The 72,089-nt window shown below is 35.8% G+C and overlaps 3 protein-coding genes and 2 long non-coding RNA genes across 12 annotated transcripts in view; 2 read left to right on the forward strand and 3 right to left on the reverse strand.

Annotated features, from left to right (window-relative positions):
- LOC114289961 (uncharacterized) overlaps window positions 1–847 on the reverse strand; it is a 9,580-nt gene extending 8,733 nt beyond the window's left edge. Inside the window, exon 1 of one of the 2 annotated variants that reach the window (XR_014365147.1) lies at window positions 674–847. This is a non-coding gene — a long non-coding RNA (uncharacterized LOC114289961). The remainder of the gene's footprint in view (window positions 1–673) is intronic. The other variant, XR_003638811.2, reaches the window with a different exon arrangement.
- A 6,826-nt stretch (window positions 848–7,673) lies between these two features.
- LOC145821258 (uncharacterized) lies at window positions 7,674–9,697 on the reverse strand. Its single transcript, XR_014363282.1, has 3 exons — window positions 9,160–9,697; window positions 8,559–8,618; window positions 7,674–7,799 (listed from the first exon to the last, which is right to left on the reverse strand). It is a non-coding gene; the product is annotated as an uncharacterized LOC145821258 (long non-coding RNA).
- A 3,758-nt stretch (window positions 9,698–13,455) lies between these two features.
- LOC145822184 (uncharacterized) lies at window positions 13,456–14,804 on the forward strand. The gene is made up of 2 exons (XM_082918781.1): window positions 13,456–13,529; window positions 14,387–14,804. Exons 1-2 carry the CDS (start codon window positions 13,456–13,458, stop codon window positions 14,802–14,804), a joined length of 492 nt encoding a protein of 163 aa, XP_082774907.1.
- Window positions 14,805–67,626: 52,822 nt separating this feature from the next.
- Window positions 67,627–68,886, forward strand: LOC114258290 (triacylglycerol lipase OBL1). Its single transcript, XM_028198228.2, has 2 exons — window positions 67,627–68,252; window positions 68,481–68,886. The coding sequence occupies exons 1-2, from the start codon at window positions 67,665–67,667 to the stop codon at window positions 68,748–68,750; spliced, it is 858 nt and encodes a 285-aa protein (XP_028054029.2). The 5' UTR covers window positions 67,627–67,664; the 3' UTR covers window positions 68,751–68,886.
- The window catches only part of LOC114258289 (Remorin family protein), a 5,462-nt gene continuing 2,119 nt past the window's right edge, over window positions 68,747–72,089 (reverse strand). For 3 of the 7 annotated variants that reach the window (XR_014365148.1, XR_014365150.1, XR_014365151.1), the window contains 5 exons: window positions 70,929–71,289; window positions 70,563–70,644; window positions 70,009–70,262; window positions 69,345–69,570; window positions 68,747–69,124 (listed from right to left, as the gene is read on the reverse strand). Coding sequence is in view for 3 of the 7 variants with exons in the window: in XM_082922020.1 (XP_082778146.1) it covers window positions 70,056–70,262; window positions 70,563–70,644; window positions 70,929–71,289 (650 nt within the window). In the remaining 4 variants the exon portion in view is untranslated. Of the gene's footprint in view, window positions 69,125–69,195; window positions 69,571–70,008; window positions 70,263–70,562; window positions 70,645–70,928; window positions 71,290–72,089 lie in introns of those variants that run through there. The other 4 variants (XM_082922020.1, XM_082922021.1, XM_082922022.1 and 1 more) reach the window with 2 other exon arrangements.

The raw sequence follows: 72,089 nt of genomic DNA on the forward strand, positions 1-72,089 counted from the left end.
TCTACTGTCGACATTCCCCTCCCCTAAAGAATGCAAGGTTTTATGCAGTAAAGAAAATCCAACAACTATGGAATTTGCTTTGCACCTTATTATTCCCCATGACCCCCAATAACAAGGAAAATAACCCCAACTTCATGTCTAAAACAAGTTTTGAAACTAGAATTTGAAGGTTTCTCCAATATCTACAATGCTACTACTGAAATTTCTAATCGTCCCCTAACAAACCCCAATCTTTTAAAAGTAGCTTAAAAATTTAAGTACAATCTCAAAGACCACTCACATTATAAATTTTGCCCCCCCAAAAAAAACCCCCACATGAATATCAAAACAAATGCCCTCAGGCTGTCCAAAATGGCTTCACATTGATTACCTAGAGATTCAACAGTTCCTATTTTTCATTATCAAAAATCCATGAATTCTATCCGTAATGCCAATAATCCCTCAACACAAAAAAAATCACAACAAACAAAACAGAGAGAACAAACAGACGTATAAGAGAGTTAGAGAGACTGAAATTAGAGGCTGAAATTAGGGGTTGGTTTGTGTGATGGGTGGGTCGATTTGGGGTTGGGTTTGTGTTAAGGTATGCAAATGGAAGAAGAAAACCCTAGAGGCTGAAATTAGGGGAAGAGAGATTGAAAGATAGAGAGAGGGCAAAATAGAGAGGACATACCTGGGTAATGCTTCAATGGTGGATTGACGGTGGTTCTCGTGTGTTATGGCAGTGATGTTCCTATACCCGACGACGATGGAGACAAAAGCGAGAGAGAGAGAGAGAGAGAGAGAGAGAGGAGGGCAAAGGCATGAGAGAGAAAGAGAGAGTCACAGAGTGAGAGACAGACAGATGCATGAGCGAGTTAGAGCGTATGGGAGTGTATTTTTTAAACCCTAGTTTATTTTCTTTCTTGACTAACAATTTTAGTCGCCAATAACAAATAAAGGCTTTTTTTCCAACTAAATACTTTAGTAGCCAATTAATTTTCCCTCCAAAAGGTAAAGTCCAATTTTTTTAATTTTTCATTACAATTGCCGACTAAAATTTAGTTACTAAAAGTAAATTAATACCAACTAAAATATTTTTAATAGCTAAAGAATGTACATTTAGGGACCAAATTTTTTTTAGTCGCCTATTGGGTAATTTTTTAGTTCTTTGGCGACTAAAATATTTTTTACTCGCTGAAAATAAATTTTTGGTGACCAAACTTTTGGTCGCAAAAGATAAAAAGTAAATTTTTATTTTTCATTCGGTGACTAAATAATTTTAGTAGCAAAAACTAACTATACAGTGACTAAAATATTTTTTAGTCGTCAATTGTGGTATTTTTAGCAACTAAATTTTTTTTTAGTCGCCAATTGTTACATTTTTACCGACTAAATTTTTTTAGTTACCAATAATCAATATACCTCAACTAAAAAAAATTAGTAGCTAAATCTTATACTTTTGCCAACTAATATAATTTTTGGTTGCCAATTCCACAACTTTTGGCTGCCAAATTTGGTCGACAAAAGTGTAATTTCCTATAGTGAAGGAATAAGGGGGGGGAGGGATACAGAATGAAAAGGTTTTCAATTTTTTTTAATAAAATATCATAAGAAAAGGGTATTAAGATAAAGTAAATTAATAGAAATGAAAAATGAATAGTAAAGTATAAAACATTAGATGATAATATTCATATTTTAGGCATCTTATGAAATTAATCTTCATGTTTTAGGCACATAAGAGTAATATTATATCGAAAGCGGCATTGGCTCAACGTGCACGGCGAGAACGCGAAAGAAATGGTAAGGCAAGCTCTGCATATCAATTGGGACAACGTTTGTGACATGAACGAGAGAGATCGAGAGAATTGATTCCACCAAGCACAACTAATATTTCATCGGCTCAAAAAGGAGTAATGTTTACACATCTTACTTCGCCAAGCACATCTTTAGCTTCACAAAGGAATTGGTAAAACATTGTATTTAATTCTATAAATACATATTCTTATTGTTAAGATTTTATTTTATAAATTTTATTTTGTACACAATAAATATTTGTAGGCCTACTCATGCAAGCCCATTCCTCCATGAGACTAGGAATATCGGTGTTGTTATTCGCGATGGGTGTAATCTTAATATTATCCACATTTCTAAGGTAAGTAGAAAAATCAAGTTCAACATTGTATTCTGAATAAATTTTCGTAATCTTAATAAATTCGATAAATACATATTCTTTTTTCGTATTTTGAATAAATTTTATTTATTTTTGGTAGGCAAAAGAAAAGGAAAAGGAAAAGGAAAAGGCCAAGGCAATGTCTAAAGGAAAGGAAAATGCATATCCAATGGTATATGTTCAACATTTTAAAAAAAAATATTTATCGACTAAAACAAAGCCAATCATATTGTTAAAGTGAACATCGATCATGTATATTTTTAAAAATGTAAACTGTGTTGTCAATATTTTTTGTGTGCTCTTTGTTTTCTGTACACTAAAACAATGTATTTTTAGCTCTCTTTAACATTTCCTAAAATAATTGTAACCTTTATCAACTCCAAGGAAAACTTTATAACATCTAAGCAAAGGAACAGAGGAACATAGGCATAGAAAATATTTTTAATTTTCTTAAAATTATCATGAGGCAAGAAGAAAGAGAAAACAATAATTAAAAAAAGAAATTGTTATATCATAAGGCATGAAGAGGGAAAATGAAGCAAAATGAAAAAGGAAGTAGGACAAAGAAAATGTAAAAATATTCTTAAAATTATCACAAGGCAGGAAGAAAAAGTAAAATATAACTAAAATAACAAAATTATTGAATCAAGAAATAAAATAGTATACGATAATATTTGTATTTTAGGTATCAATCATATAATGTTCACATTTTAGGCACACAATAATAATGTTATATGAAAAGCTACATCGGCCCAACGTGTACAGCGAGAACGGGAGAAATCAAGAGAATGTATTCAACCGAGACAAACTTCTTTAATACCGTGTCGTCGTAGTCGTGCTTACTTGGAACTAGGAACAAAGGCAACTGAGAATACCCAGTCGGCGCAAAAACGAACAATGGTTGCACATCCTTCCACGTGTTCGTTCTCAATACCAAGCACATCTTTAGCTCCACAAAGGAATTGGTAAAAGACTGTGTTTAATGCTTCAAATACATACTCCTACTATTACCATTCTATTTTAATTTACACAGAACCAATATTTGTAGGCCTACTCTTACAACTCATTCCCTTCAAGAGGATCTATGTATTGATGAGGAATTAGAGGATATGCCTATGAGTCCAATGGTTAGTGCTCGAGCACATATAAATTCATGTCGTCATTCTCTTGGCAAGATGGATGTATTATGTCTTTTCTGTTCAGCATTACATTGGATGGATGAAAAATTAGTAAAATTATCTCTAAACCGTCCTCTATTTGGAACATGTTGTTCAAAAGGAAAGGTTAAGCTTCCTCTTCCTAGTACACCCCCTTTCACTTCTTCAAGCATTATATGATGGGAATGACGATAAATCAAAATCGTTTCGACGTTATACTCGAGTGTACAATGCAACCAATGCTTTTACAAGTCTTGGTGCTACATTAGATCTACGAGTACTTACTAGAAGAAGCCCGACATCATTCACTATCCATGGGGAATTACAACATCGAACAGAATCACTACTACCACAATCAGGGCAAGATGCAGCTTATGTGCAATTGTACATTTATGACCCTGATTCAGCTTTAGAAGTTCGCAATCGTAGAAATCCTCAATTAAGAAGAGATGTTCTAAAAACTATTCAAGATAGTTTATTACAGGTTAATGCATTCATTGCTAAATTTCGGCAGGCTTATGCAATTTTAAATCAATTAACCTTGACAGGACGAAATTTACCTGCTCATATCCACTACAGTTCATCAACAAATCGATGACGGTATAACCTACCAACTACAGATGAGATTACAGTTGTAATACCAGGTGATGGAACCAAGGTTAGTGGAATGAGAGATGTTATCTTACATCTACAAAGAAATAATGAGCTAATACAAATCAATGAATGTCACCCAGCATATTTGTCATTACATTATGTTTTATTATTTCCACATTGTGAGCTTGGATGGGAACCTGAGATGAAACTGTGGGATGTTCAACGTGATCGGCCTTCAACTGATCGGCTTACTCAAATGGATTTTTATAGTTATCGTTTATTTAAACAACCCACAGAGTATTCAACAATTTTGAGAGCTGAAAAATTGTTCCAAGAGTTTTTGGTAGATGCTTGGGCCGCAACTAAACAAAATAGGTTGACTTACTACAAGCTTAATCAAAGGAAAAATCTGTGCTGAACTTTACCAAGATTTGACAGATATTGATCCAAATGACCTGCAACCCAATCAAATTGGTCAAAGGTTTGTTTTTTCATCTTCATTTCGTGGAGGTCCTAGACACATGTTTGAAATCTTTCAAGATTTAATGGCTATCACACGATACAACCAACATCCAGACATTTTTATCACCATGACTGCAAATCCTAATTGGCCAAAAATTACTTTGGCATTTTTACCGCACCAAAAACCTATTGATCGTCCTGATTTAATTGCCCGTGTTTTGAGTTAAAGAGAAAGTGCTTGATGAAGGAGATAGAAACAAACCGAGTGTTTGGTAATAAAGTTGCGCATGTTTTTACAACTGAATTCCAAAAACAAGGCCTTCCTCATATGTATGCACTTCTATTTTTTAAAGGTCTAGACAAAGTTCGGACATGTGCTCAAGTAGACAAATTGGTTTATGCAGAATTTCCAGATCCAAAAGATGAACCTATGCTTTTTGAAACTATCAAGTGTTGTATGGTACATGGACCATGTGGTGCTAGAAATTCACAAGCACCATGTATGGAAAATGGTAAATGCACTAAGAGATATCCTCAAGCGTTCGCAGAAACAACTACTATGGATCAAGATGAATATCCTATCTATCGCCGTCGCAATAATGGTCAAGTTCGTACACTACAACAAAATGATACTTTAATGACAAAATCACTTCGTCTCCAATAGTGAAATTTTCGTCACCAAATTGATCTGTGATGAAATAATTTCGTCACCACGTTCGTCATCAATTTGTCGTCACTAAAAGTACCTGGTGACGAAAATTTATTTTGTCACCTATTATTGGTATTTGGTGACGAAATATTTCGTCACTAAATGTTAAATATTTTGTCACTTATAACGTCTATTTCGTCGCCAATAATAAATAAATTTTAAAAATTGAAGGGAGGGTTATATTTGCAATTTATATATTTTTTTCAATAAACAATACATGTACATTTTAATAATCTATTAAATAAAATATCTAATACAAATCAATATAAAATTAAACTGTTCATTATCATAAGACAACCCAAGCAAAATACATGTCTCATAGTATCTAGAAATTAATATATAACATCTATTCTAGTAAAATCAAAAACTACAACACAATCAAAATAACTTGTGCATTTTAATAACCTACTGAATATAATATCCATTACAAATTATTACAAAAACCTGTTCATTTGGTAACATCAACAAAAACCTGTTCATTTTAATCTATTTAATAAAATATCAACAAAAAGATAAGATCCATCACAATATAATCATAACCCACAATAACATAGTCAAAATACATGTTTGGTAATATCAACAAAAAGTACAACTCCACTGTGATGGATGTGTCTGGTAATATCAACAAAAAACTCTTGTTATGCAGGTTACCAAATTCGTTCATCTCTAATCTGCCATTTAAAAAAGAAAAAATTAAAATTAAAAAAAAAACAACAAAAGGTTAAGATAACCATTCACTAAATATGTTAATATGCAACCTAGAAGAGAAAAAATAAAAATTTCAAAGTAAATTTTAAACCAAATTTTACCGTGCTTGTTCCGTAAATTTTTACAACTTACATTAATTTCTCCCAAGGTGTTCATGATATTTCTTGGCCTTTTAACGACTATTTCAAGATTTTACTCCCTAACGGCCTATTTTCAAGCCTAAATGTTTTCCAACGGAGAGTCCTATGATTATTCTGTAAGTTTTCACAACTAATGTTGATCCCTCCCAAAGTGTTCATGATAATTTCTGATAATCTCAAGGTGTTTGTGATGTTTTTCGGGCCGTTAGATGCATATTTCACTATTTTCCAGGGACCTTGTGCCTAAATGTCAAAAGTAGTTTTTTATTCTACCCTAGTTGAAGAAGAAATGTTCTACTAAATTAACATATAAACATAAGCTAGTGATTGTTCCTACATGATTGAAACACCAATAAAAACAACAAAACTTAACATTAGTAAGAAGAAAATTAATTTTTGACAATTAACATAAAACATTATACCATGAATTCTTTACTATTCCACTTCTTGTCAATTAGAGATGTCCATTGATTAAGAATAACCTAAATTTTGTTCACATACACAATTAGACCATGAATTCTTTACTATTCCACTTCTTGTCAATTAGAGATGTCCATTGATTAAGAATAACCTAAATTTTGTTCACATACACAATTAGACGTAGCAGCAACCAACTGTGATGTATACATTTTTCAGCATAAGACAAGTCTTACTACAATGGGCACATCGGACATAAAGTTTAAACTACTAAACCAAATTATTCTAAAATATGTATTATAAATGGGGCTTTACAGGTCACTCATGTCACAATTCAAACACCAAGTTCATATTACTTATGCCTATCAAACTCTGAAATATAATTAAACTAAACTGAAAATTTGGGTGTTGAAAATCATAACAACTCTAGCATTGCTAATTAAATAAGGCATGGCTCAACCAGTTGTATTAGAAGCAAACACCACTACCTTCGTTATTTCCATTTTATTTTAATGAACAGTTTCCTACTGGAGTAAAAATGAAATGATTGTTCACATCAATTACAAAAAGTTCTTCCTCATCGTTCAGATCTGAATACTAACTGATTCTAAACAAAGGCATAAAAAGAAGTAAGCATCATATGAATGGAAAGATGATAGGCAGTAGTATTCACAATGTATGGCCTTATCCAGTCACCATAAATAGGCATAACTTCGAGTATTCAGACAGCAAACTTGAGCCAATTTCCTAGAGGCTTATCCAACTTGAGGATGCCTTTTTATATTCAAGTGATATACAGCAAATGTGAATCCTCTTGAGTGCTACAAATAATTTAAGCACATTGATTTCACGATTCCTTTCTCTTTCACAAAACCAACTCAACGCTATGCAATAATGGATCCTTAGAAAATAAAGTCGTGTATGACATGTATACTTGTCAAGAAAAAAGAAAAAAGAAAGTATGATGCATAACCTGAAGTAATCCTTCTCTATCTTTCCTATTCCCTGTTTCTTTATTTTTATTTTTTAATTTCAAGTTTGTGTTAATAATGAAAATCATAACTTGTGTTACACATGCTCTTCTAAATTTGTTAATTAACCATATCAGACACTCGACACTTGAGTAAGGATATGAAATATTTGTCCAATATGTCTAGTTGGACATGCGCATTGAATATTTGCAAATTTTCACTTATCAAGAAAAAAAACTTCAAGTTTGTAACTAAAATTGTAAGAATAATTAATTGAAAACTACACCATTTAAGTTTATTTGAGTTAATGCAGGTGGCTTATATACTTAAAAATAGGAAGAGCAAACTACTTGTAGTGCAAAAGTGCTTCAGAAAATTGCGGCCTCAAGGAAATTACCGGTAGCATTCATGAGAAGTTCCTCACCGCTAAATTTGGCACACTAATTGCATAATTAGAGATGAAGTTTGAGATATTTTTTGCCCCAATATCTGCATTTGACAAGATAACCAAATTACATATGCAAGAAATATCAAGCTGCAGAGAAAAATTAAAATGAGATTGTCATTCTAAATATAAAATATTCAGCACTCACAGCCAAAAGTAAAAAACTGGACTCAAAATGACTGCAGAAAATCTGCATGCAGTGAATTCTAAAACAATAAAAGTGATTGGTAACAAGGATGCAATAAAACTCAAGCTTCAAGGTGAATAGGCATTAAACATTTTGACATATGATAATCTTTAAGTATGTTACCTGAAAACTTCTAAATATCTACAGTTTTACAAGTTAGAAACACAAGCCAAAAGAATGGATTTGTAAACCATTTAGGATCTCTTTAGGTTTTGAAATTTGAACACAACATAGAACAAGTCCACTTTCATTTCAAATTTTCTTTTATAAGTTTCATAACATAACCAGAGATTTATCTATAGGCCATTTAGTTAGGTACAAACAGCCAACAAAGAAAAAACAAAGCAAGTCCAACTCTATCTGAAGCCAAAGGACTCTAACTGCTGCTAAATGGCACAATGTAAATATATTGGTTATCAAATTACCGTAATATGATGTTAAATTCTAGAGGATTAAAAATAAAAAGGATTTCGAAAAATGGAATGAATTCAAATTACTCTAGGTTCTAAATGTCAGCAAAGTCCATATCAAATACAATAGAATGGCATGTACATATATTTACTAATAAGATGGATAAGAGTGCTACCAGGTTCAGATAATGAACATGTGACTATACCTTAAGTTTAGCAAGAAATTCCTTTGAAACTTGTATATCCATCTTCTTGATTGCGACTTTCTGCACCCAAGGGAGAAATTAGGAAAGATAATATAGATACTTAGCATCAGAAACCACCACAGCACTATTAAAGAGCAATAACTTATGCTTCCCAATCTATGTGCAAATAATATTCACACAAACTACTTGCATTAATGATCAAAGTGCATGATGCATATGTAAAAGTGAAGAGATAATACAATAGGCAATCATGGTATTCATAACTTTCAACCATAAGAGAAGTTAAAGAATATGAAACATGTACACCCTCTTTTGTGGATGGTGCTTTACTAACAACTGAAGAGGATTTTGGTTTGGGAGGGGCTACAACATTTTCCACATTAAGCGTGAGCTCTTTGACAAATGTGAAACTTGGAAGTAGCAAGAGTTCATCAGAATTACAATCATACAACTACAACTTGCACATCTTGGCTTCAAATTCCCTACACCACAAAATTCTCAATCCACAAAACACTCAAAGATCCAGCATCAAACACTTCTTGCAAAAAAGATACTCAAGGTAAATGTCCACTTAATCCTATACAAAAACTGTTTAAAATACCTTAATCTTCAAACTTGTCCAAATTTTCATCCCAATCAGCTACCTTTTCTTGGATTCTAGGTTGCCAACCCTAACAAAATCAACAAAAAGGAAGAAAAAGAAATTACAAAATCAAAACAAAATAATGAAAATAAAGTAGAGCAGGGAAAACTGATTTTCAGCTATTTCCTTGCTAGGAAAATTGTCTGTAGTTTATATGCCAATATAGAGGCAACAACTTCACTTTTACTATTTTCCATACTGTTTAAATTTTTCGAAGAAGGAATAAGGGTATACCACAAAACAAAGAAGAAAGTGGCCACTTAATTAACACACAAGATTGATTGCGACCAATATGGCATAAAATTTCAAAATAATAGAAGTAAAAGCATCACCCTTCATCAATTATATGCTTGTAGAGGCAGGGTAATGCATACAAGAATTGTAAGAAAGGCAAATAAATAAATAGATCAGTCTTTCTATATTCATTTACCACTTATATTTGCTATTTAGAACAATCTTAAATCATCTAGACAATGAAATCATCAGCAAAAAAAAAAAAAAAAAAAACTAAAACCTATTAAAGGATGTGCCAAAAAAAAGTAGGATGTGTGATGGAAAATTGATCATAGAAACCCGGTTTAACTAAAAGAGCTACCTTCAAATCACAAGCTCTGAGATAAGTTAACTTACCAACATGAAAGCTAAAATATAAAAATTTAATCAACCTAGTAAAAGGAATTGCACTTTTCAATAATATATCCCACCGTGTGCTTGAAAAAAACATTGTGCTAAGAAAGGGATTCAAAACTAAAAACCAAGAACACAAGCAAAGGATATGAAAGTCAAAGCACAAGAATAAAAGAATTACATATTATATTTAGATAAAATATGCCAATGTCCAGGAGTGATTGTTAGTAAATTCATCACTAAAGCCTAGAAAAAAACTGATATTCAATAATATATCCAACCATGTGCTTGAAAAATACATTGTGCTAAGAAAGGGATTCAAAACCAAAAAACAAAAACACAAGCAAAGGATATGAAAGTCAAACCACAAATTACATATTATATTTAGATAACATATGCCAATGTCTAGGAGTGATTGCAATTAGTGAATTCATCACCAAAGCCTAGAAAAAACTGATATTCTATTTAGTTCTCAACAATCACATGGAATAGAATGAAATACTCATTTCTTAAATTTCCCTATGGAATGATCATTTGCAATGCATTTTTTGTTATTCTTTTAGTCACCCAAACATAAAATAATGCATATTTTGATGTATTAAACATTTCATTCCAATGAACCAAACACTAATTTAAATGGACTATGTATGTATGTAAAAGATCATTCAATCCAAACTGAGAACTATACATGGTAAAATATTTATATAATTTTTAATTACAAAGATAGAAAAGGTAAAAATCATACACTCCAAAATGGAACAATAATTGTGATTTAAACCAAGAAACAATCAATAGCAGCTAAGACATGGCAGAGCATTCTCTCTACAATCAAACTGTATCGTCCTAAGTTCCTAGACCCCTTTTAACCGTTAGTTTGATTGCCCGGTGGACTTTTGGGCTTGTGGCCAATGTTATTGTCCTTTTAGCATACATTCTAAAATTTATTTTTTTAATTTTTATTTTATTTTTAAATAACCCAAAAAAAAATTCTTTAAAAAAAAATCCAACATTTTTTTTGTAAGGGCTGTTATATACAACATTTTTGTTTCACCAAACTTTTCATCTCCTTGGTGATTTCTCATATATAACATGACAAGTTTCAAATATAGCCATTTACTATATATATAGATATATATATTTAAAACAAAAACTCACAAGAAAACAATATAAAAGTATAGTAAGAGCCAATCACTCTTAGTAGCATTTTATCAAGCACCTAGGAGGCATAAATAACATGTATATAGTTTTCTTCTCTGCTGGACAGCAGAAACAAAATAAAGATATATAAAGATACCTAAGCAAACACAGATACACAAACATAATCAGCCAAAGACAACAACGAGAAACAAAGACAAGAGAGACATACAAACATGTTAATATTTAGATACATACAAACATGTGCAAACATCACAGAGAGACAAGGAAGAGAATCACCTGATACAAATTTTCTTTCCAGCAACAACCTAGCACAAATCATGAACAAAACAAATGGTCAAAGTAAAATAGGAGCCATTAGAAATAAAAATAAAATTACCTGAAAAATTGGCAATGGCAACAAAATCTTAATTTTTGGATCAAAACCCCCAAATAAAAACCCTAAATTTTCAATTTAAAACTTAACTTCTCAAAACCATTTTTTCCCCAAATCACTAGACATATACATGAAATAGAATAGATGGTGATAGAAAAATATGAACTGAGTTTCACAAGAAACAGAAAAATCTGCCTCCGTTCAATCAACACCACTTGACAGTGGTGGTTTTGAAACCCTAGCTTCGTAGAGAGAGAGAGAGAGAGAGAGAGAGAGAGAAAGAGAAGAAGCAATAGTTTACCATAAAAAGACAGAGAATCTGTAATAGAGAGTTGAAATCAAAATCGATGAGATGATCAAAAATCGAAATCAAAATCGAAATCAAAACCAAACAAACAATGAGTAATCACTTTAATAGAAATCAACAAAGATAAGAGGAAAGAGATGAGGAAGCAATGTACCAGGTAACCCTTCTTCGATGAGACGATTTAGAGAGATGAGATTGAGCTCCCTCCAAACTTCTCTCTTTTGATGAAACCTTATAGGTTCACTTTGATTAGAAGCCAAAGCCAAAGCCTTCTAGGTTAACCCTCTCTTCTTGGTTTTGCCCAAGTATCTTCTTCGAACCCTCTCTTCTCTCCCATCTTCTGAGTTTATACAACAATGCTACAGACCCCCAGTACGGACGACCCCCACCAACGCCCCCCCCCCAGTGCCACGTGTCGGCCTGGGATTGGCCGGGAACTTTAAAAAAAAAAAAAAAAAAAACTGTTTTTTTGCCCAATCATGGGCGACCCCCAGCATCCCCAGCTGGGGGTCCAAGTCATTTTTCGAGTTTATATGTTCCTTTACGATTAGAAGAAGTTCGATATATTTATTTTTGTCTAATATATTTTTGGGTTTGGGGGTTTGGGGCAGAGTATTTTATTTTGGCACCGATTTTTATTTCAGTCATACTATTCATGATAGGAATTGTGTGTCGTAAAAAGTAAAATATTTTTAATAGTTAATATATGTGTGTCGTGAAAAGTGTATTTTTTAACAGTTGATTTTTTGTTAAAATGTTCAATATTTTTAATAGTCGGTGTACATGTGTCATGCAGAGTTGATGTATTAACGGCATGTCATATGCACGCCATAGAAAGTCTTATTATTTACGGCTAACATTGCAAGTCGTAAAAAAATCATCATTATTAGCATTCACGACCTACACAATAGACAGGTCGTGGTTAGAAAATTATTTACGATGTGCAAAAAAAGAAAGTCGTAAAAGTGAGAAATCACGTCGTGCATTTATTGTATGTCGTTAATGTGGTGCCGTGAAAACCCGATTTTGTTGTAGTGATAATAGGGAGGGAGAGAGAGAGAGAGAGAGAGAGAGACCTGTTGTAGCGAGTGCCGGCTGGCGACGTGCGGGTTAGCCGGTGCGACAAAGATGGACAGACGGTGTGACGGAGATGAATGGGTGAAGGGGTGACAAAGAGAGATATAGAAGATAAAATACATGTATCTAAACAGAGAGATATTTATCTCTCGGTTCAATTTTATTTTTTTATTGATTTTAAGCATTTGGTGACGAAATTTGGTTTTCCTCTCTAAAAATAATACATTTGGAGATGAAATTATTTCCTCTTTAAAAATTTTTTACAACGATGACGAAAAATTTCGTCTCCAAAATGGCGCCAAATCTTCCGCCAAATTTTCCAGGGTGAGAAACTGTTTTGTGATGAAAATAAAATTTAGAGACGAATAAATTTTTTGTCACCAATTGTTTTATTTGATTTTAAGCATTTGGTGACAAAATTTGGTTTTTGTCTCTAAAAATAGTACAATTGGAGGCGAAATCTTATTTTCATCACTAAAACATGTATATTTGGAGACAAAATATTTTTTCGTCATGCGTTTTCGTCACCATAGACCTTTTTTGTTGTAGTGGTATTTTGAGGGGGAAAGAAGTTAATAACAGAGACATCGTACCATACAATACATATCTTTCTAAACGTTTCAACTGCCACATAAATGTGGAAGTCTGTGTCGGAATGAGATGTGTCAAGTATATACACAAGTACATTTACAAGGGTTATGATTGTACAACGATGGTGTTGGGATTGATAAATGAGATCCAACAATATCTCGATGTGAGGTCTATTGGACCTCCAGAAGCTGCTTGGTGAATATTTGGTCATCCATTGCATGTAGAGATACCAACAGTTGTACGCTTAGCACTTCATTTACTTGGAATGCACCACATTCTTTTTAATCCTGATAAATCATTAGAAGCAATTGTTTCTAGAGCTGGGCAAAAAATGTCAACTCTAACTGGTTTTTTTTCACGTTGTGCTTCTATGGAAGATGAATGTCCATTCTCTTACCAAGAATTTCCACAACATTTTGTTTGGCTTAATTCAGAAAAGAGGTGGAAACCAAGACAACAAGGATTTGCGATCAGTAGAATGTACTTTGCTAGCCCTAATTGTGGTGAGAGATTTTATTTACGTTTGCTATTAACTGTTGTCAAAGGACCAAAATCGTTTCAATGCTTACGCAAGGTCAACAATGTTTTACATGATACGTTTAAATTAGCATATCTTACAACAGGACTTTTAGAAGATGATGAAGAATGGATACAATGCCTTAAAGAGGCTACAGTTATGAAAACTGGTTATTAATTGAGGAGATTGTTTACTATTATTCTTACTCAATGCTCTCCATTGCAACCATATGCATTATGGAATCAATTTTCAATGCATATATGTGATAATCTTGCACATAAGATTCGAACATTGTTTGCCATTTCTGAACCAACTGAGGCTCAAATTGAAGACTATAGTCTATATCTTTTGAATCAAATATTGCAAGAATCAAGAAAAAGTTTAACTGACTTCTCGCCAATGCCACAGCCTTCTACAAATTAGAGTGCAGTAGTTGGTAACAGGTTGATATTCAAACATCAACAACTACAAAATGAGGCATAACAAACAGATGCAGAAATTATTATTGATCGCCTCAACAATGATCAACGAACAGCTATGATACAATCACTTCCTCAGTCTTTGAAAATAAAGGAACTATTTTCTTTTTGAATGGAGGTACTGGAACAGGGAAAACGTTTTTGTACAATGCGATTGGTTTAAAGTGTCGCAGCCTTGGCCATATTGTTATTATTGTGGCTTCATCTGGAATTGCATCATTGTTATTGGTAGGAAGTCGTACAACTCATTCAACATTTTCCATTCTGTTGGATGTATTGGAAAATTCAATTTGTGGATTTAGCAAGCAATCATTACAAGCAAAATTGTTTAGAGAAACAAAACTTATAATCTGGGATAAAGTTCTTATGCAGCATAGACATTATGTTGAGGTAGTTGATCGTACACTTCGGGACACTTGTGATAGTGAAAAGCCATTTAGGGATATCACTGTTGTTCTTGGTGGAGATTTTTAATAAATCTTACCAGTTATAACCAAAGGAGTTCGTGAGCAAATTGTGAATGCATCATTAAGACACTCTTTTCTATGGAAGGATATACTGTTCTGTCTTTAAATTTGAACATGCGCTTGAATCATGCAAATCTTGGAAATGCTAATTTTGCAAAATTCTTGATGGAGGTAATATTTCTTCAAACTTTTTCTCTATTATATGGTTTTTTTAAATTGACGAAATACATTTACATTTATATACTTTAATTGATTTTACTTACTATTTTTTTATTTATTTTTATAAATAGATTGAGACCAATCTTCAAGAAATTGTTAAACTTTCATCAACAATACACAAATGCCAAGATCTAAAAGACATAATCTCAGTAGTTTATTCACAACTATATGTGGCAATGACATTGACTGCAACATTTTTTAACTGAACGTACAATTCTTTCTGTACAAAATGATGATGTCAGTGCTATCAATACTGCCTCATTGAATATTTTTCCTGGTAATACATATACTTATCTGGCAGCAAACAAGATGTTTGAAGATGGTGAAATTGATCGTACTATAATAAATAGATATCCTAATGAATATTTAAATTCATTAGATCCTCCTGGGCTACTGGCTTTTAAGCTAGAGTTGAAAGTGGGTTGTCCGATATTGTTGTTAAGAAATATTGCACCAAAAGATGGACTGTGTAATGACACAAGATTGATGGTTTCTAGATGCAATATTCGCATAATTGAAGCTCAAATTTTTAACTGGAGAAAAATTTGACAATTTAGTATTCATATCAAGGATATCCTTGACACCGTTTTCTTCATAAATGCCTTTCCGAATGACACGACATCAATTTCCAGTTCGATTGGCATATGCCCTAACCATTAATAAATCTCAAGGGCAATCTGTGAAATTTGTTGGAGTTGATTTGCGCACATCAGTGTTTAGTCATGGGCAACTGTACGTGGCCCTATCTAGATGCACATCTTTTGATCGTATAAGTGTCCTCCTTCCCAATGATGAGCCAGATTCTACTACAAATATTGTTTATCCTGAAATTTTGTTATAGTGTTACTTATGGATCAAACCACTTTTGTCAAAAAGTACAATTTATTTATTGATAAATTTGTTTCTATTGATTACAAATTGTTATTTTTAAAATATTTTACTATAAATGTCGACTTTTATAGGATTGGGTTAAAAGATATATGGAGCTCAAAAAGATAAATACAACTAGATTGCTTCGATGGGGATGTAACAAGATAATTTCAATTTGAAAGTGTTTTGATATATATATATATATATAGATTTTCTTTTACTAATATACTAAACTTTTTTATTTTCATCAATTAGTAGATTGTCGTGCATGCTCCTCACTGGGGATACATACAAGTTGATACAAAGACTTTTTGGAAAATGATAAGGCGCTCTTAGGATTTCTAAGAAAGAACAAGTTTGAAGATCATATTTTTTTGTGTGAAAAGCGTACATATGCTAGCTATGATCCAGATTTTGTAAAGTTTCCTATCGATGTGAATTTTATTACTTACAATAGTTTTGTAAAGCCTTTTATCTATGTGAAATTTATAACTAAGGCCAAGTTTGGGAACACCCCAAAAAGCCAAAAAGTCAAAAAGTTACTCAAAAAGTTAAAAAGTTATCACTATTCACCAAAAGTCAACAATTACGGCTGCATAACTCCCAATTCTAATTTTCTCCTACAAATCAATTTTTACAATTTTTTATTACACATTTTTCCATAAAAAGTCAAAAAGTTAACCCAAACATTCATATTTTCAACCTCAGCTTTTTAGTCTAAAAAGACAAAAAGTGCACTTATTTAGTCTTCCCAAACTTGGCCTAAGTTTAGATGTATGTTAGATAATATTCATTTGAATTATTGCCTTATGCTATGAGTTTGTTTTTGTAAAATGTGACACACTAGGTGATATAGTCTTTTTTGTTTTTTATTTTTTTCTTCCTAATATGCTCTTGAATTAGATTAAAGAAAACTAATCATATTTTTCTTTGGTTGAATTTGAATTTTTGCCTCCATATATATTTTTATCAAGAAGGGTGTTGCATTTTTTTTGTATTGCAGAGCACTGGCTGGTATGCTTAATTTGTTATTTGGCATTTTTTTTTATTGCAGAGCATTGGTTGGTGTGCTTAATTTGTTATTTGACAATTTTTTTTTTTTTGGTATTGCAGAGCATTGGCTGGTATGCTTAATTTGTTGTTTATTTTTTTCTATTGCAGAGCATTGGCTGGCGTATTTCCATCTGATCTTTATTATATGTTTCTGTATTGTAGGACTTATATTTTATTGTTTGTTTAAAATCTTATACTTTTGTTGTGCTTGAATTAACGTAGCATTTATGTGTTTACTTTTCACTATTTCGTTTACCTATAAATTTGAAACATTTATGTTTAAATTGATTTATTCACCAAGTAGCATACAATTTATTTATTTTTCATTTATTTAATTTTATGCACGGTAAACTGACAACTAAACCATAAAAATTGGTAGATTTCAACCATTAGATTAAAATTGATGCAAAACTATAGCCATGAGATCTCTCTTCTTTATTTCAACCAAAACTCGTAGACGTCCCTCGAACGCCCCGGGAGGGTGAGTCCCGTTCTGTTCATTTGGGGTCACTACAGTTCGGACTCTCAAATTGTCACGGTTCTAAGTCTGAACCAAAGAGTCCAAATCCGGCAAATCGTTTTAAGAAAAACAGATTTTTAGAAAAGAAGTGCCAAACATGGACTGCTTTGCCAGATACAGAGTCGCCACCTAAATATTTTATTTTGGGAGAAATTTAGGAAACCCTGACTCGTTTGCCTAAGGTCACGTGTCCGTCATCACCAAAGTTGCCTCGGCTTGGGAACTTGGGTACGATTGGGGAAGGTCACTTCGTGAGCACCCCCGCTCGCCCGATCAAAGATCGGCCTCTACTAACCATGATATCAAGTTTTGAAAACATTGTGTGTTCTTATTCCGATTTTTTAGCCTAGGTTTACTATGTGATGCGCACAGCATACAAGTATAGACCGGGTCGCCTGAATTGGAACAAAACATTTCGTGTTTGTTTTTGAAAGATGGTTTGCTACTCGCAAGTAGGCTTAAAATGCAGATTTTGCCACCCTCGGGTGGGCTTAGAAAAGATGGTTTTGCCACTATTTAGTGGGCTTAAAACTCACAGTTGATGATTTGTTCCAATCCAAATAACCCAACCTTCACCCACAGGCATTCAAGGCAGTTATATCACATAAGCAAATAGCCTCATGGTAAGCATGCTATTCATGGCAGCACTCACACGCATGCGAGGATGCTAAAGCATAAAACTCACCGAGTACTCCAAGCCAAAACAGAAGCTAATTAGAAATCCATGCATGATCCTAATTATACAGAAATGCCTAATGCAACACATGCAAAATGCAACTATAGCAGGCTCGGCTATTCTAAACATGGCATATGAGATGCAACAGCTAACAAGTATTCAACTTTGAAATTGAAATACAAATGCAGTTAGTATGATGCGCCGAGCCCGGTGCATGCAAAACAGATGAATGAATGCAAACATGCTATCATACTGTATGCTAATTGAAACATGCCCTAATCTAACCATCATAAGCAGGTAAATAAAAGGGAGAAAGACGTGGGGTTGGAAGACATACATCACACACACGCACACTTATTACAGTTATGCCCTCGCGCAGAGGGTCCGAATAAATATACAGTCCCAAATAATTACAGTCCAAATATATACAAATTCCTAATTAATTTACAAATTAACTAAGAAAAATAATAAACTGGCATGCAAGCCAGGGACTGCCTTGACTCTTCTTCAGATGATGGATGATGCATGTCTGGGCTGCCTTGCGCGGAAATCCACTGGGATGCCCCGATTAGCCTCTGTTTTACAATTATTCTTGGAAAGCGCGCCAAGCTCCGGAAGGTTGCTAATTCTTGATTTGCTGCAACAGAGAGCAGGAAAGGGGCATAGCAATGTATTTTCACAAATGTATGCATGCCTCGATCCTCGTGCCACCAATCACGCATCTCGATGCATGATGGCCGAGGGGTCGAATTGTGCAACTCAATATAGAATGAATGCACATATAAACACAACAAGACCTAACTCCATCATGGATAATCCGGAGTGTCGGTGACTGGGAATTGAGATACGTTCCGTCACTCGGAGTATGAAACGTACCTCGTTTCCCGTGCCCGGGCTAACTCCTATCCCAAGCACAATGCAATATGCGTGACATGCATGAATGCAACTAATATACAACCTAGCATGCACAATGCTATGAAATGGCATACATGATGCACGAGGTAACATGGCGTACACAATGCTCTAACATACAATCTAGCATACGCAATGTTATGAAGTGAAATGGCATACACAATGCACAATGGACTTACACCAACATGAGTGGACCTCAGCCACACTCACATAAGAGGCCATTAGATGAAAATGAGATGCTTGAGATGCGTGCACGCATGCACGCAAACCGAGGACCGACCCTAAGGCACCAAATGCCACTCTAACAAGACATGGCAAGGCATGGAATATGGCATACAAACATGCAAGTTTCAGCAGGAAAATATGACCCAAAACAGCCACGAATCATAGGAATATGGCACCCGATGCATGAAATGGTCCCGAAATGCAAGATTAAGCACATGAAATGACTTGTAGCAACATCAAGCATGCATTATTTGATCATGACATGTGAAGACAGATTCAAGGCAGCCCCAAAACAAGCATTTTTACAGTTTTAAGTAAGGCCAAACAGCAAACACAAATAGGTCAAAACTAGCATGCAAAAAATGGCCCTAAATGTGAGATAAAGAAGCAACTCACAGCTTCTGACCCCAAACAGATTAGGGCCCTTCGACAATGTTGAAGAGGGGCCCAAAATATAATATTTTACAGTTTATGACAAACCACAAAAACCAATACAGGTATGGCTAAGCTCTCATGCAAGAAATGGGCCAAAAGAGGGATATAACACAAAGTATATAAAGGATGCTCCAAACAGTGAAAGACCCTAAATGAAACATGAATATGGGGTCAAAATAAGGCCATTTTTAGTTCGGACCAAAGCTCAAAAACAGAAGCATAAGAGGCTAATAAATCATGCAAAAATATGGCCAAAAGAGAGATATAAAGGCAAGTGATAAATGAAAGCCTCAAACAGCAATGAGCCCTTCAACAATGTTGAAGAATGACTCAAAATAAGCTACTTTTCAGTTCATTACAGAGCTCAAAACAATTTATACATAGGCCAAAAATACATAGGCCAAAAATACTACACAAGACAATGGCATACAAGGGAGATAATGAAGCAAGTGCAACAAGGAGACCTCAAACAGGTAAAGGCCCTTAATCAAACATGAAAAATGGCTCAAAATAAGCCTAGTTCCAGTTAGGGTCGGAGCCCAAAACAGCAAGCAAGAATGGCTTATAAATGAATCAAGAAAATTCTAGAAAAGGGAAAATGGAAGCTCACCTTGAAGACTTGTCTTTGGTAGCTCCTTGGCTTGAGTTGCAGCACTCCTAGGCTCTGGAAAACAACTTCAAATGGCTGCAATGGAGGTTGGAGGTATGGTGGTAGGTGGTGTAGTGCAAAATGGTATAGGGTTTGAAGGATTAGAGCTTGGAAGAGATGGAGAAAGAGAGATACAAAGCAAGGGCTTAGGGGGGATTTTTTGTAACCCTAAACCAGCAGCTAGAGCTGTTGATATATAGGCCAAAGAGGGGGAAAAAGGGGGGGGGAAAAATGGAGGGAAAATGAGTCAAGTTCCCCCCCAAAAGGGCCAAACCCTCGGACATGGGTGAAATGTAAAACAAAATACATGGCTAGAACACACTTGGGGCAAGGATTATGGCCATCCAGCTCAAAAAGGGAAAAAAGGTCATTTCACCAGCTAGGTGGCCGGCCTGCTAGGTTTTCTGGCCGGCCAGCTACTTTCAGGATAAAAAATGGGCTACCGGAAAGAAAAGTGGCCGGTGGGTGATTGGGAAGTCCAATGGTGGCCATTCAAGTCTCCAAATTTAAGCCCCGGAAGTTATATTTCCAATGGCGCAAACCTTGCATTAAAATTCCTTCTGTGGAAAAAGTTATGCCAGTTTCCGTGAAGCCGCGCAGATTTCAGTCCAACCGGAGTGATGCCCTACTTCAATCAACTATATCTTCCCCGTCCGGAATTGGATTTCGGAGATTCTTGAGTGTAAAATGAAACTCTGGAAGTATTATTTCCAACGGTTGTGGCCTCATAGCTTGATTCCAAGTATGCCAATGAATAGGCCCGATTCGGCGAGGGCTATTCGACTTTTCCTTAACGGTTCATGCCCATTTTCTTCCCCAACTGGATTTCTTCCCTCTTCTCTTTTCTTCAACTTCAAACCCCTAAGTAAGGTATTTTGAAAGATTTTTCAAAGATTTCATCTCTCTTTCATTCATTTCCACTTTGTCTTTGCTCGGTTTACTGAAAAGCGCAACTTTTACCAAAATGCGAGCCTCGGAACATTGTAAAAACTTTATTTCAAAAACATTTTGAAAGAGAGGGTTTTACGGCTAAAATCTTTTGATCAAGATTGTTTTGGTCCAAAAAGGGGTATGAAGTTGAGCTTTGACTCTCTCATTGCTGAAGAAATTGAACCTTTGCCCTGCACATCTTCCAAAACCATCAGTCGTGTCCGAGTCTTAAAGGCGGTCAAAAATGGGGTGTCTACAGTTGCCCCTCTTTCACGGAACTCAGAAGTCAAGAAGTGACAGGAGTGAATGTCAAAGCCCAAAGACGACCCATTTTTGACAAAGCCGAAGACTTGGACAAACAAACAAAATATAGATAAATGAATGGTTGCGCCCGCAGGCTACCTACGTATCCCTTTGCAAGGAATCAAACCAGCGTAGTTCAGGGGCAGGATGCAAAATGATATGCAGAAATATTTTGAAGATTGGACTTATACGCTACGCAAAGCCGGACATCACTCATGATCATGCAAAGAGAGCTGTAATGAAGCAATTATGCGAAATAAATGCAACATTTTAAGCGAATGCTAGGCAAGCAAGTAAACTCGAGCCAAACTACACCTCGTGCAGAAAGGATGTAAGAAAATTATGGAACTCTCACTGCGAAAACAGCGTGCACGTGTGATAGATACACAGAGCGAACATGTGATTGATACACAAAAAGGTGAGCATAAAGTGTGATAGACGCACTAAGTGGACAAGTGTGATGGATACACTAAAGGATGAACACAAAGTGTGATAACTTAGTGAACAGAGTGTGATTGATATACTAAATATGAACACAAAGTGTGATAGATGCACTTAGTGAACAGAGTATGATTGATATACTAAAAATGAACACAAAGTGTGATAGATGCACAATGTGAGCAGAGTATGATTGATATACTAAATGTGAACACGAAGTGTGATAGATGCACTTAGTGAACAGAGTATGATTGATATACTAAAAATGAACACAAAGTGTAATGGATGCACTTAGTGAGCAGAGTATGATTGATATACTAAATGTGAACACGAAGTGTGATAGATGCACTTAGTGAACAGAGTATGATTGATATACTAAAAATGAACACAAAGTGTAATGGATGCACTTAGTGAGCAGAGTATGATTGATATACTAAATGTGAACATGAAGTGTGATAGATGCACTTAGTGAACAGAATATGATTGATATACTGAAAATGAACACAAAATGTAATAGATGCACTATGTGAACAGAGTATGATTGATATACTGAAAATGAACACCAAGTGTGATAGATGCACAATGTGAGCAGAGTATGATTGATATACTAAAAATGAACACAAAGTGTGATAGATGCACTTAGTGAACAGAGTATGATTGATATACTGAAAATGAACACAAAGTGTGATAGATGCACTATGTGAACAGAGTATGATTAATATACTGAAAATGTGAACACGAAGTGTGATAGATGCACTTAGTGAACAGAGTATGATTGATATACTGAAAATGAACACAAAGTGTGATAGATGCACTATGTGAACAGAGTATGATTGATATACTGAAAATGAACACAAAGTGTGATAGATGCACAATGTGAGCAGAGTATGATTGATATACTAAAAATGAACACAAAGTGTGATAGATGTACTATGCGAACAGAGTATGATTGATATACTAAAAATGAACACAAAGTGTGATAGATACACAATGTGAGCAGAGTATGATTGATATACTAAATGTGAACACGAAGTGTGATAGATGCACTTAGTGAACAGAGTATGATTGATATACTGAAAATGAACACAAAGTGTGATAGATGCACTATGTGAACAGAGTATGATTGATATACTAAAAATGAACACAAAGTGTGATAGATGCACAATGTGAGCAGAGTATGATTGATATACTAAAAATGAACACAAAGTGTGATAGATGCACTATGTGAACAGAGTATGATTGATATACTAAATGTGAACACAAAGTGTGATAGATGCACTATGTGAACAGAGTATGATTGATATACTGAAAATGAACGCAAAGTATGATAGATACACTATGTGAACAGAGTATGATTGATATACTAAAAATGAATACAAAGTGTGATAGATGCACAATGTGAGCAGAGTATGATTGATATACTAAAAATGAACACAAAGTGTGATAGATGCACTACGTGAATAGAGTATGATTGATATACTAAAAATGAATACAAAGTGTGATAGATGCACTATGTGAACAGAGTATGATTGATATACTGAAAATGAACACAAAGTGTGATAGATGCATTATGTGAACAGAGTATGATTGATATACTGAATGTGGGTGTGTGTGATACAGAAAATGAGAATATGTGTGATAGATGAGAATGTACGTGATAGATACAGAAAATGAGGATGTGTGTGATAGATACAGAAAATGAGGTGTGATCGATACACTAAATGAGAATATGTGTGATAGATACAGAAAATGAGAATGTGTGTGATAGATACACAAACTGAGGTATGATAGATACACTAAATAAATGATCTTAAACAGAACTTCTTTGAATGAACCGTACATACAATATCGTGTATGAATGAGAAAGAAACTTGATAGGTACAGTGCGATACAATGCATGATGCTTAAGGAAAGCAATAAACAAGCATAGCGGCGCTTTAGAAAGCACCTCATGAGGTGAGTGGCGGTGAACCGCTCTGCTCCGATGGGGATCTTCCCCTATGCTCTTCGAACACTTACCTTCAACTTATAGTACAAAGGCTCTGAAATACTGACAAGGGTTTTTCATGTAGAACACTTCGGACGTTGCCTTTCTTCTTGATCATATTCACAACTTTCCTTATTCTCCAACGGGGTGACAGACTAGGTTGGTTCGGTATCCAGAATTGAGGTGCATACACGCTATCTCAACCTATGGGGCTTCCATACAGATTTCAAGCCGAGGACACGCCTCTGGGTATTTAAACCAGACTTTAGTCTCGGAAATCCCGAACCTTTGTGTTCTAGGCATCAGCCATTCGAACTCTAGTTTCCACCGTCGCAGCTGGTCTCGTAGGAACTCATTGCAAACACGGCCAAGATGTCCCTGGCATGAAACGGTCCTCAAGGAGAGCACTTCTGATTGCCATCTTGGCTTGAAGCAGACTTGATCTTGAGCTTGAGGTAGAGGCACACTCATACTTCGGAGCATTGGCAAGACCTGAGGAGGTACACACGGAATGTAGTCCTGGAACTTTACTGAAGTCGAAACAAACTCAGATACCCGACATTTTCCTCTTTTGCTTTTGCTTTGCAGTCTGGAACTCATATAGCTTTAGATAGGTCCTGGTTTTACTGTTCTGACGTGACCTGGGTTGAACCCTGCGGTTTTATGAAAGAACGAATCTTGTTTTGGACAGATGTGGAGAACGGCACGGCACTCGGAGCGCAAAACGATTTTATTTTTGAATTGATAAATGAGCTTTTGACCGAGTATCGAGCGTACAACTGAACACAGCAAGACAACTCAACACAGAAATAAAAGGAACATAACCTAAACACCACTCGACAAAGGAAAAACAAAGTAAAACAATCTAAACACATCGAGACACGCTCGGAACGACTCAAAGCAAGAATCGAGGCAAACAAAACAAAGGACACGACACACAGACGTGCACAGGGAGCCTGTTTCACCGGGTATTGTTCCCCACCCTCTCTCATCTGTGATCCTCACATCACTCGGCCCTTAAGCTCTATTTTTTTGAGAAAGCCCTTTTCTCACTTTTTCTCTCATCGCACATCTCTCTATTCTTCAATCTCTCATTTTTCATCCCTCTCCTGGGTGGTTGATGGATGAACAGCAAACTGTGGGCTCGTGCCCCTAGCATTCTGCTAGATTCTTCTTTTCCTGCGCGCAGCTAGTGAGTTCCTCTCTCAGAGGGGTTGTGCTATAACAGGATGTGTAGCAAATCTGCAGCTAACATCGGTTGATGATGCTCTGTCAGGGAGTTTGGATGTGTTTAGACCTGTCCAGATGAGGAAGTGGAATATCTTGCCCCATTTTAGTTCGTGCTCTGCACTTTGCTTGATACCTCGTTGCTTGGAGGATGTGAGAGCTTTCTGCCCTCTGTTGTGCCCTTTTCTGGCGAATACGGTGCCCTTTCCGACAAGTAGAGTGCCCTTTTCTGGCGAATACGGTGCCCTTTCCGACAAGTAGAGTGCCCTTTCTGGCAAGTATTTTGACAAAGGGGAAAAGACAGAACACCTGACTCAACTGTGCCCCTAGTTCATCATTTTGACCATTTTTGTTTTTGCTTTCTACTAAAATAGTTTTAACCAACATGAGAGTTAGATTAACGCGCTTGTTCGATTTTCTGATTTAAAATCATGCAAGTTAGGCTATGAGCACTGAGGGTTTTCCTTTTTTGGGTCCAAGAAATGGTCCAGTTTTGAAAAATGGAGTACTTTTCGAGAAGATTAGTCAACCTCAGTAAAAATTCTCAAAAACTATTTTTGCAAACAACCACTGCTCAACGAGCACGGAACCTACTCTTGAGATGCACAACCTCGGATCCATAGCAATGGAAAATTGCCCCTTGTCTGAAGGACACTGCATGGCAACGGAAAGTTGCCCCTTGTTTGAAATGACACTACGGCGTTTTGAATGGCAACGAAAAGTTGCCCCTTGTTTGGATAGCACCGCAGCGCATTGTAGCCAGTCCTCAGAGCGACGAACACAACCAGACTCTCAGATACAGAGAAGACAAGGATGACCAGAACCATCGCATGGACACAGTCGATTTGGAAGTGTTTATGGCTGGACTTCAGAATGAAGTTGCCTACGTATCCCAAACATGGGAATCAAGCCTTACGTAGTTCGGGGTTAAGGTACACTCGGGTATTTAACCTTCACTTTTGCACTCTAACTTTTGCCAAGGCCGCCCTTTGCGGGTTTTCAACCTTGCGAGCTATGTTTTTCTTCTTTTCAATTTCTTTTTTTTTTCTTTTTTTTGTTTGCTTCTTTTTTTTTGTATTTTTCTCTTGCTCTAACTTTTGCTTGGGTCGCCCTTCCGGGTTTTCGGCCCAACGAGCCTCTCAAGGGTAAAAGTATAGCTTTGTCCATGTCAAATGGTTTTGAGATCCTGAAGTCATCTGAATCCAGGAGAGTGGTTGTTGTATTGATTTACTGAAGGATCCATCTTTGGCTCTTGGAGCATATCTGACATTTTTTTGCCCCTAGTTTGAGGGGGGGCTTCGGATCTCGCTTTACAAGCTTCCTTTGATCTGATCTTCTTGATCTGACTTTGGTGCCTCTTGTTCGAGGGCTGCTTCAAAACTGGCCACACGGGCCTTACATGGCGGTTGACCATTGAACGTTCTGAATGGGTCCAAGGTTCGAAAACAAATGGATTGAATCTTGAGGCTGGGAGCGATCCTAGGCGGCACAATCTCAAGAGCGATTCCACACAAGTCTTCACAGGACTGCGCAAAACATTTTGTTTTTGAAAGTTTTTAAGAAAGCGACAAATCGCTCACGCCAAAGATAGTGTGGAACCAATCTGGATCAAAGCTAGGGTCCTTCTCAGTACTCACACTAACAAGCATGATTTCATTCATTAACGACTTAGCACGCCTCTCTTTCTCTTAGTTTGATCAAAGTTTTGCAAATCCTGAGGAATTCCTCCATCTTTGTTTTCATCGCAATGTTCAAAAAAAAGTTTTGAAAACTTAGGTCAATACAATAATTTCAAGGCACAAGAGAGAAGGTGGAATGCATTGTCGTTTCATTCAGAACTTCTGGCACAACTGGCGCAAGGTAGAAGCAAATACAAGAGTGCGAAAATCACTGCTGTTTCATTCAGAATCTGTTGGCATAACTGGCTCCAAGGCAGAAACAGACTCAAAAGAAAACGAAAAGACAAACACAAAACAAGCAAGTGATGTCCGAGGTAACACCCCCGAAATCACTCGACTCCAACAAAACAGGACTGACTCGATACACCAAGACAGACCCAAAACAAAAAGACTGACTCTATACAAACCAACAAAACTGACTCAATACCCAAGTTAGAAAGCACAAAAACTGGTGTTTGCATATTTCTCAGAACAGTGTGTGCCATTCCCACGTCTGGAGTAAATCGAGTGCCATCCGCAGCTGGTTCAACCTATGATCAGATCATATTATTCCCCCACAAGTTCACTAATCAAGTGCCGATAGACTTTGCAGGACCTGGTGCGGCAATGACCCCGTTGTCAAACAGATCTTGTACATCATGGTGCAGACGAAAGCAACTGTCGGTGTCATGACCGGTTTGTTGATGGTAGACGCAGTACTTAGTCTGATCATGTTTTGCAGGGATAGGATCGGGTAGGGAGCGTTGTTCCAATGGTTTCAGATGCCCTTTCCGGATTAAGACCTCTAGAGCCTTTGACAAAGGCATATGAAGTGGGGTAAAAACCCTCTTGACTCGAGGCGGGTATTTGGCTCCTTGTGAGCTACTTCCGGACGCACCGGTGAATGGGGTAGCTATTTTTGATACGATGGTGGTAACCATGCCCACATCCGAAGATCTTGCAGCTGCATCACCACTGGTGGTCGCATTCGAACTGCGGGAAAATACCCTCATGGGCTGCTCTTTCTCCCGGTCAAGAAGGCCCTGCTTCATAGCGTCCTCAATCTGTACCCCCATCTCGTGCAGATCGAAAAAGGTGGGGAAGGGGAGAACGATCATTTTCTGCATAAGCTTGGGCTGGAGATTGCGCACAATCATTCGAATTTGATCTTTGTCAGTGGGCCTCAGGGTCATCATAGAAGCCTTGGCCCTCCAGCGGGCTACGAAATCAGAAAAACTCTCCTTAGGCTCTTGCCTTGTTGTCTCAAGATCACGGGTTGTGACCTCGATTTGTGTGTTATAGGAGTACTGCGCAACGAAGGCCTCGGTCATCTCATCCCAGTTCCGTTTGACATCGTGTTCAAAAGGGCCAAACCCTCGGACATGGGTGAAGTATAAAACAAAATACATGGATAGAACACACTTGGGGCAAGGATTATGGCCGGCCAGCTCAAAAAGGGCAAAAAGTTCATTTCACCAGCTAGGTGGCCGGCCTGCTAGGTTTTCTGGCCGGCCAGCTACTTTCAAGACAAAAAAATGGGCTGTCGGAAAGAAAAGTGGACGGTGGGTGATTGGGAAGTCCAATGGTGGCCATTAAAGTGTCCAAATTGAATCCCCGGAAGTTATCTTTCCAATGGCGCAAACCTTGCATTAAAATTCCTTCTGTGAAAAAAGTTATGCCAGTTTCCGTGAAACCGCGCAGATTTCAGTCCAACCGGAGTGATGCCCTACTTCAATCAACTATATCTTCCCCGTCCGGAATTGGATTTCGGAGATTCTTGAGTGCAAAATGAAGCCCCGGAAGTATTATTTCCAAAGGTGGTGGCCTCATAGCTTGATTCCAAGTATGACAATGAATAGGCCCGATTCGGCGAGGGCTATTCGACTTTTCCTTAAGGGTTCATGCCCATTTTCTTCCCCAACTGGATTTCTTCCGTCTTCTCCTCTTTTCTTCAACTTCAAACCCCTAAGTAAGGTATTTTGAAAGATTTTTCAAAGATTTCATCTCTCTTTTATTCATTTCCACTTTGTCTTTGCTCGGTTTACTGAAAAGCGCAACTTTTACCAAAATGCGAGCCTCGGAACATCGTAAAAACTTTGTTTCAAAAACGTTTTGAAAGAGAGGGTTTTACGGCTAAAATCTTTTGATCAAGATTTTTTTGGTCCAAAAAGGGGTATGAAGTTGAGCTTTGACTCTCTCCTTGCTGAAGAAATTGAACCTTTGCCCTGCACATCTTCCAAAACCATCAGTCGTATCCGAGTCTTAAAGGCGGTCAAAAATGGAGTGTCTACACTCACTATCTAAAAAATGGGGAATATAGAAATTTATTTGGGTACTGTTATTGGCCAGAAAAATAAAATGCTTATTTTTTGTTGTAAATTACAAGTGGGTTACATAAACAAAAATACTACAATAGTAAATCTTATACTTTTGTTTGCATTTGTGTTATCACTATTTTCACGTTTTCTTGGCCAAAGTAATAATTGTGTCATCACTATTTTCACATTTTCTTGATGAATTGTAGCAATTTCCATCACATTGCCTCCACCATTACCAATCACGGACCATACCATTTTTTTCCCTTTAAATTTCTATTTGACAAACAAAAACGCAACTATTTTTGCATTGAGAATTTGAGTTCAAATACTATATCAATCACAATGATATTATTGAAACTTGCTTATTGTTAAAAATAAAAATTTATAACAAAACTTATTGTTAAATTCAATTGGACAGTTTTTATATGTTTATCGTTAAGTTTGTAGCAAGGAGAGTCTAATTTTTTTTAATTTCTGCATCTCTCTAAATTTTATAATGCAAAATATTCAAACTGACTGGATCTGAAAAGTGAAAAATATTGATTAAAAAAGTTAAAAAGTTCACTAAAAATAATAAAATACAAATTAAAATTTTAAAAACTATTTTTGGAAACTTCAAAACCAAGTAAGTTTTGAATTTTAAATTTGTAAAAATTATTTTTAATATATACAACCAAACAAAATTTTAAGTTTGACAAACTCTTTTGAAAAATCTAATTATAAAATTCATTTGAAAATCCAAAACCATACGGATCATCTATTTATATTTACATTTTAACCCAATAATTTTATATTTAATTACATTTTTATTCCAACAATATTTTCACCCTGCCTTCAAACACGGACATACCCTAATACATTTATAATTATAGGATCATACAAGAATATTGACACATAATTCATATGATTGGAAGTGCGTTGATGTAGATTATGTCATGCCTATAACCTATTTGGCATAACAAAAATTACTACGAACTTGATTCACGTTCTTAATTACGGTTTTGTGAATTGCTGGGTTGCCAAGTTATTGTCTTAGCACTTTTCACACTTCAAAATATGAACATAATGTGATTCACACTTTTGCAAAACGTAAGGAGATTTGTTTCGTTACCAAACACACTTCACTTGGTCTCTTTGTACTTTTGCTTGTGTTGATTGAACTCATATAAGTCATAGCTCACATGGACTCCAAAAAAAAATCAAAAAAAAAAAAAGTTAATTACTTAAAAGTTTTATTTACAAATGTTATAATAATTTAGATCCTATTTAAGATTTTTTTTAAATCAATAAGTCCTATTTAGTAAAATTGAAAATATTATCAATTTTTGTAATTTTTAAAATTAAAAACATTATTAATTTTACATAGTAATGTTTTAGATAATTATTTCACTAATTGATAAAAAAAAGAGAACATTAACAGTTTCTGTACTTCTACTTATTGGTTTGATTCAACTATCCAATAAAATCAAAAACATTAACAGTTTTTTTCAGTTTTAAAACTTAGAATATTATCAGTTTTTTTATTTTAAATTTTTTTTTCAATTTTTCACATCAATGTTCCATCATCATGTTCTTTTATAGACACAAAATTTTTAGTTTTGCACAAAAAAATAACTTAGTTTTTTTTTTTTTTGCACATAATTTTTTTTTAATTTTTTCAATTTGAAAGTTGATATTTTAAAGTTTTGAAAATCAAAATAAATGTCAAATCATCATGTTCCTTTATAGATAATCATAAATAATGAACAATCATTATTTGAAAGGAAATTCCAACTATTAAAAATTTAATAGGACTTGAAAGTCCAAAAAATCTTAGTTAAGACTTGTCGGGAAAGGTATTGGCAACTAAAAATTATTTAGTCGCTGAAAGTCTTCAATTGGCGACTAAGAATTATTTAGTCACTGAAAGTATTCAATTGGCGACTAATTTTTTAGTCGCCAAAAGTTCATAATAAATTTAACGTTATATTTTTAGTGACAAATTTTTTGTCACCAAATACTTAACCGTTTAGAGCGACCAAACTTTTAGTCGCTAATTTTCTTTTTTATTCATCTTATTTCTTTTAGCTACTAAATGGTTTAGTAGCCTAAAGCCTAGTTTTTGTTTAGCTACTAAAGTTTTAGTTGCCAATTAATTTTCTTTCTTTCTTCCTTTTTTTTTTTTTTTTGCTACTAAATCATTAGTTGCCTAAAGTCTTTTGTTTATGACTACTACATATTTAGTCGCCAAAAGAATAGTTTCCATTTAATTCTTTTTTTAGCTACTAACTATTTAGTCGCTAAAAATATTTATTCCATTTTTGGCTACAAATTGTTTAGTAGCCAAAAACATAAATTTTTTGTTTTTTTATTTTTAAAAAAAAATTAATTTGTCTACAACCTATATGTATTCCATGCAACCTGTAACATGTATACAAACAAAACAATACATATATATATATATATATATATTATCACCCATTCCATAATCTGCATCTATTTCACTTACAACCATCCAAACAAAAGAATAATTTTTAATGTCAACATTGCAAACAAAGTATATTCCAACTTAAAATAATAATTTCATACAAACCTATTTAAACATATGAGTTACCAGTGACATCCATACACCAACTATATATAAAATCAAAAACTTCAAAAATTCACTAGAATAAATCAAAAGGCGTTCTGCATGAAGGGATACACCAAAGGCGTTCTATTGGTGTTGAGCAGAACCCAATCAGACGTAATAGATTCCTGTGAACAGCTACACTTATCATCTCAACTTCACGCTAGAATGTTGCGTCTCCACCAGAACTCTCATAGCCATTTAATCGTTTCACAGCCACTTTAGTATTATTTGAAAGTACTCCTTTATATACCTTTCCAAAACCCCCATTTCTAAGGACATTTTTCTCATTAAAGTTGTCTGTAGCTTGCTATAATTCTCGCCAAGCAAATCTTCTCAATTGGCCAAATGCAATTATTTGGTCTACTTCACCTGAGCATTCAAATAAACAGAATCCATCAGTAAATTACCAGAAAACCCAAGTCACAACAAAATCAATACCTCAATTATATATCTACCAAAGATTTATATAGCGATCCCGGTTTCCCTTCCATTGATTATTGTAACCCGGACTTGGTTCCCTGGGTGTTGGTTGTTGTTGTATCTTCTTTTCATCCTTTAACTCTTTGTATTTGAGTTTAGAATTGTCTTGGGCGTGTTTCGAACAGGTTGGCTGAGCTTTTGTCCCAACTCTTGTTGCCCAGATTTTTAGTGATCCGCTCGAGCGGGTCTTCTTGCGCTCGAGCGGAGTTTGCATACCTTCAGTAGTTTGTCCGTCTGCAAAAATACTGCAGATATGTTTTTCATGCTCGAGCGGATTTCCTTACGCTCGAGCGGGTCACGCTCGAGTGGTTATCCTTGCGCTCGAGCGGGTGTTCGATGTCTGTAAAAGTACTGGAAGAGTGTAATCTACGCTCGAGCGGGTAGAGTTTTGCAGTTGTGTCTTGACACTCGAGCGAGTATCCTTGCACTCGAGCGTGTCCAATTTTTGTGTTTGACACTCGAGCGTTCTATTCTCCGCTCGAGCGGGTCATACGTATATCAGTAGTCAGCAGCGAGATTACACTTCACTTTTTCATCTCTTTTGATTTCAAAACCCTAGATTCAGCTCCCTCTCTCTCTACACTTACCTTCTCTCTAGGGATTGATCTACTTCTAGTGTGTTTCTAGCCTAGTCCCTTTGTAAGAAAGGTTGTGCTCGATGTGGGCTTCACTTTGATCCGAAAAATCTCGCATTTGGAGCATCTTTGGTTTTTCTCCTCATCTCCTTTGAGCTCCTAACTTTGAGGTAGGGATGATCTACTCCTTCTTATGAGTTTTGACATAAATATTAGTCATTTTGATTAGTTAGTAATGTTGGGTAATTTTGAAAAAGTTAGGGTTCGTTTGGTGGTTATAAAAAGGGGATTTTCAAATGTTAAACTCTATGTGTATGAGAGACCTTGGAAAATGAAATTATTGTTGTCAAATTGATGAAATTGAACCTTAGGGTTGATATTGAGAAAATGGGGAAAATGCCCTATTTATGTTGAATAATTAATTTGAATAATTAATTTGGGAAAATGTGAAATTGAGTTGAGAATAATGAAATTGGAAAATTGTGGGAGTAAATGGTGTAGTTGGATAATTTAATCACTCACCTATGAGATTGTCGATATTTTATCTGTTGATGAATTTATTATATGTTTAGAGATAACTGCTTTGGGCTATCGGTGGAGGATAGTCTTAATTGTTGTAGACACTGCATGTTGATTAGGGAAAACTGAAACTAATCGAACGTATTATGTCATTGAATGTGATGGTTGGAATAATACAGCAAATACGTGTATTGATTGATCATGGTATGTGATGAAGTGCTTAAATACATTATATATGTATCTTTATTTGGGAGGAGATAGGGGATGTACTCCAGTGTGTGAGAGGAGATAGGGGATGTACTCCACACACATATGTGTTCATATACTTTAGCACATTATGTATGTAACTTGTTTGGGAGGAGATGGGGGATGTACTCCATATGTGTTCATATATTTTAACACATTATGTATGTAACTTGTTTGGGAGGAGATGGGGGATGTACTCCATATGTGTTCATATACTTTAACACATTATTTTTGTACTTCACACGTGTGTTCATATACTTTAACACATCGTTTGTGCATCTATGTTTGGGAGAAGATAGGGGATGTACTCCATAGGTAGTTATATGTTTAAATACATTGTATATGTATCATTATTTGGGAGGGGTTGGGGAATGTACTCTATAGATAATTAAGTTGGCCGAGGCGTCCAGGGTGAAAGTCCCGAGACCTTATAAAGTGAAGTCTTAGTCACGTGAGATGTAGTCTCATTTTGAATCATGGGTAACGGAAGAGTTAACAAGTCGAGTGGTAGTCTCACTTAAATTGTTTGGTTAGATGTTGAACCATAATTAGGACAAATAAGGAAAGTGGATGGTAGCATGGATGTAATTGTTGTCGGGCTATGAGAAGGGTATGATAATGTTTATACGTGTCGATCATTTGTTGTGTGTTAATGTTTTAGTTATTTCTCATATTGGGTTTAGGATATTTCTACTGGGCTTTGGCTCACCCTACTTGGGACACCATTTTCAGGTACAGGAGACGTGCCAAGTTCAAGATCTTTACTTGGGAAGTCTTCGGAGTTGAAGACTCTGCTTTGTTATTTATTTTGTTGATTATATGTAAATGCAAGCCGAGGGCTTTACCTGTAAAAGAGTTAGAACTCTCTTTTGATTGACCAAGTAACAACTTGGAAAGATGTAAGCCTGCAGGGCATTCTATTATTTTTGTAATCATTTGTAATTAATATGAAATACACTTTTGTAATATTAACTCTGATGTTTGTATGGAAATGTAAACTACCTATCATGTTTATGGAAAGATTGGATGTGGGAACATATGTATTTTTTTGAGGGCGTTACAATTTAGAATTAATGAGAAAGCTAGAGGTTAATACACATTGACAAGATAATATATCAAACACTGAAGAACTAACAAAAATATAATGCGCCAAGAAAAGGAAATTATGAACTATAAACTATGCTAATAAAATCTCAAAATTCAACTGACAACATTTCTTTGACATTGTTCCATTAAACCCAACTTTTATATACTAATAAGTATTTTTTTGCTTTTCTCAAAAGAATCCAATCTGCCTGTAGGTATCAAAGATGCTTCACAAATTAATTAGGGAAAATATTAAATAAACCTAACAAACAGCAAACTATTTTACATTCACTTGTACGTGATTTATACAAAATAAATTTATGATTTTTCAAGCTTTTAAGCAGCCCACCCAAAGAAGGGGCCAGAAAGCACAATGAAGTGGCAATCTTTACAATTAATGTGAGGTACAGCACAATGAAGCACAAGGGCGTACAGAACAATGAAGCACAATGAGTGTTAATCAATTATAATGTAGAACTCAAAGATTTAACAATTAATGTAGAAGCATGGGACAGAACTTCATTGACAGATTGATCAACAGTGGTTGAATCACATAAACTTCATTGACACAAACTACTGCTTTAATGTAGAAGCCTGGTACTTCATAGATTAAACAAAGACTTGTATCTAATCATATCCTCTAATCATATATTTCTCGTGTCTTTCCCTCGAGAAAAATGAAATTCATAAAAAAAATGACTCAAGTTTAGCATTAAACAAGTCATGCGTTTTGGGAAAACGATCCTAAATGATCCCAAACAATGCAATGAAGCATCCTTACCAAATTTATTTTTCTTTAGTTTTTTGTTTCATTCCATCTTTGTCAAAGGGAAGCTATCCGTGAAAGCTACACAGTGGTTCGGGGACTGTTTTGAATTTTCGCCCTCGGAACGCCCTTTTTCGACTAAGTTTAAGACGTATTCGGCTCTAACTCTCAACCTATGGGTCCGAATTACATTCCGTCAGTTGTCACAAGTCCTATTTGTCAAGAAGAAGCTATCCGTGAGAGCTACACGGTGGTTTAAGGGCTGTTTTGAATTTTTGCCCCCGGAACGCCCTTTTCCAACTAAGTTTAAGGCGTTTTCGGCTCAAACTCCAAGCCTACGGGTCCTAATTACATTCCATCTATTTTCATAGGTCATAATTTTCTTGGGGAAGCTGTCCATAAGAGCCACACGGTGGTTCAGGGGTTGTTTTGAATTTTCGCCCCTAGAACGCCTTTTTCCAACTAAGTTTAAGACGTATTCGGCTCTAACTCTCAACCTACGGGTCCAAATTACATTTCGTCAGTTGTCACAAGTCTTATTTGTCAAGGGGAAGCTATCCGTGAGAGCCACACGTTAGTTCGGGGGCTATTTTGAATTTTCGCCCCGAAACGCCCTTTTTCGACTAAGTTTAAGGCGTATTCGTCTCTAACTCCCAACCTATGAGTCCGAATTACATTCCGTTAGTTATCACAAGTCCTATTTGTCAAGAGGAAGCTGTCCGTGAGAGTCACATGGTGGTTCAAGGGTTGTTTTGAATTTTCAACCCCGGAACGCCCTTTTTCGACAAAGTTTAAGGCGTTTTCGGCTCTAACTCCCAACCTACTGGTCTGAATTACATTCCGTCAGTTGTCACAAGTCCTATTTGTCAATGGAAAGCTATCTGTGAGAGTCACATGGTGGTTCAGGAGCTGTTTTGAATTTTCGATCCCGGAACACTCTTTTTCGACAAAGTTTAAGGCATTTTTTGCTCAAACACCAAGCCTACGGGTCCTAATTACATTTTGTCTATTGTCACAAGCTGTAATTGTCATAGGGAAGCTGTCCGTGAGAGCCACACGGTGGTTTGGGGGCTGTTTTAAATTTTCACCCTCGGAACGCCCTTTTTCGACTAAGTTTAAGGCGTATTCAGCTCTAACTCACTACAAGAAAAAACACTTTTGGCGACTAAATTTTTAGTAGCCAAAAGTCCTTTTTTAGTCGCGTAGAATTTTCACTTTCCCCGACTAAATATTTTAGTCGCCGCTGTGGTCGCCAATACATGGTCGCGAATACCTTTGGCGACTAAAGATTTGTTAGTCGGCAATACATATGTCTTCGGCGACCAAAGAATTAGTCGCCAATAGTCAATTTCATTTTGGGAAATTATACATTTAGCGACTAAACTTTTAGTCGCCAATACTGAATTTTTTTTTATTATTTATACATTTGCCGACTAAACTTTTCGTCGCCAATTCCCTATCTTTCGGCGACCACAAACTTTAGTCGCCAAAAGTATTTTTCAGGAAAAAAAAAAAAATTTTGCCTCTGCTTTTCCCAAGTTTCGAACCACCAACCTCCCAACCCTCAACCTTTACCAACACTCTATCCCCACTACGCCACTAATACATTCTGTAAATATTAATGCAAAATATATTATTTATATACTATATTGACCGGAATTAATACAAAGTTATATATATAAATAATTATTTTTATTTAATATATTTTATGTAAAAAATTAATTATTTACTAAAAAAATTAGGATCGCACTTTTGGCGACTAAATCTGAATTTTAGTCGCCAATTCTATATTTTTTGGCTACTAATTTGTATTCTGTCGCTAAAAGAATTAAATCCCGCCTAAGGATAGCACTTTTGGCGACTAAACTGAATTTTAGTCGCCAAAACCTCTACTTTGGGAGACTGAAGTGCAATTTAGTCGGCAATTCTTGACCTTTCAGCGACCAAACAGATTTTAGTCGGCAAAACAACTATAATCGGCGACTAAGCTGTTTTTTAGTCGCCAAAACCATCACTTTTGGCTACTAAATTATTTTAGTCGCCAAAAACCGTCACTTTTGGCTACTAAACAACCTGTAGTCACTAAAAACCCTATATTCGGCGACTAAACTGCCTTTTAGTCGCTAAAACCATTATATTCGGCGACTAAACTCTTTTAGTCGGCAAAACTGATCAACTTTGGCGACTAATTCCATTTTAGTCGCCAAAAACCGTACTTTCCGCGATGAAAAATGATATTTTAGTCGCTGATTGTGCTTTTTGTTGTAGTGACTCTCAACCTATGGGTCAGAATTACATTCCGACAGTTATCACTAGTCCTATTTGTTAAGAGGAAATACAAGCAGTAATACATTTCTAGATATATGAAAATAGATAACCATATAAGTTCAATTTCTTGATCTTATTTAAAAAATTTAACCAGACACATCAGCAATTGGACATATTAGAAAGCAATTTCAATTTCTTGAACTGTTAAATCTAACATAACCATATAAGTTCCTATATATTTCATGTTCCTGATTACTAGGCCCTTTAAATCTGTCAAATAGCTTTTCCTATATGCATCTTTCTTTTTATGCTACAGACTAATGGTTATATGTGAAAGAGCTTGATATTGTTTTGAACAAAAATATGCCCTATTAGGAAGGAACAAGGAAGACAAACAATTTTAAGTTTTGTTTGCTGTCAAATATCACCATTTATTCCCCACAATTATAAGGAGAGCAGCTTCCCTGTGGCAGTATTTACTTTCGAGGTAGGAAAGAACTACTGAAATAAAAATTGTGACATATCTAGAAAGCGTCTTGGTCCTAAGATGTTGCTTTATATTTTCCACAGCTTTCTAATTCAGGACAACCTACTGTAGATGTCACCTTGCTTTTCACATGGGTTGTAAGTTAAAAGTTGTCCTTGTTGGAAATGGTTAATTTTTCCTCAAGTTCGGTCTATTTTTTAGGTGGGCCCCGAGTGTCGATTTACTCGGGTCAAAGTGGTAACGCGTTCTATGCCGCGTTGTGATTTACGTGGTATATTTGGTTGATCAAAACCATTACCGAGTGAATGGGAAATTGAAGCCAAAGGGTGCTCCATGGAAATGGAGTTTTGGTGGAAATTCCTTAAGGTTGTATTGGCTTGTCCCACATTGATTTGGTGGGAAGTTTTGAAAGGGTTTATAAGGCTTAGGGTGAGATACTTGGGGTGTGCCCCAAGGGGTACCCAAGTGTTTTAGAGGGAGAGGTTATGGGCAAAATGGGCTAGACCCATTGGACCCAAAAATCACCACACACGCGCGCCGCCGCCTCCGGTCGGTCGGTCGGGCGGGCTGGGCTGGGCCTGGGCTTGGGCGCGGGTGTGTGGTGTGTGGTTGGGCTTCTAATCTTTTTGGGCCAAAAACATTTGAATTTAATTTTATTTTTTATTAAAATAAAATCCAGGTTTGGATTTTTTGTTCATCCAAACAGGGCCCTTCCCGGTTTCAAACAGAAATAACCTGTTTTGGAAATAGTGCACACCCAAACAGGGCCCTTCCCGGTTTCAAACAGAAATAAACTGTTTTGGAATTAATGCACACCCAAACAGGGCCCTTCCCGTTTTACTATCTGTTTGAATTGATTCAAATCTGTTTGAATTCAAAACCCAACAGGTATGATACCTGTTCAATTCAAAACAAAGAGCCACCTTCACATCTATAAATAGAACCACCCTCATTTGGATTTTGTAACTCTAATTTTCGTCCTTCATAATTCTGCAAACTTCCTCTTCATTTTGCTGCATTATTTTCTTGTCAGAAAGAGTGTAAACACTTAGTGTGTTCGTAAGGCAAACAATTAGTAGTGCTGCTATTGTTTGTGGAAGATCATTTCATCCTGGGAGATAGACGTCCGAATTCTGAAAGCACCGTGGAGAGGACGAATCTGTCTTAAGGACACAGTGTTAAACACTGGACTTGATCAGAAAAATAATTCGAAGAAATTAAATCAAGTAAGTTATTTAATTACTTTCAGTGTTGTTTTTATTTGTTTATTTATTCAGATTTTAATTTTGTTTTTGTAACAAAATAAAATCTGTTTTGTTTTTTTATTTCGAGTTTGATTTTTGTAATCAAACATATTCTCTCCTTTTCTCTATTTCTTTTATTCTTGTTGTTGTTTTGTACACAACAGAATTAAATCTTTTTAAATACCGTGAAGATTGTCCAACAATCTTAAGACAGAATTCCTTTTTGGGTATCTTCATTGTATTTAATTTTCTGTGTTTTCAAATTAATATTCTGGTTGGAAAAACAAATAGTGATTTATGCTATTTGACAGATAGTAGTAATATACTGTCTCTTTTCTTTGACAACTACTAGTAGTACGATACTGGTGTCATTAACAATTCAGAATATTATTTGGTATTACAGAAAATTCTTGTGATATTTTATTTTTCAAGTTTTAGTAACAAGGAAAATAAAATTATTTTGTTGTTATAATTATTTTCTGGTTTTAGTAACTAGAAAATTAATTTGTGTTTTAATATTTTCTGATTTTTGTAATCAGAGATTATGGCTACTACAACTGAAACTGCATCTGTCAGTGGTACTCCTATTGTTACACCTACATCGGTCCCTATCCAGAACCATGTTCATGTACCAATCAATCATGGAGAAAAACCGGAAAAATTTAATGGTACCGAGTTTAAGAGATGGCAGCAGAAGATGCTGTTCTATCTTACAACTCTTAATTTGGCCCGGTTTCTCCATGAAGAGGCTCCAGCACTTAAAGAGGGTGAAAGTGATCGGCAAGTTGTTGCCGCTGTAGATGCTTGGAAACATTCAGATTTCCTGTGCAGAAACTACATCCTAAATGGCCTTGACAATATGCTGTATAATGTATACAGTCCTCTGAAAACAGCAAAAGAATTGTGGGATTCTTTGGAGAAGAAATACAAGACAGAAGATGCCGGCACGAAGAAATTTGTCGTCGGTAAATTTCTGGACTTTGTTATGGTAGACTCCCAAACGGTAATATCTCAAGTTCAAAGTTTTCAAATAATTTTGCATGATATTCATTCAGAAGGTATGTCTCTTAGCGAGTCATTCCAAGTCGCTGCTTTAGTGGAAAAGTTACCACCGGCTTGGAAAGATTTCAAAAATTATTTAAAACATAAACGCAAAGAGATGACTATGGATGAATTGATTGTAAGATTAAGAATTGAAGAAGATAACCGAAAGGCTGAAAAGAGGAATGGGAAAAATCCCATTGAGTCCAAGGCAAATGTGGTTGAACAAGTTCATAAACCACATAACAAAAAGAGAAAGTTTACTGGAGATGGTCCTAAACAAGGCGATAGTAGCAAGAAGTTCAAAGGAAAATGCTATAACTGTGGCAAAACTGGACATCGAGCTTCTGACTGCCGCCGCCCTAAAAAGAATCATGGAAGTACAAGTAAGAAGACCACCAATCAGGCCAATGTAACAGAATTGGATTACATCTCTGATGGAGTGAATGACATCAACCTCTCTGCTGTGGTGTCTGAGGCTAACTTGGTTGGAAATCCCAAAGAGTGGTGGGTTGACACTGGAGCAACTCGTCACATATGTGCGGACAAGAAGATGTTCACTACTTACAATGAGGCTGCAAATGGTGAACAACTTTTCATGGGAAATTCTTCTACTTCTGCTGTGGCTGGACAAGGGAAAGTAATCTTGAAGATGACATCAGGGAAAGAACTGACCCTCAACAACGTACTACATGTACCTGACATCCGGAAGAATTTAGTTTCTGGGTCTTTGTTAAGTAAAAATGGTTTTAGGCTTGTATTTGAGTCTGATAAGTTTGTATTAACAAAGAGTGGTATGTATGTTGGTAAGGGATACATGAGTGATGGTCTCTTTAAGTTAAATGTAATGACAGTTGTACCGAAAGTTGCTATGAATAAGAATAACACATCTTTTGTTTATATTCTTGAGTCAAATTTATGGCATGGTAGATTAGGACATGTGAATTTTGATGCTTTGCGTAGATTAATTGGTTTAGATTATATACCAAAGTTTGAAATTAATCCTAATTATAAATGTGAAATTTGTGTAGAAGCGAAACTAACTAAGGCTCCATTTAAATCGGTTGAAAGAAAAACCGAACCTCTAGAATTAATTCACACTGATGTATGTGATTTAAAGTTTATTCAAACTAGAGGTGGCAAAAAGTATTTCATAACATTTATCGATGATTGCACAAGATATTGTTATGTTTATTTACTTAGAAGTAAAGATGAAGCCTTAGAAATGTTTAAACTCTACAAAACAGAAGTTGAAAATCAACTTGGTAAAACCATTAAAATGGTTAGAAGTGATAGGGGTGGTGAATATGATGCACCATTAAATGAATTTTGTGCACAACATGGCATTATTCACCAAACTACAGCCCCTTATTCTCCACAGCAAAATGGAATTGCTGAAAGGAAGAATAGAACTCTAAAAGAAATGATGAATGCCATGTTACTAAGTTCAGGCTTACCACAGAACTTGTGGGGGGAAGCAATATTGTCTGCTAATTATGTTCTTAATAGAATACCCCACAAGAAAACCAAAAGCATTCCTTATGAATTGTGGAAAGGTCGACCACCTTCCTACAAATACTTAAAAGTGTGGGGGTGTTTGGCAAAAGTTGAAGTACCTGTTCCTAAAAAGACTAAAATTGGACCAAAAACAGTAGATTGTGTGTTTATTGGTTATGCTCAGAATAGTAGTGCATATCGGTTTCTGACTTATAAATCAGATATACCTGATATAAATGTGAACACTATTATAGAGTCAAGGAATGCTGTGTTTTTTGAACATGTCTTTCCTTACAAGAAAGGACAGGAATTAAGTTCACAGAAAAGAACTTATGATTGTACACAAAGTCAAGAGACTAATGACAATCAAACACAAGAGACTAGTAATAGTCTCGACCAACAGGATTTAACTAATGATGAACCAAGACGAAGTAAAAGAGCGAGAACATCAAAATCCTTTGGTCCAGATTTTCTGACATACTTGTTAGAAAATGAACCTCAAAGCTTTAAGGCAGCAATGACAGGTCCTGAAGCACCTTTGTGGAAAGAGGCTGTTAATAATGAAATTGAATCCATTATGCAAAATCATACTTGGGAATTGGTGGATCTTCCACCAGGTTCTAAACCTCTTGGATATAAATGGATATTCAAGAGAAAAATGAAAGCAGATGGTTCAATTGACAAGTATAAAGCAAGACTTGTTGTTAAAGGTTACAGACAAAAGGAAGGTCTGGACTATTTTGACACATATTCCCCTGTGACAAGAATAACATCCATTCGCATGCTTATTTCTATAGCAGCGTTGTTTAAATTAGAAATACATCAAATGGATGTTAAAACAGCTTTCTTAAACGGTGATCTAAATGAGGAGATCTATATGGAACAACCCGAAGGGTTTGTAGTATCAGGGCAAGAAAAGAAAGTTTGTCGACTTGTAAAATCCCTTTATGGATTAAAACAAGCACCTAAGCAATGGCATGAAAAATTTGATCATGCAATGCTTACTAATGGGTTTAAGATAAACGAATGTGACAAATGCGTCTATGTTAAAAACACTGACCAAGGATATGTCATAGTTTGTCTTTATGTGGATGACATGCTTATCATTGGAAGCAGTCAAAACATGATCAAATCAACTAAGCAGATGCTTAACAAAAGATTTGATATGAAAGATATGGGGGTCGCAGATGTTATATTAGGAATGAAAATTACTAAAACATCTTACGGATATGCATTATCTCAATCTCATTATATTGAGAAAATCCTTGATAAATTTATCAAGGATGATTTGAATTTAGCTAGAACACCTGTAGACATCAGTCTTTATTTATCAAAAAAAAATAAAGGTGATGCAGTGTCTCAGTTAAAATACTCCCAAATCATTGGAAGCCCAATGTACCTAATGAATTGTACTCGTCCTGATATAGCTTATGCTATCAGTAAATTGAGTAGGTACACTAGTAACCCTGGAGAAGACCATTGGAAAGCGATCATTCGAGTTCTTAGATATCTAAGATTTACTCGTGATCATGGTTTGAACTTTACTCGATATCCAGCAGTACTCGAAGGTTATTGTGATGCCAATTGGATATCGGATACTAAAGATTCAAAATCCACTAGTGGATATGTCTTTACTCTAGGAGGCGCTGCTGTTTCATGGAAGTCCACGAAACAAACGTGCATCGCACGATCCACAATGGAATCCGAGTTCATTGCTTTAGACAAAGCAGGTGAAGAAGCAGAATGGCTTCGTCACTTCTTAGAAGACATTCCAATGTGGCCAAAACCTGTGCCAGCTATTTGCATTCATTGTGATAGTCAATCTGCAATAGGCAGGGCACAGAATCATATGTATAATGGTAAGTCACGACATATTCGTCGTCGACATAATACCGTAAGGCAATTGTTGTCAAACGGAATAATCTCAATAGATTATATAAAATCTAAAGAGAATATTGCGGATCCGTTAACAAAAGGTTTGACAAAAGAGCTAGTGTATAGTTCATCGAAGGGGATGGGATTAAAGCCTATTACATAAGAGTCGTCATAATGGTAACCCTACTTATATGACTGGAGATCCCAAGAACTAAGTTCAAAGGGACAACTAAGTTATGTATGGCTCGCCAGAAATCACCAAGGGATTAAAATTCCTACCCATTCCTATGGTGAGAGTGATATCTGCAACATATGTTGTCTGCAGGGGTATAAGGATAAGCTTTGCTTTTAATGATTACTTATATCTTGATTAAGGCATAAAATCAAGACGAGTATACAGAGATACTCACAATAAGAATCACCTATATGAGTGTTGAACTGGGGCCGGTTCTATGAGAATGAAAAGGCTAAATTCTCTAGAAACACTTATGAAAACCAGGTGCGTTCAAGGCCAAAATGAACACAACAGTGAGAACCACGATGTGTTAGAAGATATTTTGTGTGAAATCTATTGTCTTGGCTTACACAAACGGCTGAACAATTCAAGGCATCGCGTCCATTGGTTAGCCAGTAAGTCCGATAGGTTATCACTAGGGAAGGTTCAAAGCCGAAAACTACCTATCCTGATGCAAGATATTTTCGACTTATACTCTTTCGTTAAGTCTGCATTTTGTTGCATTTCCGTTGTCATCAAATTCCATTCATGTGGGGGATTGTTGGAAATGGTTAATTTTTCCTCAAGTTCGGTCTATTTTTTAGGTGGGCCCCGAGTGTCGATTTACTCGGGTCAAAGTGGTAACGCGTTCTATGCCGCGTTGTGATTTACGTGGTATATTTGGTTGATCAAAACCATTACCGAGTGAATGGGAAATTGAAGCCAAAGGGTGCTCCATGGAAATGGAGTTTTGGTGGAAATTCCTTAAGGTTGTATTGGCTTGTCCCACATTGATTTGGTGGGAAGTTTTGAAAGGGTTTATAAGGCTTAGGGTGAGATACTTGGGGTGTGCCCCAAGGGGTACCCAAGTGTTTTAGAGGGAGAGGTTATGGGCAAAATGGGCTAGACCCATTGGACCCAAAAATCACCACACACGCGCGCCGCCGCCGCCGTCCGTCCGGTCGGTCGGGCGGGCTGGGCTGGGCCTGGGCTTGGGCGCGGGTGCGTGGTGTGTGGTTGGGCTTCTAATCTTTTTGGGCCAAAAACATTTGAATTTAATTTTATTTTTTATTAAAATAAAATCCAGAATTCAAATTAAATTGGTTTGGATTTTTTGTTCATCCAAACAGGGCCCTTCCCGGTTTCAAACAGAAATAACCTGTTTTGGAAATAGTGCACACCCAAACAGGGCCCTTCCCGGTTTCAAACAGAAATAAACTGTTTTGGAATTAATGCACACCCAAACAGGGCCCTTCCCGTTTTACTATCTGTTTGAATTGATTCAAATCTGTTTGAATTCAAAACCCAACAGGTATGATACCTGTTCAATTCAAAACAAAGAGCCACCTTCACATCTATAAATAGAACCACCCTCATTTGGATTTTGTAACTCTAATTTTCGTCCTTCATAATTCTGCAAACTTCCTCTTCATTTTGCTGCATTATTTTCTTGTCAGAAAGAGTGTAAACACTTAGTGTGTTCGTAAGGCAAACAATTAGTAGTGCTGCTATTGTTTGTGGAAGATCATTTCATCCTGGGAGATAGACGTCCGAATTCTGAAAGCACCGTGGAGAGGACGAATCTGTCTTAAGGACACAGTGTTAAACACTGGACTTGATCAGAAAAATAATTCGAAGAAATTAAATCAAGTAAGTTATTTAATTACTTTCAGTGTTGTTTTTATTTGTTTATTTATTCAGATTTTAATTTTGTTTTTGTAACAAAATAAAATCTGTTTTGTTTTTTTATTTCGAGTTTGATTTTTGTAATCAAACATATTCTCTCCTTTTCTCTATTTCTTTTATTCTTGTTGTTGTTTTGTACACAACAGAATTAAATCTTTTTAAATACCGTGAAGATTGTCCAACAGTCCTTAATTTGGACATATTCATAAATCAACTTGGACATATTCATAAATCAACTTCCCTATTTTTCTCAACCTGTTTGAAATTCAATATAAACTAATCATCAGTCCCAGGCAAAAATGAAAAATTAATACCAAACAAAGCTTTCAAACTAATCTAAAAAAGAGTCATCTAATTGTGAAATCTTGTTCTACAGAGAGAGGGCGGAGAATTAAATTAATATTGAATTAGTTTCCAGTGTAATTGTGGAATCTTCATCAAGTGTGTGCACATTTTAAGTATTGCTCTGCAATTTTTGGTGGTGTTTAACTGGTGTCTCCATAACATCAAAAAGCAACCTAGAATGTTTGACATGTTCTGTTGGAAATTGGGTCGGGTTTAGAACCCAGACTCAATTGGGTTGTTCATGGTGGCATGACCCAATTAGGAGAGATCCAAATATCAGTAATAGATTATATATATATATATATATCAAGATATGGGATAATGTTGATATGGGATAATTGTTAATATAATATATGATAATTATTGATCAGATATTATAGATATGAGATAGATATTATTTGGGATAATATATCTATCTTATGGGTCTCCTAACTCTCTTATATAAGCAGATCTTGGTTACTGTATTTAACACAACAACAAAAAGAAAACATACGCTCTCTCTTCACATAAACTATTCTGCCTTTGTACTGTGATTGGTGTATGTAAAACTCTAGTAATTTTTACTCCATTGCTGTAGAGATTATTCAAGAGTGCGTGATTCACCTTCTAAGCTGGATTCATTGTGCAACCTGTTTACCAACAAGGTTTGTCTGGATCCATATTATTTTATGCTGTGTATATAGTATTATATTTCCATCATTGGTATCAGAGCCATTATTAAGGTGTTTTCCTGCTATTGAATATCCATGAAATTAGTATTTTATACTAATATATGTATATATATTATTTTTGTTTGCATAAAATACTGATGTTTAGTCAAAATGTTTTTATCAATTTTTTTTATTCTGTTTATATATATATATATATATATATATTTTTGAACATTCACATGTATATAATATCTATAAAATTACATTAATAGATGATAAATTATTATTCGTAATTTTATATTTCAAATTATCAGATATTAATGAAAGTAAGGCATGTGAAATCGGTACTCTAAAATATAAAAAAAAAAAAAAAAAAGGAAAAAAAAGAGGAAAACTGATAATGGCGCAGCACGAGACTACCGTTGCACTGCGTATGCTTACATCATCATTGACATGAGCGCCAGCACATGCGATAATGATACACACGCCTGACGCAGGTGTGGGATTAGTATTAATAAATCTCTGTTTGGTTGTTTTACTTTTAAAAAAAACAAAAAAAACTACATTATTTGCTCATAAAATATTCGCTATAATTATGTTTTCAGCATAACTTGTATGGTTAGTCTTATAATTACTTTGCCTACAATTTGTTTAAATTTTAGATTTTTTGAAACGAAAAAAATATTTTTCTGAGTTGTTAATTCAATATTTTTTACGTTAAAATGCTTCTGTATATGCATAATTAATTTTCTGGACTTGAATATTTTACAGAAATATACTGAAATCATATGCTATTTACTGGTATAAGATTTACACTGTTTCAGGTTCTAAAATATTTATTTATATTTTCTGTGTATTATTTTATTAAAGAAATCACGAAAAATTCCAGAAAAATTCTGAAAATTATTTTCTGCTGTTTAAGAATATTCTGAATATTAGGAATATCATGATTAATTTTTTTTTATGTTAGAACTCATGTTGTTATCCCCAAAGCATGATTAATATTAATTCAAATTTTATGACAAAATAATGTTTGTCATTTTTGGATTGTATTATCATATTGAGACGCTCATATGTGAATTTTTCCAAATCATGCTTATTACATGTCATATGAACTGGAGGATTATTCTTTTAATAAATATGTTCATTTGTTTTTGCGCATTAAATTAAATTGAATGTTTGATAAGAATCACTAGAGGCGCAAGAGATGATTATAAGCTTAGCGAATTTTCGATCTTGCGACATGTGTTTTTTTATTAAAATTTAATTTGAATTTATGCAGCAAAATTATTTTGTATCGTGCTAAAATTTTATCCCTTACGTATTTTTTTTTTTCTAGATATAGTTAACTATGGCAGCAAAAGGCATTGTAGTTGATTTGACTAAGGGAGAAAAGCTGGATGGCGATAACTATGATATTTGGCACCATAAGATCCAGTATCTCCTGAATGAGCAAGAGGTCTTAGAGACTCTTGAGCAAGTGATGACTGACCCTGAGCAAGGCACTACAGCTCAGCATCGTCGTGATCTTGAGGCCTATCAAAAATGACGCAACAAAGATCGATGTGCGCGCTTTATGATGTTAAGCAGCATGCATAACAATTTGATAGTAGAGTTTGAAGGTTCCTTGACTGCTTCTGAAATGTAGGAGGCTCTCAAACAGAAATTCGGCATCACCTTTTTGGTTGAGTTGCGTGGGTTGACCATTGTAGACACCCCATTTTTTACCGTCCTCAAGACTTGGACGTCATCGCTTGAATACTCGATGATTATCCATGTTTGTGTTCGTTTTGAACGCCTGAAGTTCTTGGCAAAGTGCCTTGCCTTTGAGCCTTTGAAACTTGTCTGTTTTGTGCTTGGTTGTGGACCAAATGCTTGCTTCTTTGCTTCTGAAGGAGAAGGTGGCCTGCCGGCCATCCCTACAATCCATCGGCCAGGGTTCATTCCCATCGGCCATCAGTGGTGGCCAGTCGGCTACACTGATGGCCAGTCGGCCATTGATGATGCCCGACGGTCATTTTTCTCCTTTTTCAAATATTTTATGTGCCAACTGTGCCAACTGTTGGTCACTGAAGCCATCCTCCATACACGTGTATGGAGAGATGGAAACAAGCTTTATGCTTGCATTTTCTATAAAAAGGGAGGTCCCTCCCCCTTTTGAGGGGTTCAGAAATTTTAGGAGCAAAAATCTGTCTCTCTCTCTAGAACTCTCTCTCTCTTTCTCTCTCCTTATTTTAGGCTTGAAAGTGAGTTTTCTCTCCATATTTGCATACAAACCCTTAACCAAATTAGACTACCTTGTTGTTGAGGTGCTTGGAGGTCTTATTTGGACTGTTAAAGTTGATTTTTGGCTCAGAAAGTTGCTGTTTTGCTGCTGTGCTTCAAGGGTAAGGCTTTACCCTCTTTAAAGCTTTATCTAGTTGCTCGTTTGGCCAACTTTGCATGTTGTTTTTGGCCTAGTTTTCAACAACAAAAGCCTCTATTTTTAAGGTCTAAAAGTGGTGGTTTAAGACACTTTTGGAGTTAGGGGTGGTCCACCCTCTTTTGTTGGCTATTTGCTAAGAGTTGTGCCATCTTTTAAAGCTTGTCAAATAACCTATTTTCAGCCTTTTAACCACTAAATTCCAAGGGAATTTCAGTGGTAGAAACTTAGTTTTGAGGTTCAAAATAGAAGGGGGTGGCCTCCCCTCCTTGTGTCTTCTTTGCAAGTGATGATGGCCCAACATGTGAGCATGTTTTTCTATCATCTCATGGCTTGATCTCAACATGTTTTTGTGACTTTTTTGGCATGCTTCAACTCTGTTTTTGGCTGGTTTGGCCATTTGTTGCTTACATCTTGCACTTGTAGTGTAATCATGCTTACTAGCCTAGCATACTTGATGATTTAGCCTATCATTCTAGCTTGTGTTGGTTTGATTTCAGCATGTTTTGGCCACTAATTTAGCATGCTTTAAATCTGTTTTGAGTGGTCTCGGTCGCATGAGGCTTGCTTTGCATGGTTGTAATGTAAATGGTCCTTACTAGCTTTGAGATTTAAAGCTTCTAGCATGCTTTGCTTGGGTTGTTTGCATGCCATAGCATCATTTAGCATGTAATTTCAGAGCATATATCACTATCACACTCTCACATATTCCACTCTTTCAATGCTTTTGAGAGTTGTGCTTTGTGTCTTGTTTGTGAGCCAACATGCAAGCATGTTTTTGTTGTCTTTTATGCCTAAGTTTCAGCATGATTAGGCCATTATTTTGGCATGATGTAGCTCTGTTTTGGGCTAGTTTGGTCATTTGAGCATTGTATTGTGCCTCTAGTGTTGTGTCCTTCACTAGTTTCAATGTTTTTGGCTCTTAACATGTTGTACATGAGTTGTTTGCATGTTATAGTCTTATTTGTCATGCCATTTTAGCACTAAAAGCATCTGCAACCTCCCCCATTTCTTCATTTTTTTCAATTTGTTTTGAGGGTTGTTTGGCCTTAAGGTTATGTTTAAGCATGAGTTAGAGTTTGTGCTCAAATGGCTTTAACCCTCTTTTGAGGGCTCCTCCTAGTCAAAGGCATAATCTCTCTCATGTCCTAAATCACCATTTGGTTGACCCCTCTCTCATTAGAGGACTTTCACATTGGACTTAACCAGTTAAAGGACTAATTGGTAAGCTAAAATGTGTAAACAAGAATTGAACCAAGTAAAACTAGTGCAAGATAAGCATTTGTGTTGCATTGCATGTGTTTGGATCGGACGTTAATCCAAACACAAGAAATGTAGGACGTTTCATACTCAAAGTGATGAAACATGTCACATTTCTTGGTCGCCAACACCCTTCATCATGCATGATAGGGTGGAGACTCTTTGTGTGTTGTTTGTGCATTAACTAAGCTTGTACAAGCTTGGTTTTTGGGCCATCATGCATTGAGATGCTTGGTTGGTGGCTTGAGAGCCGAGTGCCACTCTCCTTTGAGCTTGAGACATGATAAGGAGATGGCAGTACATACATTTCCTTGCAAATACATTGTCTTGCCTCTGTTGTTCTCTGTTGTAGCAAAAGTAGCATTTTGGGAAAGGGGTGGTCAACCGGCCACTTGGAGTAGCCGACTGACCATTAAACTAGCCGACCAGCCAGTGTTTGTGGCCGACAACCATCTTTTGTGGCCAATCGGCCATCAGTCCATTTTTGGTGCAAAAGTGTTCCTGTTTTGGAGCAGAAGCAGTTTGGAAATTGGTTCGATACTCAGAAAATAGAAAAAGTGCAAACAGAGACAACCGACGGCAAGGCAATGGATTTCTGGGAGGAAGTCAACCGAGCATGCATGTCTCCCTCGCCCGCGTGGCCATTTTATCGTTTATGATTAGTTTGTGTAATTAATCATTCAATTCATTTTGTAATATTGTAATCAGCTTGGCATAGCTAGTTATTCAATTGTACTGTAATAATTAACTAGTTAGAGTAATTAATTAGTTGGTTTGTAATAGTTAGCATAATTAGCTTAGCTTAGCTTATTTATTCAGTCCCTCCTCGAGAGGGCGTATTGTTGTAATAAGTGTGTGTGTGTGTGTGTGTGTGTGTGTGTGTGTGTGTGTGCATGTCTTCCAACCCCACTTCTTTCTCCCTTTTACTTAACCGCTTTCAATGGTTAGATTAGGGACATGTTTTGATTAGCATACCTTATGCTTGCATGTTTGCATCATTCATTTGTCTTGCATGCACCGGGCTCAGCGCATCATTCAAACTGCATTGTATTTGAATACCTATTTGAATACGTGTATCAAATTGTTGCATTCATATGCCATCTTAGATAGCCGAGCGTATTAGTTGCATTATTGCATGTGTTACATTAGGCATCTTATATAGTTAGGATCATACATGATTTCTAACTAGATTTTATTTTGTCTTGGAGTACACTGTGAGTTTTACGCTTTAGCATACTTGCATGAGTGTAAGTGTTGCCATGATAGCATGCTTGCTATGAGGCTATGTGCTTATTTGTTCAACTGCATGAATGTTTGTGGATGAAGGCTTTGTTACTTAAATTGGGACAATTCAACAAATGTGAGTATTAAGCCCACTTTGCGAAGTGGCAAATCATGTTTTAAGCCCATCATGTTTGGTGGCAAATCTGCGCTTTAGCCCACTTGAGGGTGGCATTTTCAAACCATTTTCGAAAAACAAACATGAGTTGTTTTGTTCCAATTCTTTCGATTTTAGTCTATACTTGTATGCTGTGCGCATCACATAGTAAAGTTAGCTAATAACCGGAATAAAAACACATATGTTTATACAACAACATATCATGCTTAATAGAGGCCGATCCTTTGATCGAGCGAGCGGAGGTGCTCATTTCAGGACCTTCCCCTCTCATACCCAAGTTTCCGAGCCAAGGCAACTTTGGTGATGACGAACACGTGGCCTTTGGCACGATTCGGGGTTTCCTAAATTTCCCAAAAATAAAATATTTTGGTGGCGAGTCTGTAATCTGTCAAAGCAGTCCAGTTTTAGCCTTATTTGATTCAAAATCTGATTTTCCACAATGATTTGCCAGATTAGACTCTTTGGTGTTTATCAGTCTCACATTGTACTTTGTGAGATTAGATTCAGAACCGTGACAGGAGTCCGAACTGTAGGACCAGTTCATGCCTCTCTGAAAGGGGGGCGCGCAAAGAAAGTCGAGTCTACAACCATGAAATTTGATTCCTACCAGAAAAAGGGTGCATCATTCAATGAAGCAGCATCTGAGGGTGATGTCAACTATGATACGTGAGTTGGCGGCAGCAGGTCATAATCTGACACAAGAGCAACAAGTTCAAGTAGTGATTCGCTCACTTCCTCATTCTTGGGAAGAAATGAAGTGTCATATGACGCACAATGATAATGTTAAAACATTTGAGGACATATTACGTCATTTGGAGCTTGAAGCTGAGCACCTAGAGGTGGCTAAACCTAATGGCACTGCTCTTGTTGCTGAGTTTAACTCGAGCCGGGCATTTGGCCCTAGGTGCGGAGGAGCTAAGCAGACTCCCAAAAAGAAAGATGGGGTTGACCTTGGGCCAAAGCGCGCTAGCACTTTTAAGCAAAAAAGAGGTAAAAGGGCTAACAAGAAAGCTAAGGCTAACATGGCGTGCTTTAACTGCAAGAAGGAAGGACACTTCGCTCGGGATTGCCCTGAGCCGAAGAAGATACTCCTTAACTTATTTTCTCGCTTTAACTATTTTGTTTCTAGTCAAGTTTTAGTTGCTCACTCTCCTTATTTGTAGGTTGTAGACTTAAGAGCAACCTGCCACATAGTGAGAGATAAAGTTGGGTTTCTTGAGTATCATCAAGTTCCAGCTGGTAGCAAACAAGTATGCATGGGGAATGAATCTAGCGTGGAGGTGCTTGGGATTGGCACTTACAAGCTAGAAATGCGACGTGGGCGCACTCTATATTTTCATAACGTACTCTATGCTCCAGAGATTCGACGAAACTTATTATCAGTTATTAGCATGATAAGTCTTGGTTTTAATTTTCAGATTGAGAGTGGACAAGTTAGCATTTTTTGGGTACAATTTATTATGATAGTGGTTTTATTTTAGATGGTTTTTTAGTTCTGGATGTTAATAATTCTAGTTTGAATAATGCCAATGACTCTATTTCATATATTACGTCTAATTGTGATGTTGATAATGATTCCATTAAATGGCATGCTAGATTAGGCCACATTGAGAAAGATAGAATGATCAAGTTAGCTAGAGAAGGCCTTTCAGGCCCACTCGCTAGGGTCAATTTACCCACTTGTGAGCATTGCCTGGCAGGCAAGGCAACCAAAAAACCATTTGGAAAGGCCAAAAGGGCATCTTTTCCATTACAACTAAAGCACTTTGACATATACGGACCAATGAATGTTAAGGCAAGAAATGGAGCTCCTTACTTTATCACATTTATAGATGATTGTACATGTTTTGGTTATGTCTATTTGATATCTCATAAGTCAGAAGCATTGGATTGCTTTCGACGTTATGTTTTAGAAGTCGAGAATCAATTAAACAAAAGCATTAAGGCTTTAAGGACAGACCGAGGCCGTGAATATCTATCTGAGCTATTCAAAAAGCTTTGTGAGGAGAAAGGAATAATTAGACAGTTGACAATTCCTGGCACTTCGCAACAAAATGGTGTAGCGAATAAAAGGAATCGAACACTGCTGGATATGGTTAGGTCGGTGATGGCGCAAGCCAATCCTCCCATTTCCTATTGGGGAGATGCTTTGCTAACTGCGGCCTACATCCTTAATCGTGTGCCTTCTAAATCAGTACCTTCCACCCCTTATGAATTATGGGCCGGCGAAAAGCCAAATTTGGACAAATTGCGTCCATGGCGTTCAGCAACTTTCCTACACAACACTTCTCGTAAGTATGGGAAGTTAGGCCCTAGAGGAAAGAAGTGTACCTTCATTCGCTATTGTGAGCATTCCAAGGGCTATGTGTTCATTAGAGAGCAGCCGAACGGGAGTGTGACTGAAATTGAGTCGCGTGATGTGGATTTCCTGGAAGGAGATTTTCCTAGGAGATGTGAGGTTAGTAGAGATGTAGATCTCCATGAGATGGAGGAACCACAACATGGCGCACCAAGTAGCTTAGTTGAGAATAAGGAAATCCCTCAAGCTCTTAGGGATAGTGGGAGCGACATTGATGGACTAGGTCCAGCAAATGTGGATTCTCAAGAACCTCAACGTCGTAGAAGCGAGCGTGGATCCATCCCTTGTCATCGTTTTGAGATTGAGAGGGAAGCATTTATGATTGCTCTATGTGACATTGCTAAGCCAAAAACAGTAAAAGAGGCTTTAGCATCTCCTACGAGTAATGAGTGGAAAGTTGTGATACTTGATGAGATGGAGTCTATGAGAAAGAACCATGTTTGGGACTTGGTTGATCTGCCACCTAAGCGCAAGACCATTGGGAACAAATTGGTTCTCAAGATCAAACGCAAGGCAGATGGTTCCATAGAAAGGCATAAAGCTCGTCTAGTGGTGAAAGGTTACACCCAATTAGAGGGTGTAGACTATGAGGAAACTTTTTCTCCAGTAGTAAGGTTTGCGTCTATTCACCTTATTCTAGCAATAGTAGTTCGGTTGGACCTTGAGCTATATCAGATAGATGTTAAAACTGTATTTCTCAATGAAGAACTGGATGAAGAAATCTATATGGGTCAGTCAGAGGGCTTTATAGAGCTGGAATGGAGCGCAAAGTTTGCAAGCTTCAAAGATCTATTTATGATTTAAAGCAATCATCTAGACAGTGGTATCTGAGATTTCATCGAGCAATTATCACCGATGGGTTTACAATGATCGATGAAGACCACTGTGTGTATGTTAAACAATCCAATGACAGTTTTTTGATTTTATCATTATATGTTGATGATAAACTATTGGCCGAAATTGATAAGGAGATGATTGGCGCCACCAAATGGTGGTTGTCCTCAACCTTCGAGATGAAGGACAGGGGTGAAGCTAGCTATGTACTCGGGGTTAAGATCCTGAGAGATCGCTCTAAGAGACTTCTCGGTTTGTCTCAAGAGACTTACATTAAGAATATCTTAGAGCGATTCTGGATGCAAAACTGCAAACCTGTTGACACTCCTTTAGCTAAAGGTGAGAGCCTAAGCCTTAATATGAGACCTAAGACTCTAGAAGAAAAAGAAATGATGGCCCAAGTACCCTATGCTAATGCAGTTGGAAGCTTGATGTATGCTATGATGTGTGCTCAGCCAGATATATGTTATGTAGTGGGATTGATAAGTCGATACCAGTCCAATCCAGGACCTGCTCATTGGAATGCAGTCAAAAGGATATTGTATTACCTCAAAGGGGCTGCAAATTATATGCTTTGCTACCAGAGTATGGATTTATGCCTAGTTGGCTACAGTGATGCTAATTGGGGTGGTGATATAGATGAGCGGAAGTCCACATCTGGATATGCTTTCATGCTCGATGGTGGAGCCATTACCTGGAGCAGTAAGAAGCAATCATGTATTTCCCTATCTACCATGGAGGCAGAGTTTGTGGCATGCTCAACTGCCGTACAGGAGGCTGTTTGGTTACGAAGGTTCTTACAGCATTTGGGAGTAGTCTCAAAAGCCTCAGACCCTGTCACTATTCATTGTGACATCATGGCTGCACTCGTCTATGCCAAAGATCCTAAGTATCATGGAAGAACCAAACATATAGACATAAAGTTTAACTTCATCAGAGAAATAGTGGCGCAGAAGCAAGTTGTCTTAAAATACATTTCTACTAGTCGCATGGTTGCGGACCCACTGACCAAAACCATTTCGAGAGATGCTCATTGTACTCATGTTAGGTCTTTGGGTTTACATAGATGGTAGTGATGCTTATGTGTTTTTTTTTTTACTTGGATGATTACTTATGTACTTTGTAATGTTTGGGATATTATTTATGCAATCAGTATTTATACTTGTTCTATTCAGTTTTCTATGTTTGGATATGACTTGTGAAAGAGCATATACAGATTTGTTGATTGATGTTAATAGGCAAGATTGGCTCACTCACACGAGCAATCGCTTTTGGCGTTTGATGGAGCGAGCAAAAATGAGACATATGATTGTTAGATCATAGTGGGAGTTGTTTCTAACTTAGATCATCCACAGCTAAAGTCGCCTTGGTTTACCAAGATAAGGTCATGTTACCTGATTGACCATGGATAGAAATTTGTAATTTCCATGATGTGCCTATAGATGATGGCCAGATGCGAGATCTCATTTTAGTGCCTGTAAAACGGCTAAATAAAGAACTCGAGTTAGGCGCTTGAAAAGCGACATGTGCGCTAGTTAGTAGCTGAACTAAGATCTGTACAGTGTTTTGAGGATGACATCACTCTTTAGAAGAATAACTCCACCATAGCATGTATTCATACTACATGTGCTTGGTGACCAATGAGTGAGGTGAGAGAAAGGATCCCAATTTTTCCTCATCGTGTAAGTCTAAATACGTCAAAAATATGCTTTAAATTTTGACATTTATACTATACCCTTAGCAACTTTTAGACTATGTCATAAAGTAAGAAGTCAATGTTAGCTACTTTGGTATGTTGCCCATGGTCATGTATGATTCGACTTTGAGGAACATGTCCAGGAAAGCAATTGACTTCGAACTAAGTGACATGAGGGCGAAAGGAAGATTGTTTAGAATTACACCTTTGCTCTATATTCACTGTCGACGACTCACATCGCTCTATATGGGACTCGGATTGGGTGTGAATACATAGCATGATTGGAGGAGTAAAGCTTGCTCATTGAGGGATCAAAGATGCTTAACTCAGTGTAACTAGATGGATCTAGGGCATATGAGATACTATCTTTGGGTTGATGCCTCTATACTGGCTCGTGACGAGTTTCTAGTATAAAGCTCCCACATGCAGGTAACCTCAGCGGTCGCACCTCAGCGGTCGCACGGTCCATTGGCTAAGTATGATTGCGTTTATTGGGTAGATTGAGATCTAAAAGTCGAGGTGTCATGCTAGCGCATTTTCGAGTAGGAGATATTGGAAATTGGGTCGGGTTTAGAACCCAAACTCAATTGGGTCACCCATAGTGGCATGACCCAATTAGGAGAGATCCAAATATCAATAATAGATTATATATATATATATATATATCAAGATATGGGATAATCTTGATATAGGATAATTGTCAATATAATAAATGATCATTATTGATCAGATATTATAGATATGGGATAGATATTATCTGGGATAATATATCTATCTTATGGGTCTCCTAACTCTCCTATATAAACAGATCTTGAGTTCTGTATTTAACACAACAACAAAAATAAAGCATACACTCTCTCTTCCCATAAACTATTCTGCCTTTTGTACTGTGATTGGTGTGGGTAAAACTCTAGTAGTTTTTACTCCATTGTTGTGGAGATTATTCAAGAGTGCGTGATTCACCTTCTAAGCTGGATTCATTGTGCAATCTGTTTACCAACAAGGTTTGTCTAAATCCATATTATTTTCTGCTATGTATATAGTATTATATTTCCATCATGTTCAATGATAATTGAAAGGACAACTTACATCCTCTCTTTTTTGTTGTGTGTGTGTGTGTGTGTGTGTGTGTGTGTGTGTGTTTAGAATTCAATAGATGGGGTCTCTAAATTTTCTGGCCATCACTCCAATTCAAAGATGATGTAAGAATTTTTTTTTTCCCCCAAATGTTATGAATTATCATCAACATTTTTTTGGCCAACTCTCCAAAGCTAACTTTATGATCTGACTTACAATGCCTTTGTGCTAGGATGAAAGATGGTGTGCACGGAGTACTTATGCATCACAAGCAAGTTCATTTCCTATTTCCAAACAAGAAGTCCTATATTCTTACTTTTAACCAGTTAAGGGTGTGTTTAGATCAAAGATTTGAGTAGGGATTTGTGGAGGGAAAGGAAAAACAAAGGGAAAAGCAATTGAAATACAAGAGAAATTTTGTTCACTTTTCCCTTCCATCTTCTTTCCCCTTCACAAATTTCTCCTCAAATCATTGATCCAAAGACTACCTAAATGATTCTTGCTATTCATTTGACAACTTCACCACTTGTTGGCGATCAGTGGATAGAGAGAGGATCAAAAAAAAAAAAAAAAAACCAAAATCACAGTCATTCATCAATGGTGATGGGTGGATCGATTTGGGGTTGGATATGTGTGAAGGTATGTAAATGGAAGAAAAAAACCATATAGGCTAAAATTAGGGGAAAAGAGACTGAAAGATAGAGAGAGGACATACCTGGAGTAATGCTCCAATGGTGGATTGACGGTGGTGCTTGTGTGCAATGGCGGTGATGTTCCTGTACCCGACGACGATGGAGACAAAAGTGAGAGAGAGAAAGAGGGAGTTGGAGGAGGGCAGAGGCGTAAGAGAGTGAGAAAGAGAGACAGAGTCACAGAGTGAAAAACCGACAAACGTATGAGAGAGTTAGAGCGTGTGGTAGTGTATTTTTTAAACCCTAGTTTATTTTCTTTCCCGACCAACTTTTTTAGTCGTCAATAATAAATAAAGGCATTTTTTCCGACTAAGTACTTTAGTAGCGAAATTAATTTGCCCTTCAAAATCTGAAGTCCAATTTTTAAAAATTTTAATTATAATTACTGACTAAAATTTAGTCGCTAAAAGTAAATTAATACCAACTAAATTATTTTTAGTAGCTAAAGATTGTACATTTAGGGACCAAATTTTTTTTAGTCGCCTATTGGGTAATTTTTTTAGCGACTAAGTCATTTTTAGTCACCTATTGGATAACTTTTTAGCTACTAATTGTATTTTAGTCACCTATTGGGCTATTTTTAGCGACTAAATGTTTTTTAGTCGTTTATTAGGTCAATTTTTAGCTACTAATTGTGTTTTTAGTCGCCAATAAGTAATATACGGCTATTAAAAAAATTTAGTAGCTAAAATATGAAACATTGCCGACCAATTCAAATTTTAGTCGCCAAAGGGCTGACTTTTGGCGACTAAATTAGTTTTAGTCGCCAAATTTGGTCGCCAAAAGTGTAATTTCTTGTAGTGATAAATTAGGACTTGTGTGTAAATGTCCCAAAAAATATATATAGTTTCATTTTCAAAATATGTTTTTTAAATATTTTTTATTTTTCCATGTGTTTTTTTTTTTTTTTTTTTTGACAAAAATAAACCTCAAAAAGATAGTTTCACCTCAAGAAAGTGAAATCTCTAGCTAAATACTAAAACAAAGTATTGCGAGGATCATTCTAACATATCAGTAGAAAGGGGCCACCTTCAGATAAATGAAGCCTCGTCATTAGACTAAAATCCAAAAAGTGAGGGGTTACCTTATCCTATAACGCGATCAAATGATTATTTCTAATTTTTTTTTCTTTTTCTTTTTCACCCAACTACGTTTTATTTCTTCTTCTTCTTTTTAATTTTTAGAAAACAAATTCTGAAAGCGTAATGAAAACAAAAGCAAACGAAGGACAACAGAAGCATCAAAACACATAATGAGGATACTTAGGTTAGATTGTTAAGCATACCAATATATGAATGCTATATAATAAGTGGTCATGCATGCATGCATTGCATGGTAATTTATATAGAGATCACAGAGCAGAGTTGGTGATCTTTTTACACTAATTCATCACGTGTTCTCTTCTTCTTCTTCTACGCCATGGCATTTGTTTGTGACAAGATCAACGCTGTCAGGCGCTGGTTGTTCATCTACATGTCAGTCCAAGTAGTAAAGAAGGTCTTGTCTTGCCTCAGAGGGCCTATGTCTAAACTAAACTTCTTAATTAGGAAATTCCTCAATAAAACCATCGACGGTGAAGGTTTCAAATTTACCCACTTTTCTTTCATTTGTTCTTTAAATGTTTTGAACGTGTTCAATCGTTTGTTTCTTTTATTTTGCAGGGTTCTCTAAACACAACACTACCTTGCTTCTTTTTTTCCCGGTTAATGTATATAGGGTATATATTCCTAGATATATTAGGTATTGATTTTTTAGATATATTTAGGAATAGCCATAGTTAGGTTTTCTGTAGGATACTCTTTCTCATAGTTAGGTTTCTAAGAGGATATTCTTTCTCAGCCTATATATACAGGTTTTCTATCGTATAGAATAAATTTATTGAATACAATACATATTATTTCCTCTCCCTCTATTATTCTAACATGGTATTAGAGCTAAGTTAACTACCTAGTAATTTTGCTTCACCGGCGGGCGATAGCCTTGCCTTGGCCGCCCGCCGGACCTCAACCTATTCCGCTATCATATTTTCCTGTAAGTATTGTTTCATGGTGATCTCTTCCTTTGTCTGCTGGTTTATTCTTACCCCAAATATCTCTATCATATTTTTTTTTTTGTACTCGCAATCCATTTTATTGTGTGTTTCTACTCCACTTTGTCTTTCCCTCTATTTCAACCTCAAATAGGTTTCTATCTTCAAACCTATTTGAGTTTGAGGGGGGTATTATACCTATATCATGGTGAACATGATGATATACCATGTAAACCATCTAAACCACCCTCTCTGGCACACAACCCAAGCCGCCCCCTTTGGTGCACAATCCAAACCGCCCCCTCTAGTGCACAACCTAAGACGCCCGCTAGCGCAGTTTCTCATAGGTCTCCCCTTGGCACACTCAGTCATTTGTTAACATCATCGTTCAGCACAACGTCATAAGTTATGTGTGTACCACGCTTGTTGGTTCAATATCTAGTCTCTATAACTTGTTGCCATCATCATTCAGCACCACGCCATAAGTTATATGTGTGTCACGCTTGTTGGTTCAACATCTAGTCTCTAAAACGGTCTGACATGACCCCTTAAACTGTCCCGACATTGATTCTGGTCAGTTTCTACAATGGTCTGGCATGACTTTAAATTGTCTCGGCATTAGTTCCAGCCAGTTTCTATAATAGTCCAGCATGACCTTAAACTGTCTTAGCATTAGTTTTGGTCAGTTCCTACAACAGTCCGGTGTAACCTTAAACTATCCCGGCATTAGTTTCGGCTAGTTCCTACAACGGTCCAACACGACCATAAACTATCTCTTGACATTAGCTCTGATTTCTAATTTATGTCAAGCGCCCTTGCACTTTCGTTCAGACTTTGCAATTTATTTACCTTTTATTTTATTTAGTTTTATTTGATATTTTTGTTTCTCTCTCCAAACTCAAGATATTTATCCTCCTTGAGTTTGAGGGGAGATGTTAATGTATATATGGTATATATTCCTAGATTTATTAGGTATTGATTTCCTAGATATATTTGGGAATAGCCATAGTTAGGTTTCTTATATGATACTCTTTCTCATAATTAGATTTCTAATAGGATATTCTTTCTCAATCTATATATACAACCCTTCTATTGTATAGAATAAATTCATTGAATACAATACATATTATTACCTTTATTTCTCTACTATTCTAAGTGCCCCTATATGCCTCCCACTGTACCTTAAAAAAATAACAAAATAATAAGACGAAGAAGAAAATAAAAATTTAAGAACACACCCTCTCTCACAAATATGTTTCTTTTCTTTTCTTTTCTTTTCTTTTTTCTTTTTTTTGGCTTAAATTTTTTTGTCTCTGTGTCTAAATATATGGCTGGACAAAACACAAGATAGTACTTGATAATTTAGCTTTGGGAAAATTTAGTAGACTTGGTGTTTATAATTTACATCTAAATTTTTTAAGAGCATCATTATTAGGGGTAGGCACGGGTCGATTGCAGCCACGGAACCTCCAATCTGCCATCCGTCTGCCAGATTGGCGGATTGGAGAAAATCAGTCCGTATCCGTCCGCCAATCCGGTGGATGTGGATTGAGCAGATTGGCGGTTTGGCAGATGGATGCGAATCGATTTGGCAGTTTAAAATTTTATAAATTTTCAACATAATTCAACTTGTACACTTCCTAAAAAAAAAAAGTATTACAGTCAATAACTTAAAAAAACATTACAATCATTGCATGCCTCATCCAAAGTAAGAAAGTTTGAAACTTTAGAATATCACAATCACTGCATGCCTCATCCACATACTACAATCACAGCATGCCTCATCCACATAAAATATTACAATATGTGGTTCTTAAAATATAAAAACAATTCAAACCACCAAAACCATGAACAGAGCAGTAGTAGAGATTGTATGTCTCTGTATTGTTACATCTATATCTGTTTTTGAAAACAAAAACCAACCAACATATATCATATTTTCTATTTATTATTTTTAGAGATAAATTTAAAAACAAAAAAATATAGATAAATAATACGTTTATTTTTTTCAATTCAAAAAAGATATTCAGGTTGAAATTTTTTTTCAACAGAATATTTAAATTCTTTTTTAATTGAAAACACAGAGAATATTTAAACAAACTGAAAACACATAATCTTATAAATTACTAGGGTGCTTGCAGTTTGGCGGTTCGGCTGCAGCCAAAGGAATCTCAAATCCGCCATCCATCCGCCAGATTGGTGGATTGAAGAAAATCAATTCACAATCATTCGCACGTCATCACGCATCCATCCAAAATGCGGCGAATCGGTTTAGTTTGGTCGGTTTTAACGGATCGGTATATCCGCTACTCACCCTTAATCGTTATATATCACTTGTTTTTTTATTTTATCTTGTTATATTATCAAAATATGTGACAAGATATCATTTGTATTCATTAATTGTTCAATAATTATATTTAATCAAGAAAATTAATTAGTGTAATATTCATGTTGACGGTGATATAAAATGGTAGCAAAAAAGGGTAAATTACACTGACACCCCCTGAAGTTTATGTTTATTACAGTTTTTTCCCTCACATTTGGAAAATTACACTGATCCCCTGTTAATTTAATTTTATGTATGATGATCATTACGGTGGGGGGAACTGTTATGAAACTTTAAACCTCATGGGGCAATCTGTAATGAAACTTTAAATCTCAGGAAGGGAGATAATTTTCAAAAGGTAAGGGAGAAAACTATGATAAACATAAACCTCGGAGGTGTCAATGTAATTTACCCTAGCAAGAAATCAATGGTATGTAGCATTTTCTCTTTACACATGATTTTGCTTGGCTGACTATAGCTGTCTAATTTCGGTGATATCTACTCTAATAATTTAGGTTTTTGGGTATCAAAGCCAACAATAAATTATGTATTTGAATCTCATGTGCTACTTAATAATTAAAAATGTATGTTATCTCTCTAGCCGTTTAAACTTTTAAATGATTTGGTGACTAACAATTCAATACTAGCATATGAGGGTGGGGTCAAAACATATTTGGGCCATAAGTGGTAATTTTTTAAATTTGGGGTGTTATAATATAATTTACTACATTGCAACTTTACGATGGCAACAAATTGTCATGGTACCTGATCAACCCTACAACATCAAAACCATGCCCTAAAGTGTAGCTAAAATTCTCTACTATCATATATTTCCCTACTCTCTTGCTATGTTTTATTTTATTTTATTTTTTATTTTGTTCTCTCTCATTATATGTCTATTTAATTTTTATATTGGAATATCCATTAACACTCCAAAATGATTCTTAATTACACAATAGTTCATTTATTGAGATTGTAAAATGTAGCTAAAAATTAGATTTGGACACATGACTTAGCCCCCAACTCTAGTCTACTTTGACCCAATTTAACAGGCGGCTTCACAGGTTTGTCTAGTCTATTATGACTCAATCCAATAGCTACATCACGAATTCATGAGTTTGTCCATTTAAACTCCAACTCAAAAGGTGCATAACCCAATAATCTCCCATCTCATGAGATACCAATATTCCATCTCGGAGCAAGCATGACCCTAGCTCTGTTACTACAATATTAGACGTGAGCCTAGTCTATTATGACTAGAGGTATAAATTTGACCCGGCCCGGCCCACTCGAACTCAGCTCATGTTGAATCTTGCGAGCTCCTGTTAAAATTCGAGCCAGGCCATAAGCCAAAAAATAGGGGCAAGCCTAGGGGTATTCGGGCCTCGAGCTGGCTCGGTGGACTTGGGCCTGGCCTCGGGCTTGGGCCGGGCTTGAATGGGCCTGACTATTTTTTTTTTTGTTTTTTATTTTTTTTCTATTAAAATTTTATTATTTTCTACTAAAAAAGACATTAGGCCTCGGGTCGGATCTTGAGTAGGCCGGGCCACAGGCCGATGAGCTGGCCCACGGACCGGGCCGGACTTCAAAATGATGGCCCAGAGGCTCGGATTGAGCTAGGGCTTGGGCCCACCCCAAGCCGCAAGGGAGTTTTGGACCGCTTACAGACCGCGAGTCATTTTTACACTCCTAGTTATGACCTAGTCCAACAGTCACTTTCACGGGTTTATTTTTTTTAGGCTCCAATATCCAAAAGAGACCTCCACAAATCTATCTTAGACGTCTTTCATAACCGGTATGGAATGCCAACAAATTGTAGAAACAACGGTGGTTTTGGTACTTAAATACATATAAAATTTACTTTTTATGAATTACTATAAATAAATAAAAATACATATGAGTTTTTAGTTTTGTTTGTTGTGGGTTGTATGGTAGGTGCAACAGAGTTGCCGAGACATGAGGAAATGACGATGCTGGGACATCTTGACATGAGGCTGAGGTTAGACCAAGACATCACTCCTAGTAACCCCAAATATACTGCCTCTCTCTCTATGATGGCTTCTGAACTCTCCTACGAGCATGGAGATCTCGTCCGATTCGTTATTACCCATCACTGGAAGGTGCATTTATATTCATATATATATCATCAACTACCTGTTCAACCATACATCTATACTATACATTAAGGAGAAGGAAGTTTTTAACCCCCAAGGCCTATCGGAGTTTCAATATCTCAATTTGAATTTTCTATATTTTTTATTAAAAAAAAAAAAAACTCAGCATTGATTGATTTGGTCAAAATTTCCTGATTAGCATTTATTAACTTTTTTCAGTCCACATGCCTATATTTATTGATTTGATTAAAATTTTCCGATCAGCATTTAAAATCCCCTCATATAAATAATTGGCAGTGGCTTTGGTCCAGTTCAAGATCGGACTGGACCGTCCTATTGGGTTCATGGAAGCCCACCACGGGTCCCGTTTTGATAATCCGAACTGTTCAATATGTAGAACTCGTCGAGTACTATATGCCTGTAAAAATCACGTTGATCAGATATCGATAGCTATGTGAACTTGTTTTACCGTCCATTTTTTTTTATACAAAACTGATTTGATCAGATAGTTATTGATATCCGATCAACTTGATTTTTTACAAGCATGTAGTACTCGACGATTTCTACACATTCAATGGTTCGGATTATCAAACGGACCCAAAAAATGGACCCCATGGGCCAAACTAGACGGGTCTAGTCTTGATCTCAACTTGAGACAAGCTGGACCCTAAATAATTATAGATACAATCTGTATATAGTTACTGCAGTACCCTTTTTAACTTCTCTCATACACTATGGTTAGTGATAAGATTGTTAAATTATTTTTATAAAAAATCTTAAAAAAACATAACTTATATATTAAAAAAAATCTAAAATAAATATAAATATCTATAATTATCTCGTGCATAACACGAGTGATAGGCTAGTATTCATATGTATATATATATATATATATATAAGTGTATTTGATTTTAGTTTTCTAAAAATTAAGTTTTTTTATTTTTTGTGTTTTTTTTATTTTTAGTAAATATTTTTAAAATTTTAACTATTTTTTTTTACTTTTTTAGATGCACCTTACTTAGATGTATTTAAAAAATAAAATATTTGCGAAATAATATTTCAAAAATTAATAAATACACAAAAATAAAAATATATATATATACTGAATTTTCTTTTCTTTCCTTTTTTTTTTTTTTTGTATATTTGGTATTTAGTAAATGTGTTAAAGATTTTTTTCACAAAAATTATATTTGGTAGGTGTATTTATGTTAGGTGTGTCTAAAAATTTAAAAAAAAAATTACTTAAAATATTAAAAATATTCAATAAAAACAAAAAAAATACAAAAAATAAGAAAGAAAAATTTCCTGAAAAATATTTTTAAAAAATCCAGACCAAGCAAAGTGATATTATTATTATGATTGAAAATACATTGCTACATTGAAAATACAATCACAATGATGAATTTTTTTTTTTTTTTTTTTTTTTTTTTTTGGCAGATGGAAAATCCATGCGTTCTCGACTTATGGAATGGTAAGAACGATTATACACAACATTTGTACATTTGCAAATATATATATATATATAGGTATATTGGGTAAATTATATTTTTTAATAATTTGATCTAAATTTCATAATTACACTTATTTTTATTTTAGTAAGATTAAAATAATTGAAATTAATGTAGATAATGGGTAAATACTCAAAAAAATAAAGACATATATTTTAGTTGAAAAGAAATTACAATATCAATTTTTTATTCCTAAAAAAAAAGAAGAAAAAAAAAATTTAGGGAACCCTAACTATTATGTGAATTAAGGAATATCAGTATGAAAAACTTCACAAGTATTTTATTTTTTATGTGTATGTGGATAAGTGTATTTAAAAATAAAAATAATTAATTGAAATATTTAAAGATTTGACTAAAAACACAAAAATACAAAAAAAATAAAAAACTTAAAATCATGATTGTTACTTTTTTTTTATACCTATCCAACGTGATAAAACATAGTGCTCTTTTGAAAAGTTGGTAAAAAGTTAATTTTTAATTTTTTTACTAATTTTGAGTCATATCACCTCTCACATAACTTATCCATAAAAAGACAAAATAAGTTTAAAAAGTCAAAAAGTTAACTTTTTACCAACTTTTTAAAACACCCCATAATTATTTATTTATTTATTTAGATAGCATTTGGTAACGTTTACCTTTTTAGTTTATATTTACAAAAAATTTATAAACTGATTTTTGTTTATTTTTAAAAAAATATAAACTACAAACGCGTTTGATTTGAACAAAATGTTTGAAAAAATTTAAAAGCATAAACAAAAAAAATAAATATTTGTTCAGGCCTAAATTATTTATATTTATTTTTTTATTATTTATAACAATGGCATCATACATATTATAATTGAAAAAATATATATTAATTAAAAAAATAATTGAAAAAAAAAAATGATTAGTCAAAATTTCTATTTAAAAGCCAACATAAACTCATTTTTTAAGTTTATATTTTTTTCTCAAATTTATAAATTGAAACAACTATTTATAAATCAAAAAAATTATTAAATAAATTTTTATAACAATTTTTTAAATTTTTATAAATATAAATTAAAAATTAAAAACAAAATAATTACCAAACGTTTTATATTTTGGTCTGTCTAATCACGTATACGTAGAGGATAACCAGGATCAACGCACAACACATGCAATCATGTTCAACGACAAATCAGCGAACCTGATCGTGGTGGCATTCAGAGGCACCAGCCCATTAGATGCCGACGCGTGGATCACAGACATCAACCTCGAATTGTACACACTTCAAGGCACGGGTAACACACACCGTGACTTTATGAAAGCTTTGGGCCTCAAAGGCCCAGACTGGCCCAAGCCTGATAATGTCACCGACACACACTACTTTGCCCAACAACCTGCGTATTACGAGATCACAAAGAGGCTGAGAGATCAATTATTGTTAGACCCTGAAGGAGAAACTATGTTTATTGTGACAGGACACAGTTTGGGTGGTGCACTGGCAATACTGTTTGTGGGTTTGTTGGCCTACCATGATGACACGTGGCTGATGAAAAGGTTGGAAGGGGTGTACACTTTTGGGCAACCTGGGGTTGGGGACATGGAATTTACAGAGTCCATGAATAGGAAGATAAAGGAACATGGTCTGAAATATTTGAGGTATGTGTATTGTAATGACATTGTGCCCAGGTTGCATTTTGATAATCGGACTTTCAGGTCTAGGCACTTTGGAAGGTGTCTGTACTTAAACAGTTGTCATCGAGGCTGGGTAATCTCTCTCTCTCTCTCTCTCTCTCTCTCTTGTGTTCAAGTGATTAATGTACTTTTGAGTGTGATCTGCGTCACATTTAGAATGAAATTGAGCCACACATTAACTTTTTTGTAACAACTAACATAACATTAAGATTTGATTGATCATGCTTTTTCATTTATCAATCTCTTTCTACAAGTAAGGCTAATTAATGTCTTGCACTTTTGCATCCTGATGAAAAACCAGATTGTAAAGGAGGAACCAAACAAAAACTACTTCCCGTGGAAGTGGTTAGTACACAAGTTCTTCAACTCATATTGGGAGCTGATTAGGGGTTTCACCATCCATTATAGAAGGGGCAAAGAATACAAAGAAGGCTGGTTTTTGATATTGCTTAGGCTGTTGGGTTTGGTATTTCCAGGATTATCAGCTCATTCCCCTCAAGATTATGTTAATGTCACCCAGTTGGGAATGCTGCCTTCTAATCTCCAAAACATAATTCGTCAAGCAAGTTAAATAAATATACAAATTATTGTATTCCTCTATTTAAATAAATCTGTTTGTTTCCATTGACCATATATATATATATATATATGGAGTTGGCTTGCATGTAAATGTCATATAGGAATTTCCATCAATAACAAGTCGGTTTTGCTAATATGTCTAGTTATAAGTGCTATTTTACTGGAGAAAGTTCCTAACAAGAGATTAAATTCTACACAGTTGTCCCACAGCCAATCAAATTCTGCCACCTCACAAAATTCTGGACCCCGCCGAAATTTTATCACTCCTTTCTGCCACCTCACAAAATTCTGCGACTCCTTTTCCCCTCTCCTGCAGCAACCGCCGATGACTGCCACTCCCTCACCACCCATCACTGCCACTTCGGACTGTGTTCATAAATTGTCATTGGACATTGGAAGAACAACATTCAAATACAGCTAGGGAAGTTACAAAGAAATTGCAGGAATTTAATAGTAGTAATATTTAACTAAGATGCCGGAGATGTGTAGCTTCAAAAGCTCTGGGAAAAACAGGGCCAACCAGAAAAACAGCTATCCGGTTTTTTTAAACGGTTCAATAAAACTAAAGGTTGATTTACATACTTACACGCATACTGACGTTATTAGTCATCATTACAGACAAATTGAATCCCCAAGAATGCTGATCTGGCATATCATCCAACATGTGCAGAGACACTGGTGTTTGATGCAGCAACAAAACTGGGCCGACACCAATTCCAAGTGTCAAAATCATACTAGGGTTGTATTGTGCAATATTCATGCATCTTCGCACTCTTCAGTTGTCATTCTATCCATGGAAAGAGTTAAAGAACCTTTTACGAGAATAAAATTCATATTAGCAAAAACAAAAGACAGCAATCACAATTTTCATAAATCTAAAATTAGCACATTACACATGCATATATATTGTTTGTATCAGAATTCCATGAAATGGTATAACTCAGAACTTTAAAAACCACCATAGTGGTGCCATTGACACAAGTTTATGCATTTGATGTCTAGGTAAGACAACATTTAATAAACAAAAGAGATTTGTTCAATATATATGGGACATCAAAATGCATCAATCAAATTAAAACAAAAGAACAAGTTCAGTTTGTGTGTAATTTGTAACCTTCACAATTGATTGTAGCATAATTGTCGTATGTTCTCAGTAGTTGATGGAAATTGTTGTCACCTATTGACCGCTCAAGCAGGTAACACTGTAGCGGAAACTAAGATTTTAAACTGACACCCAGAATAGCAGTTACCTTGTTAAGTTCAATTCAAATGGAGCAACAGACAGCTGGATGAGGCACTAAAAAGCATGGCAGGTGAAGCAGCCACTCAACGAACTAATCTGGCGGGTCCGGCGGAAAGATATGAGCTTATTGGATGTCTTGACAACTTGATGGGATGGATTCGTTAACACCGAACTCCTCATTTCTTGGGCCTTCTTTTGAGCTGATCTCAGTTTCTTCATAATCTTATCCATGGATGATGATCTCTTCTTTTCAAGTTTCATCTGAACCATATGATTAAAGTCAATAATCCCAATTACCAAAACCTCATGGAAATTTTGTAGTAGACTAGTGCTACAGTTTAAAAATGCATTAAGAAAGCACCGTTAAATGTCATAGCACCTCAATGACATATAATGAAGATAAAACATGGTAGAATTTCATTGAAATGCTCTTTACATAATTGATTCATGTCTGAAAGATATCTAAAAGTTTATGGTAACCTCACGCACATAGGATGGATGAATGATCTAAATACTTCTTGACAAATTCAAATATGCAATGTGGAAAAGATTTCAAAGAACCTCAAGTTTCCTTATTGCTGCCTCAGCTTTTGCCTTCTCAAGGTTCTCCCATGCAGTGATTTTGGCTTCCTCCCTCTTCATTCTGAATCAATGAATAAATATTTTATCATTTTCTATGTAACCATGCATTTTTGGAGAAGATTTTACATAGGTTCTGCAAATTTTTCAGAAACAATCAGCAGAGAGGAATTGAAGTACTTGTAGTGTAATATAATCAAGAAATTGAAGTTTATGACATTAGAACACACACACACACCAAAAAAAAAAACTATTCTTAAATAATTGCAAGAAATAATCTGAAGTCTATTCGCATCAACAGGCCTATAAACAAGAAAAACATGAGTTGGATGAAAACAAAATACATACTTAGAAATGCTTTTAGCTGCCTCTGAAACTTCCCAAGCAGAAGATCGAACCTCGACAGCTTTCTTCTTCCAGTCATCGACATTTTCTGAGCCTCTCCCAGGAAATCGAGCTCTATGTTTCTTGGACCACCTAGTCACAGTGACCCGTTCATCAACCTGTACATCTCTGACTTCTAATTTAGAGGTCTTGGGACTTTCCAACTCGACAATGGGAAAGACAGATGGAGTTGAGGGCGAGAAAGACAGCCTCCTGGGAGATGAGTAGGGGCTACCCTCTGGGCTCATCTGGGTTGCCATATCCCTCCTTGAAACATCCCGAGAAATATTGGTGGCCGCATCCTTATCACTATCAAATTTCTCATCTGTATGTTTCATCCAATAGAAACAAGCCACGAACAGAAATAAAGAAGAAGAATAGCTTTGGCGTTTACATATCAAAAAAAATAAGTAAATAAATAAACAGCTCCAAATTGACAATATATACAAGTGGAAAAGAAATTAAGGTTGGTATGCTTCGTGCATGTCACGCATTACAAAGTTCATACAAGGCAAGAGGAGCATGTTGAACAAGCTTTGAAAGCATTATATTATACCTCATGCCCATCCACCACCTAAACATGAAAAAATTCCCCAAACATTTTGGAAACTCAATCTATTCATTGTTCAATTTCAAAATCAACAAATTCAATGTCCTTTAGCTCAGTTAGTTTCAGCAATGGAAAAGTGTCTAAAGTCATGTTCAACTGCACATAAATGAAGTCAGCTAAATTCCAACCTCTTAGACATGAAAATGCAATAGACAAGGGACAAAATTATCAATGATAATATATAAATTTGGTATTTCTCTAAAGTCTGCGGATGAGGCATCATATTTCCAAAAAAGTCAAATCAATAAAAAATCAACAATGACTATGTCAGTTACAGATAGAAATTGTAATTGATATCACATGATTTTCTATTGTTCATCAAATCATGCATCCAGTGAATGCTATCAAGAAAATAAATACTAGGCATTGTGTAACTAGTTAGTCAATGATAAATTTTTTTGATCAGCGGGTCAATGATAATTTCATTTCTCTATAAGGTATGGGAAACCTATAATCAACTATTAATCCACTGATTTCTCGTTTTTTTTCATAGACTAAAATTAGCTACAATGTTA

The sequence above is a fragment of the Camellia sinensis genome, chromosome 3, assembly GCF_055761805.1.
Source record: "Camellia sinensis isolate YWXY chromosome 3, ASM5576180v1, whole genome shotgun sequence".
Classification (NCBI taxonomy): Eukaryota; Viridiplantae; Streptophyta; class Magnoliopsida; order Ericales; family Theaceae; genus Camellia; species Camellia sinensis.

Bases quoted from the DNA above. Each gene is read 5' to 3' on its own strand.
- LOC145822184 (XM_082918781.1), top strand. From the start codon at position 13,456: ATGGTGTTGGGATTGATAAATGAGATCCAACAATATCTCGATGTGAGG. The intron at 13,530-14,386 runs GTGAATATTTGG...ATCAACGAACAG, and splicing joins GGACCTCCAGAAGCTGCTTG to CTATGATACAATCACTTCCT.
- LOC114258290 (XM_028198228.2), top strand. From the start codon at position 67,665: ATGTTCAACGACAAATCAGCGAACCTGATCGTGGTGGCATTCAGAGGC. The intron at 68,253-68,480 runs GTAATCTCTCTC...ATGAAAAACCAG, and splicing joins ACAGTTGTCATCGAGGCTGG to ATTGTAAAGGAGGAACCAAA.